General features: G+C 41.9%; 2 protein-coding genes across 2 annotated transcripts in view; one reads left to right on the top strand and one right to left on the bottom strand.

The window, feature by feature from the left end:
- USH2A (usherin) overlaps positions 1-1,276 on the top strand; it is a 588,113-nt gene extending 586,837 nt beyond the window's left edge. Inside the window, exons 70-71 of the mRNA XM_056852957.1 lie at positions 603-827; positions 1,181-1,276. Coding sequence (XP_056708935.1) covers positions 603-827; positions 1,181-1,270 — 315 coding nt within the window. The 3' untranslated portion in view covers positions 1,271-1,276. The remainder of the gene's footprint in view (positions 1-602; positions 828-1,180) is intronic.
- A 4,261-nt stretch (positions 1,277-5,537) lies between these two features.
- Positions 5,538-46,720, bottom strand: KCTD3 (potassium channel tetramerization domain containing 3). Its single transcript, XM_056852759.1, has 18 exons — positions 46,618-46,720; positions 37,303-37,356; positions 35,425-35,470; positions 31,438-31,511; positions 30,576-30,634; positions 30,258-30,338; positions 28,414-28,554; positions 28,127-28,217; positions 25,390-25,580; positions 20,802-20,917; positions 16,540-16,627; positions 16,267-16,383; positions 14,446-14,616; positions 13,711-13,866; positions 12,061-12,157; positions 7,212-7,396; positions 6,613-6,751; positions 5,538-6,172 (listed from the first exon to the last, which is right to left on the bottom strand). The coding sequence occupies exons 1-18, from the start codon at positions 46,689-46,691 to the stop codon at positions 5,608-5,610; spliced, it is 2,445 nt and encodes an 814-aa protein (XP_056708737.1). The 5' UTR covers positions 46,692-46,720; the 3' UTR covers positions 5,538-5,607.
- Positions 46,721-72,089: the final 25,369 nt, after the last annotated feature.

Here is a 72,089-nt window from a genome sequence, read left to right on the forward strand (position 1 = left end):
AAGACAATTCTTCTTCTTCCAATGTGGCCCAGGGAAGCCAAAAGATTGGACACCCCAAATAGTACTGCAACTTGATCACTCAGATTTGCATTTGCTACAGAGCAGTATAGCACTCTATTCTAAAAGTGCTGTGTGACCCAGTCAGAAAGCAGAGGCAAAGCACATAGCTATTGTTAGTTATAATATGTTGGCCAGGGAAAAAAATCCGCAGTTCATCAGTGAATCAATGACTCTGTTCACCTTGAAGGTGTTACACAGAAAAAGAATGTTGTTGGAATGGAATGGCAACTATGCTGGGGGACATGCACAGATTGCATGCTTAACAGGAGATCACCTTGTGAAGGCTATGGTTCCCACAGGGAACAATAGCTGGCAAGAGTGCTAATGATCCCTACCATGTGTGTTTAATGGTATTGTTATTGGCCTTAAACTCTGCTATTAAGATGGGCTACTGCAACATTGCAAAATTAACTCTCATCTGGTCAATGGCCAAGGATGTTTTGCTTTGAAGGAATAGTTTCTTAGCTAAATCTGCAATTTAATGATCCTCTCTTTAGGCAGAATTCCCTAAGAGAACATCTGTGCTGTTTCTATATTCTTAGGGACTGGCAGATACTAAAATTCCAGGACCAGCTTCTCCTATGAGCACTCGTAGCAATCAAAGTGCTTCAGTTCCCCGGGTACCGAGCCAAAGCCAGATACATCGCACTTACTCCCAGGGCTCCTTGCATCGAAGTGTCAGTCAGCTTATTGATGTCTATGACAAGAAGTCTTTAATAGAAGATTCTGTTTGGGATACCATTATCCAAGGCCATGACAGTGGCATGGTAAGTAAATTCCATTGCAGGTCAGACTCCACATCACATTCCCCTCTAACTCTACTTGGCCTGTTTCCTCCTTTTCCTGCAGTTCATGCCTTGCCCAAATATGACTACCTTACAGCAACACACTCAGTTTTTGTGTAACGTGGTACATCTAGTTTTTGAACAACCTACTATTAAGGAAATTAATTTTAAAACACCTTATCTGGCCCTTGATAACTGCAGCTGATGTGATAATTATCAATTGCAGATGGATCATTTAATGTCATTTGTGGGGAGGTAGAGGAAGGAAGGCAACAGACTTCTAACTGGAATATAAAACTTTTTCTCGTTAACCTTCCAATAACTTTTTTTTGTAGTATGTGGATGATGAAGATCTTGTGAGTGCTATTAAAGGCTTCAGTACTGTCACAAAAGAACATACGACGTTTACTGATACACACTTGTGAGTCACATCTCCATAACGACAGGCAAAAGAATATGGATGCTGTTAGTCTCTCATTCCAACTGAATACATTTGCCTTGTTACGCCATCGTGATGCAACATGTGCCTATTGCAGCTTCAGCAGTGTTAATGAATGACTTGTCAGAGGAGCAGCAACTTGAAGTTTTTTTCTTTCATTTCCTTGTTCTTTATTGTAAATATTGTACAGTAGCATTTGTAATGGAATAAGACTTCATTTTATTGCAGCTCTTTTGTAGAATAAATTTATATAGCAAACTATACACACACACACCCCATATTTTTAAAACTACGTTACCCTTGCTAAATTCTTTATACAGTAGTATACTGGGAAATGTTGATTGTACAATATTAAATTAGGCAGTTATTGAACTCCTACCATCAACATTTCGGCTCCATTTAAAGGGCTTAACAGGAACCAATAGGCATTCCTATTACAAGATACAAAAGGGGTCCAGATTCAACATATTAAATGCTGGTGTAGAAAGCCAGGATAGTGGAATGGTCAATAAAGACCCAAGACCTCAGTTTAAATCCTCAATCAATCATGAAGCTCATGGGGTGACCTTAGGTCATCCACTATCTTAACCTACTAGTAGTTTCACAAGAGTGTTATATGGGTAAAATACAGTGGAGAGACAATGTAGTACACTTTGAGCTCCTTGAAAAGGAAAAATAAAGAGCCCAACAACATGAGCAGGAAAGGGATACCTGTATATGTATGGAAGAATTGTGTGTGTTCATACTCGTCACCCTATGATTTGACTAGCAAGAATGTCAGAAGTTGTGCTGACTTCCTGCAAACCTTTTAATGTTATTTACAATTTATGCCATTTTAAATCCATTGTTACCCCCAGCAAGACTTTATTTACAGTAGTTATGCTACACTGAGTCATATACTCTGAAATTTAGGGGATTTGCCAGTAATTTTTTTTAAAACAACAACACAACAACACTTAAGGTAGGATCCTGTGCCTTGTTCTACTTCCACAAGCAGCACTTCTACTCACTCAAGATTTCTGTTTGTCTCTTCCGCTGCCACCCCAGTTACACTGTCCCCAAGGGTTTACTGATGACTGGGAACAAGATTCTGTGGGGCACAGGAGTTAAGAAATTTCTGTTCTGTGACTCACAGAACCCAGGATGCTCACGCTGCTTAGGATCCAACCCCAAGCCTTTCACCAGCTGTATCCTTAAGGAGCTAATGTTTGAGCATCATGTATCCCTATGAACATGCTGTGAAAAGCTGTATTTGCTTGTTTGGTCTTATTTGATTATCTGTAGTAGGTGGACATATTGCTTTTCTGCTAGACACCAGAAGAAATCATACATGGGCTAGATTTAGATTGTCTGTTCCATTGATTCTTTATTAGCACAGTATCACACAGTTAGGTTTCAAGATACCACCTTACCAGTGATGGGGAACAAAACTACAACCACTCTTACACAAAAGCAGCCATCAGCTTTTTAGCTGTGGCACAGCTATACCCCATATGCAGTAATGCTGCAAGAGAAGGTTAAAGGGTTTCATGATATCCTATTGCCATTTCAAGCCAAGCACTCATTTAACTGTACTGGATTTTAGCTCTAGTAGCAAAGTATTACGCGCTGATGAAAATAAAGCCACTGTACAAGCTTGGGCTGTTAATAGTCACAGGGGAAGTGCATTGATTTGATTGACTGGGGAGGGGCCGTGGCTCAGTGGTAGAGCATCTGCTTGGCAAGCAGAAGGTCCCAGGTTCAATCCCCGGCATCTCCAGTTCAAGGGACTAGGCAGGTAGGTGATGTGAAAGATCCCTGCCTGGGTCCCTGGAGAGCCGCTGCCAGTCTGAGTAGACAGTACTGACTTTGATGGACCAAGGGTCTGATTCAGTATAAGGCAGCTTCATGTGTTCATGTGATTTCTATTTAAATTGTGCTTGAGCTCATGATCACACTGGCCTAGGAAAAGTAAGGTTTATACAGGTATTCTGACTAGATGGTTTATGAATAGTAATTTTATGTATCTAGGACTAGAATTCTACCTTTGTAGCATGTGTGATGTATTGGTGAAAAGACAGTTGTGGAACAACTTAAAGAATTAGGTGTCAGAGTGTTAATTTGGGACTGATAATGCTCAAGTATTATTTTTCTTACCTATCATACATCAAGACTTTAACAATTAGAAAGCTTAAACAGTTCCACAATAACACACAAATGTAATTTAGTGTCCATTTGTAGGATATTACCCTGATTAATAAAAACATTTTACTTTGTTTCATGGAACATTTGTATTTTTTTATGTAGGCCATAAATATTCCCAGGCTGTTGAGTGAGGATGGCCTCAGTTAGGCAAACATTGGTCTGAGTTTCTGATAACCTATCATAAAAAATCTGCATATTAGTGGTGGTTGGACACAAGTGGAGAGGGTACAACTAGAACCTAATTTTACTGTAATACCTCCTATAACAATGTTCCTGAAAACTGCTAAGTCTAAAAGGGACATTAACAACACTGGTTCTAATTGGGGGTGCACCCCCAGCCTCACCATTTCTTACATATGAATGATGTATGAGGGCCTTATATGAGAAGAAAAAAAGAGGGGAATGAAACCCAACCAAGAAAACAGAAGCTGGGTACACATTGTTTTACCAGGTTGATAACTGCACACATTTTATATGGGAGACATATACAGCCCAGCGTAACAACTTGAGACAATCTTACCAGATGTTTGTATAATTGGTAATATATTATACAACCTATATACATGCCTGGTCTGTTATATATTGTCTGTATATGTCTATATATCTGTAAATGCGTGTATGTTTTACATGGGTTTCAACTGACCACTGAGGAAGGCCAAACAGGCTGAAATGCGTCTGGCATGTGGTTATAGATATCAACCTTAGGAAATGCGACTGTGCGGTTTTAACGTTTTTTAATTTTATCCTGACATAGTGCTTTAAATAAATTCTAATTTATTATTATCTATATATTTTATTTATCCCACCCAACCTTGGGTATCCAGCTGAGGGCCTTATATGTCCAAAATCACAGCCTCTCCTTGCTCGCTTGAGACATATGAAGCTAAGTTTGGTGCCTTGTGTGCCCCCCTAGCCCAGCAGTGTCTGTGCAGATCTGCTCCCCGCTCAACTAAGAGGTGACTATGGTGCATTCCCACACCACCTCAGTTCTTTGGGACCTTCTGTGCCTCACCACTTACAAAAGGAGAGCAGCAGCCACTTCCCTCTGCTTACCGCACGACCACCTGGCGAGTTTGGGGCCTCTCCATGCATCCCCACTCCAGTAGCAGCGGCTTTTCTCCGGTCACCTTGCCACCGCTGGGGCAAGTTGGGGCCAATAACCTCACAATTTATAAATCTTGTAGGAGAAACACTCATTCTGAATTACTAAATTGCCACATCCACCCTGCCCAAGATGGTCCGTGATACGTTGCAAATGTGTGGGCAGACTTCAAATCAAAGGAGAAATGCGGCAGAACCGCTCCTTTTCCTAAGTGAAGGTTTAGATCCCAATCTTCTGGTCTAATTGGCATTGAATATGTAAGAGAGTCATGAACATGAGATCATCTTACAGGCAGGTGCAGGTTCCAAGAGGGTGTAAGCAGAATGTAGGATTATACTTGCTAGAGGTTTAAATGAAAGAACACACAGGTAATAAATTCTTTGTACTTTAATATCAAGACAAATATATGCAAAATAATGTTTTTACAGCATCAGTAACCAGACATTTAGAACTGCAGTATAATTGCACCATATGAAGATAAATGTATGCAGGGTTCATGAATATGAGTAAAAAAAAGGGTCATTCAACAGACGAGACAAACATTAGATAAAGCAGTCGTGCCTGCTTCATTCCATTATTATTCCCAGTAATAAATTGTATGAAAATTGTGGGATGAGGTGACTGAAGTTCAATAGGTAGGCAACAGACATTTTAACATGTAGCGTGTTAGGAGACAGGTTCCAGGAACGGGAAACAAAATTACATACAGTAGAAAATACATACAACATAAATGGTAGTGCATGCCAGCCTGTGTTAAACAAGGCTTGAAATCAAGGGTATGTACCAGAACTGGACTTCATATTAGTATCATATGAAGTGAACGTCGATTGGGAATATTTTAAAAATGCTTCTGTTGGTTGTGCTTGAAGCCAAAGTTCTTTCTGTAGAGCGATGTGTTCCCACGTACGGCTAATATTTCACTTCAAATACCATCAGGTAAACCACCAGACTGACTGCTCACAAATGTAAACATTCCATCCAGTTTAGTGTTAAAATTTTTTGATGCATCTCTTAGGTATAAATATTCATCAGCACTTTTACAAGGTATAATCCTGACAGGAAGAGTCACTTTTCTTATGGCGTGGAGAAATCGCTGTCTTTGTCGGTGATGGAGATGCTGCACTGGGCGCTTCAGCCCCGCCTTCCCCGATACTGGGTGAAGACACCAGATGAGGTGCTTTCTTCCTCCCCAAGAACCCGCCTCCTTCAAAGCCACTTTTCTTTTTGTTGTCCGCTTTGGCTTCATTTTCTTCATCAGCTCCTCTTTTCTTCAACTCTAACGTGTTTTCCGGCACTTTCTGAAATTCAGTCCCACCTTCTGATGCTCGGGCAGCCCTGACCTCAAGCGCAGATGCGGAAGTCTTCTTCTCGGCCGTGTTTTCACCCGTCTTTTTCACCTCTGCCTGTACAGGACTCTGGTTGCCATTCTGAGGTACAGCCTTGTCGACCATATTTCTGTTCAAATTAAAAGTCTGAATCTCTCTGTAACTGTGAAAACTCTCGGTCCGCCGTGCTCTGGCTAATAAAGGGCTCTCCCTATATGGCCGTATGGAGCCATACGTGGCAGTTTCATGAATCGTTTCACGGTGTTGCAACTGGAGGCTGAAAACATTTTACACACAGAAGTAAACAGATTGATGACATCTCAAAGTAGAAACTTCTGCCATCCTGTGCTTCAAGTCTAGAGACTAGCAATTGATTGCCAGCTGATTTATCTAGCAAACTGTGTCACAGATCGCTCTTTTGTACTAACACTGGAATTTACTAGCCTTTAACAGAAAAAGTCATAAATTTCTTGGATGCTCCCACTCTGACCAATTTACAAAACAATAAGCTCCTGAATACCTTAAGCTTGCAGCCTGCCTACTCTTGAGAGCTGAACATACTGAAGGTGGCTGACTCATCAGTACCTCCTGTTTATAAACATGCTCTTTTGATTGGGACCTTCCACAGCTGAAAATTCAGAAACCCAATTCCACTGGAAAGAAAAACTGGGCCTACTATCTCGCAAACACCTGTGTCCACAGCCTTCCCAGACTTACCTGGAGCTTGATTCCCGCAGGCGGCTTTGCTGCATCACTGAAGTGGCTGGACTGATGTTAGGGGTTGCACAACGAGACGTACTCAGGTCACACTGATCCAGAAGCTTGAGCAATTCTTCTTCTGTAGGACCTCCCACATCTTGGAGGTGGGGGGGAGGGAGAAGAGAGAGTAATCAGTGACCAGGCCCTACACAATTTAATCTTAACAGTCATAAGTGGCCAGTGTAACAGTCCTTCAGGACCACCAGCCTGTTCAAGACCACAGCAGGTTAAACCAGACTTCTGAAGCTGCTTTAGTAGCACCCTAGAAAGCTGGAGCACATCATTCCATGCTATCCATCCCTGTCTCCACCAGTAGAGGGGGACATTAAGCAACAAGACAAAAATGAACAAAGAAAAGGCAGCAGGAACATAGCATCCTACAGAATGGTTTGTGACTAGATATGCCTCTTCCGCGAATGTCTCTTTAAATTTAACTCTCTTCTGCATTAAGTGGCCTATAACCTACTTCTCCACTAAGCAAGGTTTGAACCTTTCCTCCAACAGAAGAGCCACTTAAGCTGGAGGATACAGCCCAGTGTCTACATCAAGGTAACTACCTTTTTCTTCACTTTTATTAACCATGTCCATTGCTGTAGTCAAGTCCCACATTTGAATGCTGCCGTTTACATGTCCAGTGAAGAGGTAGCGCCGTGGCCTTGAACCCATCCTGCTGGATCCCTCACATTCCCGTACTGTGAAGGATGAAATTGTAGTACAGTCAACTGCTTGAATCTCACAGATCCTGCATAAAAATGAAGGGGGGGAAATGGCACATTAGTCAACTAATTTGCAAACAAAGGGGTTGTGCCATATACTTTTCCTGAGACTTAAAAGATAATTTAGGTTCAGGTGAAAGCTTAAAAATTACTATTAAAAGTCGCAGTAGTAAACCATAAAGCTCCCTCCTACAGATAACAATCCTTTAACTATCAAAAACAAGTCTCTGACATAACCTTTTATAAATGTCATCTAACTGAAACAAAATTCAGCAGAGAAGTACCCAGTGATTTTTTCTTACATAGTACATGTCAGATTCTGTGGCAGATTCATTTTGCCAATTACCCTCATAGGGAAAAAAAGCTGCATATTTTTTTTTAATAAATATTTTTATTGGTTTTTAATAGAAAATGGGATACAGAAGGAAAAAGGAGCAGGGGAATAAAATTAAAAGAAAAGAAAAGATATATATATAGAAAGAGAGATAAATACGTGTATTAATGTTATACAACGTTGGCATATCTAATACCGCCCCCTGATAGGTTGTAATAATACATTAACTTTTTGATAGGTTATATTCGATCTCCATTATGAATCTGCTGTGTCTTATAAAGTTTTGTTATCATTTTTTGGTTTTAATATATTCATAGAAGGATTTCCATTTATCTCTATTTTGTTTTTGAGTTTCTTTCTGTAGTGTTTCAGTTAATTGTGCCATTGTGATATATTCGTATGCTTTATCAATCCAAGTCTCGATTTGTGGAATTCTATTAGTTTTCCATAGCGATGCTAGAACTATCCTTGCAGCTGTAACTAAGTATTTTAACATGTCTTGTTGGTCCTTGTCGATGCTGTCTGGAGTTTTATTCAGTAGGTATAGTTTAGGGTCATATATAATTTTGTAACCGAGAATGCCTTCTATGTTCTTGTGTATTTTATTCCAGAATTTCTGGACTGATTTACAAGTCCACCAGCAATGATAAAAAGTGCCCCTGGCTTTGCAACATTTCCAACATAGACCAGATGTCGAGCTATTCATGTTTTGAATATCACTCGGCGTCAGGTACCATCTATGTAACATTTTTAACCAGTTTTCATGAATCCCTTGGCATAGAGTGAACTTGAGATTTCTGCGAAATAGTTGTTCCCATTCATCGATTGTTATAATTTCATTCAGATTTTCCATCCATTTAATCTGGCATGACTTCACTTGTTCATCTTCCGTATCGTATGTCACCAAGAGCTTATAGATTTTACCTAGTAGATGTTGAGAGGTTTTACTTATCTGTTCAAACTCTGTTTTTGGCTTCAGTGCTCCCCTGGTTATGCAATTTTCCTTGAATCTTGAGATTAGTTGGTGATAGGTTAGCCATGGCATCTGGTGATATTCCTCTTGTATCTCCAACAACGTTTTAATTGTACCATCTGTTTTCACCAGGTCTTGATATTGTATTGTCCCGTATTGTTTTCTGTCCATTATCGTACCGAATACGTTAAGGAGTGCTATCAACAATGATCAGTTAGAACTCAATCTTGGTTTAAGTTTCTGCCAGGTAGTCACCATGTTTTCTACAGTTGGATGACCCTTAATTTCTTCTAGGTTTTTCTTCCAGTTTTTCCCCCAAAGCTGCATATTTTAATGCGCAAACGGACAACTTGCACAGCAGCCTGGTGACAGTTATGGGAAGAAAAGGAGCCCAAGTTGTCCAGGGACTGCAGCCATAATTCCTTCAGCGCCACGACCCAGAACATTTGTAAACAAGCTGTTGCACACTTCTAAACTGATACCATATTAAAAAAAAAACCCTGCTTCCATTCCTAGAAAAACACGACAAGAAAATAAACTGGCAAGACAGAATCCTTGAATTGCCTTGTTTGTGGCTATCACTACTCCTGCACATCAACACATTTCAGTTTATAGCTTACACCATGTTTTGAGAATCATATTTTCCTCTCCTAAAAATAACAGAAGTGTTCTGTGGTAGTCAAAAAGGTTTTTTCAAAAATATTTGCTCCTTAAAAAAAAAAAAAGGAACTAATTCCAAAACATGCTTGTGTGGCTAGGTCTAGGACTCCTGCTGCTTTGTAACAGAAACCATCCCTGCACTAAAAAGAGTAGATGGTCCCACAGCAGTTCAGGGGCAATTGCTTAAGAAAGGATGCGCAACTTCTGAACGTGCCCAAAGTAAAGTGCTACCATGGGAACTGATCACCAATGCAATTATTTCTGAGAGCAAATGTGTACGTATACGTGAAGGCAGGTTTTAATTAACATGTAGGAGGCATAGGTTGATTAGATGATGCCTGCAGTAATCAGAGAGATTGAGAACAGAAAGAGGTCAAAGTTGAACAGGCTTTGAGTTATTACGTTAAAATTTACCCTAATACGACACCAATTTTAATAAACCTGTGACGGTTTCTTCCTGTACATGCACAGAACATTAAATCATCGTGATTTATAACATTTATTGGGATGATAATTTGGCCTCCAACCATATTACAAGCTTCTAATGTTATTTACTTAAAAACAAACAAGCTGTCAAAGGGATAATCTAGGTGCTCCGAAAATGTACTCTTGATTAATTTCTCCAACAGTTGCTTATGATTGTACATAATGAACTTTGATGCAAAGAAGATTGATTCTCTTTAAGAGTTTTATTCATTACAAGATTAAGTAATAAGAAACGATAGGCCATGTGCTACAGATACTGCGTGCTGGTGAATCGCTATTAGCGGCCATGGTTGCAGTAGCAGTTTCAACTTTAGAACAGTGCTATTTTCTTTAACTGGTATCCAGGGCTTTCAAGAACACTTTAGCTGCTGTTTCCACATCTTTGGATTTCATTTAGTTTTAAACAGGCAGGCAACATATAATTTTTTTATGAAAGGTAGCAATACACACAAGCATATGGGAGGAACAGAAGAGAGCTCTAAAATAAGAGATATAATTAAATGCCCATTAAAAAAAAGTGAAAGTTAAAAGCAATCCTGCTTGCAGGTAAACTAGGGTTGTAAAATACACATTTTACTGTTACGATACAAGCCAAGACGCAAATTGATTTTTTTGTCCTTCTATATCCTTGTATCCAGTTCCTGATCACTTAAACATTATCATCTGAAACATTCCTATAGCACAGTAAATCCATTTTAGTGATAGGCAAAACGGATTTGTAAAATGGCACACAGAATCATAGGCATCTGCTCCGAAATGCTGGATGCCACAACACTTTCCTCACTCCATTTATCCTGCTCACAGGCAAGAAACGAATGGCTGACGGGACACTTACAAGATAGTGCAGACATTCAGGAAATAACATGCAGAATCCTGAGTTCAAAGAGCAGCTCTAAATCCTAAGATTACTAACAGTATCATAGCAGATACCATTTTTTTGTACAGATTTGTGTAAAGATCTTGTGACTAGTCACTAGACACTATATGGCGATATAATCAACTACTTCGATGGGGAGAAAACCCCTAAGGCTACCACCAGGGCAATAATCGTATCCAGCACATCATTCCAACCACTGCTCACAAGAATTTCTGGCAGTTTAGAAATCATCATTTGGATCTCCCAGTGCACTCTCATACTATACTCCAACTCTCAAACATGCTCCCTGAAGACGGCATAAATGCATACACACTCAATTCCAGGTTTGAGGGAGAGGCAAACAACAGCACACCCCTCCCTTCTCATCACCAATCTGTCACTTTAGTCTGTCTTCTATGTAAACTGAGCCTGGTAGATGGACAAGTGGACCACGGATTTATTGCTAATTTGTGTAGGGCATATTCCTCAGCCACAGAGTTTCTAAAGGATGCTGGAAATGGGCTAAATATACAGTGTCTGAGTCAAACTAGAACACTGTAATGCACAGGCTCTACGGTGTGCCCTCTGGGCCTCCCCCCACCCTTTTTTTGTTTGCCAAGGGCAGTCAGCACCACCATGGCACTGCAGGCATGCACAGTATGCACAGGATTCCAAGAACAGTTACTGTATGATGGCACTACCCTGGACAAGATGCCCAACTACTCTTGGCCACCTGTGAGTAGTGCCATCATGCAAGCAGTCCTTTGTGTATACTTGTTTCCCTCTTTTTTGCTCCAGTAGAGCCTACCTCTGTTAAGCAAGGAACCCTGGCACTAGCGGGCCTGATGCAAGAAAAGAGTAGGATGAGTTTAGTGCAAACAAGCCACACGTATGCCGAGATTTCCTTTACCATTCTCTGATTCAACTATGATAGTGTCAGACTACTAGATTCCAGCCAATCAACAGCATCAGCACAATAATATTTTTTGCTTGACAATCTTAACACCAATTTTGGTACCAAACTGATCCTGGATACAGTTTAACTACAGATGATAAACAATGGACAATTTCATCAGGACATTGAGCATCAAAAGAATTATCAGACACATGGATATTAGGCACCGATGAGGTGAACAATAAGAGAAAGGGTATTTGCAGCTGTGGAACACCAACTATAGTGGAACACCAACTCCCTTCATCCATTTGTCTGGTGCCAAGCTTACATAGGCATTTTGAGTTCGTATTTTCTGATGGCCAATTTAATGTATATTTATATTTTTGTTACGTACGGAACTTTGCATTTTTAAGCTATCTCAAGAGCTGGCATTGGCTTAGAGCATGATATAAGTTTTTTTAAAATACAGTACTACACTGTAATTACCTTTTCCCAGTAGAAGACAGCCTCACAAATAATTTGTTTGTGATCGGAACAACTTTTTGGATAAATACCTGCTGATCATCACGCTCACCAAACGGCCCTGTAATCCAAAAGAAAAGGCTCACGGACATTCTTCAAACAGGTAAAACAGCATGTCAAATATTACATCATACTTTTCAGAGTTCTATGCACTCAAATCCCTGGACATCTTTTGAAAATGAAACAGAATGCCAGTGGCCAACATTTACGCCAGTATGAGCTACCCCACTGGAAGCATATTTTCAAAGCAAAAGAAGATTGCTTTTTCCAGGTAACAATCAGTAGTCGGAGTTATACAACAGAGGGCTACTTCGGTTTAGCTGGTGGCAACCAATTTAAAATAGCCACAAGAATCCTGTGACACAGAGGATATAAATAAACCTTGTTTCTATTTCACAAAATATCTGCAAGTCTCATTTCAAACTCCAAAAAGAATAGACGTCCTTTCTGAATACACGATGGTGAAACCTCTGATGGATGACATTACCTTAGAACAGGAGCTGACGACTATATTTACCAGCAGGCTATATAATGGAGGCAGTGAGGCTGGAACATATTTAGCATGTTTTACTAAAGAAAATGAGCAATATTAATGTTAACTTGGGTTTGGATTAAGAATAAATACTGAAATATAATGTAAGAAATGACTTGTTCATTATGGAAGCACCAATAAATATATCTTTAATTTTATCGAACATTTACATTTTTATTCCTGTGAGCGGTTGCGTAGGTAAGGGCCCCAGTGCACTGCTTTGCCCGGGGGCCTAAAATGCTGTTAAGACAGCCCTGGGAACCAGACCTTTGAAGATTCACACATCATGATCTCACTGCAGCAAGGGCCTCAAAGCCTGCTTCTCCTCTCTGCTCCACCACTTCATCTGCTCGGTCCTTTCCTCTCACCGGCAAACACTCTAACTCCTACCCTTTTCCTTTACTAATAATACTGCCCAAGATCCTTGGCTGAGATTTAGCCAATTTAGGCTATTTCATTCAGTTATTAGGATATTTTACTGCAACTTGAAAACAAAAAGTCTAAATCACCTTGACGGACAAACAAAATTCACCATCATTCTTCTGCGCAGTCCCACGTGTAGGTCTGCCTCGGACGGTGTTCTACTAGCTTTAGAACACTAGGGGGCGATAAGCCCTCCGATGGAGCAGATGTTACCATTTCCCGCTCCAGCAGTCACATAGTCCAACGGGGCTAGTAACTTCACCACTCAGTTCTGCCTGAGCCGCCACAAGCCCTACCCTCACATGAATCGTAGATCTCACAGCTGGTCAGGAGGGAGGGGTGTGTGCCTGCACAGGCAGACACTCGATCAACATCCGTTACAGGTAAGCGCAACCCCGTTATCCTGATTTTTTAAATTCCAGGTTACTGAGAATAATTTAACTAAAAAACAAACAAACCACAGAGTAGCAGTGTAGGCACAAAAGTCATCTTGGGACGGAGTAGTTCTCCAAACAATGCTGAAATGCACAAGTAGCCTCCTACCCAGCCCTAGCACACCTGCTTACTCTAGACAAAATTTTCCTGTTTGCAAGAAAGAAAAATCCGATTCACAGGCGCAGAGAACAGCATAGCAGCCCAGCTTGGAATGCTTTGCCTACCTATATCATTTCCAGAAGAGTAACTGCCATGGCTCTCCGTCTCTTCCAAGGATAAAATTTTGAACGATGCCAAGGGAGTGGATCCCGGCTGTGTTGAAATCATTCCTCTGAAACGAGTCACTGTCCATGTCCGAACATGATTGTTATCAGCACAAACTAGAAAGAATACAAGGGAGGGGGAGGCTTTTACATTGTTAGCCTTATCCAAAGCCTAAACCTCTTCATATTAGTCACCTGCATTCTCAGTGCAACTCCCTCAAGTACTAGAACTGGTATGAAAAGCTGCTTATATACACACACACGCCTGCTGTAAGAGTTTGAATATACCCATGCAATTTGTCACACCAGACTTAGCAGAATAAAATAAAATATATTTAAAACATTTTTAAGCTACCTCCCTACTTGAACAGGGTCCCCACAGAGGCAAACTTGAAAACGTTAAAACCCTTGACTATTAAAACAGCTCTGTGGTGGAGAAAGATATGCTACCCTACCCCTAATTGTCGACAACAGACGGAGTCCTACCCCACCATACAACCACTGCAATTTCCTTCCCTTTTCTGGGTTCCCTTCACCTTTTTGTTTTGCTTGGTTTCTTCATCTGAAATTGAGCATACCACAAGGCTTTTATTCATAATTAAAGTTTCTCTCTCCCCCGGGGCATGCATGAATGGGTGTGTGTGCAAGCATACAGGACACATCAGGAAGTTGCTGGTTTATGGCAAGCAAGATTACCTGATACCAAATGTTTCTCAGACAACATGATCTTTGTAACAGGGCTTCGGTGAACTGTGAAAGTCTGAAAGAGCTGAGGGCCTGACCCAACTGTTTCTGGGTGCTGCACAATCACACGCACTGCTCCAGAGCTTGTGCCGTACGCAATCTCAATCCAATTACCACTTACACCTACAAGAGACAAAAATAATTCTTCAATACACAACCTCTCATCACCCAAATGGGGTCGGGGGATCAGGAATACAGTAAAAAAAGTGCCCATTTGCTATACATTCTGTAGAAATATGCTTGCTGTTTGGTTAATAATTTTATGGTAAGCATATGCCTTTTACTGTACTGCAACAATGCAGTTTTAGAAATTCAAAGCCCCCCTCCCTGCAGAAAAGCTGAAAGTAATATTAAACAAGGTTCAATTAGAAAATAACAGCCTAACAAAAGTGTAGTATTGTACTGCAGGTATCTCATTGAAGAAAATGCTGTACATGCCTAAACTAAGTCCTTTGGCCATTTCATGCATTACATAATAATCCAGGGTTTGCCATCAAGCATAAATTCAACGATGATGTACAAGCAACCCTGGAACTCCAATGAGTTTCTATATCATACACAGGTTTTTAAATGCCCAACTTGTGACATTCACACTTCGCATTTCTAAAGCATCTTCAATATGGTTAAGGCTGCATTTCTGAAGACAATCTGCCTAGTTAATTTCAATAAAGACATAGAAATTTTGTCTTCCTGCGAACAGACATTGGCAACTGATAATACATTTGTGCCATAAACATAATATGGCCTCTCTTCTATGTTGTTTGGTCTTCGCTGTACTAGCAAATGGCAAATATGACATTTCTAAGCACAACATGTATACACCAACAGGCAACAAACACTAGTGTGCCGTCAGCGTCTAGACAGGAAGTACAAATTTAAGTTGAAAGTACAAAAACCTCATGACAAGGTGTTTGAATTTACTTATTTAAAAGATTAGATCGATTGATCAACAGATATTTCTAAATACAAAATCACAATCAGTTCCTGGTCACTCGGTATATTAATTTTGACACAGCAGCAAAATATACACAACTAACTAGTAACTGACTAGTAACTAACTAGTGTTACTGACTAGTAACACTGCTGAAATTCATAATACAAATCTCAGCAACTTGTACTGAAGGTGAATGTCACAACGTAAGTATTATGCCCTTGCTACTTCTGATTCAGATTTTAATATGTGGCAAAGGAGAACTCCTTCCCCCGTACCAGTCTGCTGCTGTAGCTGTGAGCAGTGCTTGGAAGCAACATCAGGGGAGGCCTTAGCCTCTATGCCCTACTTCTCTCCAAGACAACTGGCTCATCACTGTGTGAAGCAGGATGGATCAATGGTCTCATCGAGCATGGTACCTCTTGGGTTTTTATGGGCAGAGAGGTAGGTTTTTCCTCCTCTTTACCCCCCCCCCCCATGGCTAAATGCTGCTAAGCCTTGGAAGATGCTATTTTCCACAGGACACCTGATGCTAACAGTTATCTTTCCCAGCAACAAGGTGGGGGGGCTCCCTCTTGTCATGACTAGTGGTGCAGCAGCCCCCATGGTAAGGGGGGGGTCATGATTTACAACTGAATATGAACCCTTGTTAAAAAAGGGAATAAATAAATGTTCACCCACCCATCCCCAAGCATTCTCCAATGCTGTTTTGTAAACGCTGACCCTATAACAGAAAAAAATTCAGGAAAGTTTACTCATCGTAACTTTAGACAACAGGATGGATTGTTAATATGAAAATAGTGCTTATTCATTTTAAGATAAATCAAGAAGTTGGTACAAACTTGTTTTAGGCGTGAGGTAAACACTAAGTGCTGTTATGGCGTCATTGGAAGGATCGTGGTAAAGTTCCGTCACCAGAAGGTCATTATCCTTCATTCTTAATGGAAATTTCTGCATATCTGTAAAATAAATATATTATTTTAAAACTGGCAAACAGAAGGAACTGAGATCATACTTCTTCATATTCATTATGATCATTTTTGTCAGGACTAAAAAACACAAGTGATATGACACCAATATTGAGTGAGTGTACAGTGATAATACCCCTGCCTTACCTATGTAATAAATGGAGCCATTATTGCAGCCTAATAGTAAGAAAGATCCAGCAGTATCATAACTGGTGATGGGGACAACATCTTGAACCTAAAACAAATTAAATTTAAACATTAAATTTAAGCTTGTATTGTTGCCACTTGATTTTTTAAAATATTCTCAAAGAACTACAATTTCAGTAGGACTAACACAATATGGAGTCTGACAATGTACTTCCTAATTGTTTCCAGTAATCCAACTTTACCAGAATTAAATCAGAACAATTCACAAACAACACTCCTCTTCCAGTCTATTTGAGCGTATCTGTTTTAAACACCTCCTGAAAGCAACTTGTGGCTGGAATGGAGACGAGCCTGAAGGGGAGGGAGAGAAGAACTACACAAATACATGGGAGTGGGGAAAACCTGGCCACAATTTTATTGATTATAGGTTCCTCACATCTTGGCACAGCATAAGATGGGGGCAAGTGGGACAAATGACAGTTAACAGCAACCCCCCCCCAACTCCCTTCATTTCAAACATGCAGCGCAGACAAAACTAGAGCCTGCTAGCTCTGCCCCCCTGGCCACTGTACAGGTAGCCAAATGGGGGCAGGCTACAGAAAGCAGCATGTGAGCTGCCTAGCTGACCAATGCTGGACACAATCGCCCAGTGTCTTCTGCTCCCCCCTTTCCCCACCTGAAACAGTAAGCGCTGCAGCTAAAGGTTGCAAGGTGGACTTATTCTCTAGGCATTTTCAGAATGTGGAAACTTGACTTTACCACATGGATGCCATTGCAGAAACCCATTTAGGTACACAAAAACAGACAAAATTAATATGGCCAGCTCAGTTTTTCCACTCTTTAAAACAGAGAACCCACTATTGTAGACACTCAGACTATGCACCAACTATAGCTTATTATCTGACAAATGTTAGAAATGATATTCAGATCCCATGCAGCTACTAGATTATGAGAATTAGCTATAAGCAGCAACAGAACCAATAGTTAAAACCATGGGGAAAGAAACGGCCTTTAATAGCTTGCAAGAAGTTCCAGAATACTGCAGCCCACATCCAAGTGTATGGAAACGAGTGTATGGAAAGAAGGACAAAATTCATTCTTAACTTTCAAGCTCTAGACCTAAAGAATCAACTTGTAAATATTTCTGAAGAGACTCTATTTGTCTGATTACAGAGCATATGGTTTAAAAAAAGGATTCAAGTGTCATTAAGAATTGCCTGAATAACTTTCCCCAATTCTTTTATTCATGTAGAACCAATTAGGTAGTCAAAGAATTAAAGTATTTTCTACTTTAAAAGATAATTGAGAGGGTTCACTCTCCCAGTCCCTAGCGATGTTGGCAGTGTCTTGGCAGAAACAGGATACAGCCATAGCCAGTAACGTGACAGCTAAATTGAGAAAACAGACTCCACTTAATTTTTACTGCTGTTATTATTGCATGAGTGTATTGAAATTAGACATTACGCTTTGCCAACAGGATTCCAAAATAGAGAATTCATCAAGGATATTTCATTTATTGAACTCAACTGAAAACAATCTGATGTTAAGCGGTACAGTGATTCTGTACCGTGCAACAAAGTTTACTGTGCAAAAAACAAAGCACAAATATGTTCATGTTGACCCTATAATTTGTCACTTGGCAACACCGTTTCCAGACAAAAAGCTGACATGCAGAGTATTTTCAAGGTCTGGTATTCTATGTCCCCCACTCCACACACATACACTAGTGTTCATCACACAAATGTTAAACTGAGAATTCCTACAGTGTTTACTATGCCTCTGAATAATAGCTTGTGTGAGAGATGATTCTGACTATTGGGATCTGAGAAAAATTCATTCTGCATGTGACATTTTATAATACAAATATCCAGTACATAATTTTAAAGAGAAATATGCATCTCTCTCTCGTTAAGGGCTCAAGTACAGCAAAGGTCACAATTTCTGACTTGATTGGGTTTATTTATTTTACAATGAGCTACAGAATCCTTGTCAAGTATCCAGCACATTTTATATGGCTACGCAGACAAGATATACCCCAAAGGAAGATGAGACATAATTTTAAAATATTCTATGTAACTTGTCAGCTCTCAACCTCTAAACTACTGAAAAATGGTTCCATATTACTAACTTTCAATGCCAAACAATCTGCTTGCAAGAGCATTATTTTATCCTATGACATTATGATTTTGCCTGATGATGAGAAGCCACCAACTCAAACCTAATGGTGAGGATGCCAGAAAGTATAAAATGTAAACACTAGTTATAATAACCTTAGGAAGATTTAGATAAACTACATAATGATCTCTCTTGGCTACAGAAAGAACAGTTTACTTAGCAAAACTCTCAAAAGATAACTTTTTAGCAATTAGATCACTAAGAAACTGAAGGATGAAACTCATAACAGGGCCCAAGGATTGCTTGTTATGACTCACCCAGATAATCTGCTCATTTGCCTGTCCACTTAACCAGGCAAATTTCTAATTAGTTAAATCTTCCTTCTTGAAGCCGATTCTCTCAATCCTGCCCCTGGGAAAAGTAGTACCACCATGTTCTTGAAGACACTCCATCTACCACCACCTAATAATTTCTCCTCAAAGGCAATATTATATTCTTTAAGCCTGTTCAGCTAAAGGTTATTTTGTAGGTTATTTTCTCCCTCTTTTCAAGTATGTCAAATATACTAGTTTCTCTGATATCAGTTTTTTTACAAGGGATACATAGGTCCCAACTGATGGCATGTACCAATGAAAGAGAAATGGTAGAAGAGAGAACATTTTCCCTCAGGCGACAACTTTTTTTCTTAGTTCCTAATCAAATATTTTCTGAATTGCATAAGGGCAGAACTGCATAGTGGGACAGTGTTGACACAGTTACTTAAAATAAATGAAACAAAACATTAGACATTTCATAAATATTACAACTTCAGGCTGGTTCAGACTCTCACTATTCTAGAAACATCCTGGATGAGCACCCCTGTTTTCCATGCCATACGATACAAGGTGTGGTTCCCATTACATTATGTATGTCATGACCATCCATGCCTGATGCCTCATACCCATATGGGTTTTCCAGGAGGACAAGTACAAAAGCAGCCCATAATGTGCTACTTCCCTCTTCATCTCTCACCAAGGCAGCAGGAACTTTGGTAAGAATCCCAAATTGCTTATTTATGCGGCTATTACTAAAATAGGAACAGACACTATACAATGAAAGGACTTCTACACATAAAAGTACTTTTGTTAGAATATTCACATGGAACTTCATTAAACTTCTGGTGCGGAAAATCATAATGTATATAGAGAATCTAGGAGTACCGAAAAAGGCAAGCTCTCCTAAATAATTACTAAAATACTACCCCAAACAGGTAATGTTATTCTTGTTAATGCAGCCTAACTCTCAAAAGTGTTCAGATTAGGCTAGCAGATCTTTTAAAGAGCTTTTCGTTCTTTTCCCCCTTACAGTCAAATATAGTAGGTCAGCTTTCACTGCATAACAAAGTAACTGTTACACCACTTGGCTGTTTGCATTCTCGCAGTGTTACTCATTGGCATGACTGTCACTTATGGGTAAAATCAGGATTTATTCAACCAGCGCTGTGGCAGCCACAGGAGTCAGCCTTAGGTCACTTCTGCCTCTTGAGATTTGCAAGGCAGCCTCTTGGATTTCATTACACCGTGTCTTTACATTGTGCCACAGAGACATTCATCTGGCTGTGTTACAAGGTTTGTTTCCTGCATGAATGCCCAGCTCTTCCCCCAGTCTTGTCTGGAATCCAAGAATCTCTATTCCCGTTGTCAGAATGCATAATACATAAAAATCACAGGGCATTTGAGAATAGAAATATAAAACAGATATCTGAGGCATGATGCACAGGGCCATCATTTTGAAAGGCCTTTGACTACAGCACAGAATTTCCAAATATCACATGGTTACAACAAAGTTCTTTTGTCCAAACTGCTGGTAAGATTAATCAGATTCAGATTCATTTATTAATATGGCAAATGCCATTAAAATTCGTATCAGTTACAGAATTAAAACTGGAGAATATATAGTAACTTAATCAGATAAGCAAATACATCAGCGTAACACTTTTATAACTAACACTCAAGACAAAACTTTAAATGCCAATATAATTTAAAATCACAGCAGTTCAATCATGAAAAACTACAAAATGGACTACCGCAATATAAATGTATCACCTGCAGATTGACTTATCTGTGTTGGATCTTCATAAAATATGTCATGATCAGCATTTAACATACCTGCCAGTGCTGAGTCACGGCATTCCATACTCCCACCTTTCCTGTATGACTAGTAGCCACCAACTGGTTGCCAATGAAGAAGAGAGCATCCACAGGCACACCAAGGCTGAATATTCCTGTCAAAACAAGCCGGAGTCTATAAAAAGCCTGCTTTCAAAATAAATTTCAAATAAAAAAAATAAAGGCAGCAATCAATTTCTGCAGAATATACGCAGGAGCTTTTCAATTATTGTTTGTAAAATATGTCAGAACACACAGCACTAGACAACCAAAGACTGATCGAAGTGAGACGGAGCAACACAGTCATCCAGGTTGGAATACTGGAGGTGGAATACACTGCAGTCTTCCAGTCTCTACTATAGCTACAAACTGCAGAAGGAAATATATGCTGTATGACCAAGATTCAGTGTTAATGCACATTACTCACCACTGAATTTGTACATATGGCCACTAGTGCTAAAAAGCATTTAACCATACCTATTTAAACACAGAGTAATTGAAAACACGTTAACGGTCAATTAAAATATGGTAATGTAAAACATATGTAGGTACGTGCCCATACATAGCCTGTGACACCACCATTCAAGTATACGTTTGAGTGGGAATATTTTTTACTCTTCCTTTTTCATAATGTCAAATCCCATGGAACAAATGCGTAAGGACTCAGGTGCTCAGAATTCTTCTCCGCTTGCCCCCTTCACCAAAAATGATGAAAACAGAAGTCATGGAATGTGGATGGACAAGTTGCAGCAAGGAGCACTAACAATGATAACACCATCCCTGCACAAACGGGATTTGAGCCAATGGAAGAGAAAGGGGGGGTAATTTCATCTGGCTCCCCCCTCCTCACTGAAGTCACTTGAGCCACATGGCTTTTTCCCCCTACAGTCTCTTAGTGTTTTGGAGATCTCAGGGACTGCTGGGAGAGAGCAGGAAAGACATGTTATTAGTCTCCATATGCATATGTTCTATAGGATCACAGTTAATTGTGCCAATTACAATGGTTACTGTTTGTTTTAATTTACCATGAAAAATGCTGACGTGTAAATAGCTGTAGTTCAAAGGCTGGGTTGACCTAATTTTTAGGACCTTTAAGCAGCATCTGGGAACAGCCAATTTACTATAAATGGATTAATGTAACCTTGTTTCAAACACACCTGCTTTCATTAATGACAAATTATCTATGAGTTGTAGCCAGAATGCTGGCACATGGAAAAGTTCATTAGTTCATTGTTAATATTTAGTATGAATAAAAACTGCACAGAAAGTCAAAAGAAGTCAAGAGTGAAAAGGCCTTTTACTTTTCCAAGTTTATTCGCTTGGGGGTAACTTGATGGAACATTTGCCAGCTACATCTACCAAATTAGGAATAATAAGGTCATGGTGCATTTCTGGGCTTTCAGCGTGTGGGGACGGTGGGGAGGAGATGCCACTGTGGCGCCTCCTAACCCATTTCCCCGGAGGCCAAAACTCGAAAAAAGCCTTTTAAAGGCTTTTAAAATTTTAAATGGGGCTTTCGCTCCAGAGAGAACAGCGAGGCTGCGCCTGCTAAAAAGCAGGTGCAGCACCGTCTTTCTCGCTGCTGGTGTGTAGGGCTGAAAGGGGACAGGGAGCTGCCTAAAGGCAATTCCTCCCCCCAAGCATGTCCCAGGAATGCCTCCTGGAACACCACCGCAGGATTTTACACCGGTGGGATGCCAGCAGAAGGCCCTGCTGGTGTCCCAGGGGTGGCGCTGCCACAGCAGCACAGGGAGACCGGCGTCTGGGCCTCCCCGCTGGCATTGAGGCCACTTATGGTGGCATAAGTAGCCCGGACGCCGGCGTGGAGGGCCCCATCGCCAGAGCAGCACCTTCCTGGCCTTCTGAGGACTTTCATCCTCAGAAGTCAGGAATGCGCTGTTACAGTATCATAGACCACAGAAGAAAAGTTACAAGTATGATGCTATATGAAGTGCCTTCTATAGCGTGGTTCATATTCTAATGTTATTATGAAGCCATTATATAAATGCAATTGCGGGAATACTTTTGTATCTGAAGCTCACCCAAAACCTTTCCCAGACATTTACAATATCTAAATTTTACAAAGGTAAGTTGTAACACCAAGAAACAAGACATAATTTTAACCTGCTGTGTTTTCTGATGGCAACCAATAAGCTTGCTGCATTAAGTGATTTAATTATAACGCCAAATGATTTTTTTCAGGGCATATGACCATTTCCACGGCGAATATATGCAATAGCGTGGCACATAAAACAGGCAATAATAAAAAACAGAGAAACAACTAGAATTGATTACTCTAGAGGAGGATGAGATTCAGGGAAATCAAGGAAGACAGCACGAATAGTCTGAAGGAATTTAAAGTGTCACTCCTGCTTAGGCTCAACAATGTTGACGTCCATCCACAGGGAAGACGCTGGTATAAGTAATGACAGGTTTTTGTCTTAAGGGGCCGTCTCAGTAAAGTATTGCTTATAGCAGCAATCCAGTAGTGGTATCTTATGTAAGTAATATTGAAAGGAAAACAGCCTCTGGGAGAGCTCTATCATGGAGATGCCAGCCCTTGCAATTTTCCATGGATGGTGTTGTCAGGTTCTGAAGAGTGTTTGTAACAACAAATCGTTTCTTTTACAGTACTTGAACAAAGCGCCACCCCGCTAACCCAAGGCTGGGCTGCTAATGTTAGCCTTTGCAAGACTGGCCTGTGAGGTTCTTTGAAAGAAAAAAGTCATCCTTTATTAGATCACTAAAGGAAATCATTTGGGATAATATTAATTTCAGTATCTCCATATTTTAAAAGGGGCCTGTAAATGGTTATACTTCATAACAAAATCCTGTTCATTTTACAAATGTGTTGATTTTTTAAATCACTTCCCAAACTTTAACCACTAGGTTATCTCTATTTTTAAAAAAGACAGTTGACATTTAAAAATTAAATAATTTAAAATGAAGTTCTGGAGACTCAGGATCTAAAACCCCCCAAAGAAAAGGATTTTCTACGTTTTCTTGTCACCCACCACCACCACAACCCAAATTGAGGGTCTGTAGTTTTCTGCTCTATGCCTACAGGTTCTCTATGCCAACGTATCAGCGAGTTCCTATCTGACTGGTTTGTTTTTTTTTCCATTTTCAGTTGCCCTTTAATTGCAAGGATCCTCAGGATGTACAAGTCAAGAAATGCCTGTCTGGTTGACCTGGATTAAAACTCTTGTTGACTAGAAATAATATGAACTGTACAAGAGACGCAGTGCACGAGGTGAAAGCTGCAAACAGCATAAAGTACTGTGTTATTATTTCAGCTTTCAATTCTAACAGGCAGGAAAGAACAAGATCGCTATAAGTCCTTCCAATTCAAACTACAGAACAGACAGGGCACAGCCTATCCCTAACTCATTATTCCCTTCCATGCTCTTTACTACCACCAGCACAGATGAAGTGTAATTCCTTTGAAAAGCCACTTTTTTCCTTCTATTGCTGCAAACTAGCAACTGGGCTTGAAAATAAAGTAATCCTCCATTACTGTACTGCTGTGGTGCATAGACACAGTAATGAAAGATACCTAAGAAGTTTTTACTCTTCGTTTTTTTGTGCGTGGCACAGAACAATTTTCTATTATATTAGAATTAAGTCAACTGAATATTCATTATTCTAAAATGTATTTTTTTCCTACTCAGATGTTGACTCCTTCTGGGGCCTAAGTTACTTGCAAATAGGAAACCAACCCCCTCTCAAGTCTCTCTCTCTCTCTCTTATCGCATAACTAGTTTCATAAAAATGTATGCATCTAAGCTGATGAGTAAATTAAATGTATGGTGACAGCTCTTCATTGCCAGAGGAAACAATCTGTCATTACTGTTACATCATTACTTAAATGTTACTTTTGGAACTCAACAGATTCCTCGATTCATTCTCTCTTCCCCCCACTCAGAGGCTGCCACTGATATCTGGGAACAGGCATGTATTTTAATAAGCAGGACAAGCCATCAATCAGGTCTCTATTGTGGAGTGCTTGGCTTCTCTGAAAGCCTTTTTCATATTTATGCACCTTCTGGTAATGTGAAGCCTTTGGCTCTCAAGTTGTCTGATGGCCAATGCTGGGCATCTCTGCTAATATCTTCTCAAAAGATTATTAGTGGCAAAGCATTGCCCAAATTGTATTTTTTGAAGGTTATCAAAAGGAGACCTTGAGAAACACAGCTTTTAGTAAGAACAAGACAAGCTGGCAGTCATTTCAAACTGTCATCTCTAATTCCCACAGTGAGGCTCACATATGAAGCTGAAGTAAGTCAGGCACAAATGGAATTACTTTCGACTCATTATCACAATAGGCCTTAAAGAACACTTCAGTAAGTAACATATACCAACATCCATCCATTAAGGCAACTAGATTTTTTTAGAATGTCTCTTCTTTCTTAAGAAACTTTTCTGCCCTATAATTGATCTTAAGATAGCAAGCTATTTGAAAAAACACACACATTAAGTGTACATTAAACTCAGTTCAACATTTGGAGATTGTTGTAGGCAAACACACGTACGGTAATTTGGAAACCCTGAAATGACACATATTGGCAGCTAAAGAAAATCAACACACCTATTTCACTGCCACTGCCACCATCCTGAATGCTCCACAGGATGATGCTGCTCTCAGAGGCAACAGCAACCATTTTATCTTTGTCTCCGTGGGGGCCACCAACAACCTTGGCATTTAGAGCCACACGCTCAATAGTCCAGTCTAAATAGGGACTTGTAAACACCTGTTGCCATCCAGAGGATTCTTTGATTCTAAGAGAAAGAGAAATATTTTGAAGTAATCTCAAGTTTCTGAAAAACAAATGTTGTTATATATCCAAAATTAAGAACAAGCATCAGTTACACTAATCTCTAGGGCAGGAGTGAGGAACCTTTTTCCTGTCAAGGGCCATTTGCTCATTTATAACATCATTCGGGGGCCATAACCAGATGTAGATCTCCTGGCGCGGGGGGGGGGGGAGGCTAGGATTGCCAGGTCTCCAGCCACCACCTGGAGGTTGGCAACCACAGAGGAGCCACGCAGAGAAGGCCTGGAGGGCACCCCTGCTCCCCCCTCCCTCCCAGGCAGCCTGCAGCCGATCTTCAGGGAAGGAAGGGAGGAAGGAAGAAAAACAGAGAAATGGAGGGAGAGAAAAGGACGGAAGGAGACAAAGAAAGAGACGAGGGAGAGAGGGGGAGAAAGGAGAGTGACAGAAAAAGAGGGAGAGAAAAGCCTCCCCCCCACACACACACACCCGCAACTGGGCCCCAGGCTCCCCGCCTCCCCCAACACACACACACACACGGCAGCACACGCAGCCCCGCGCGACCGGGCCCCAGCCTCCATGCCCTCCCACCCCAAGTCCACAAAAGGCCCTCCAAGCCTGAACAGCTCCCGCGCGCATGTTCCGCCGCAGGGAGCCACCGGCCTCTCCCCACCCTTGCCGCTTGACAGGCGGCGAGAGGGGCTTACAGTGTGCCGCGGCGTTCCTGCATGCCATGACTGTAGGGGGCAGCCTTGGGGGAGGCGTCCCTCCCCCTCCCCTCGCCGACCAACAGTCGACGAGAGGAGGTCCAAAGGGCGCCGCAGCCTCAGGAACACCCTCGGGGAGGGCTGTGCTGTGCTGCGCCTCCGCAGCTGGGCCCTGGAACTCCCAAGGGCCACTGAAAATGTCCTTGGGCCGGACGTTCCCCATCCCTGCTCTAGGGAGCATGAAAATCTCTAACCTCTAGGGAGCTTTTAGAGTGAGTGAAACGCAGCTTATCTAGTATACTGATAATGGATACATGTGAGCATCTGACTATGCAAAATCACAAGAATTACCTCCTCCATAGGAAGACAGCATTCAATAAATTATTAGCATCACAGTGATTATCCTCCTTTGTGCATATACATACTTATGCAGTCAAGTTGAGGTATTTATTCTTGTTTAAAAACCCCAAAAGACTAGGCACTGCAGCATAACACACAGCTAGCCTTTTCTTTTAAGCAAACAAAACCCAGATATATCAGGAAACAGAACGTAATTATACTCTAAAGAAATAGCCCCTTCCCCAATTGGATTTTAAACTATTCTTAAAGAGCATGTTTCTGAAAGATCAAAAATGTATATGAAGCCAAAATATGTCTTAACACATTTCTATTTCACAGCTACAGCTTAGTATTGCAGCGGGTATCATGGAACAAGAATTCCAAACAAAAAAATGGACCTGTGTAAGTACTGAGATTGAGCATTCCTCAGGCGCCTAAAAAATGGAGAAATAGTCTTGGTGGTGGCAGCAGACACCTTACTTTGACACCATGAAGATAATTCACAGTGGGTAGCCGTGTTAGTCTGTTTGCAGTAGTCAAAAAGGGCAAGAGTCCAGTAGCACCTTAAAGACTAACAAAAACCATGGTAAGAGTTATTCCATATGTTAGGGCACTTATCACAGCCGTAAAAACATGAATGATGTGTTAAAGCACTAAATGCACAGATAATAAAAAACTAGGTGTTATGCCTGCTTGCTTGAAAAGCCACTGAAATGGAGGGGAGGGGTGTGGCACTCCATGTCTAAATATACTTGCAGTTTTGAAGAGTGGGGAGTGGCTTGAAATGACAAAGCTATACAGGCGTTCTTATGTGAAAAACATTGAGCAGGTCTACTGAACTAAGCTGTCTGTCAACTGCAATCTCATTCTAACGGCTTACTATTTAATATGCAAGCATACAGTTTGCATCAAAGTGCTAGGCTAAAATGGCACATCTTCCCCAGCATGACTACTTTTATGATGGTTTAAAATAAACGTATCACTGTTGCATTTGGCAATGGTACCTATTCCTAGATTAGAGGAATCAGTTCCTTCTGCTGTAACCACAGCCTGTTTGATACAGTGGTTCTGACTGTGGCAACCCACCCTTAATGCATTAATCCTGGCACTGACACTCTCAGGCTCTCACCTTAAGAAAGCAAAAATTCTGATGTGTGATTTAGAAGAAGAGTTGGTTTTTATATACCGAATTTCTCTACCTTTTAAGGAGAATAGAACCGGCTTACAATCTCCTTCCCTTCCTATCTCCACAACAGACACCTTGTGAGGTAAGTGAGGCTAAGAGAGCTCTAAGAGAGCTGTGACTAGCCCAAGATCACCCAGCTGGCTTCATGTGTAGGAGTAGGGAAACCAACCCAGGTCACCAGTAAATATTATATATACACATGCATTGTTCAAGTAAAGAAATTATGAGAGATGATCTAAGAAATCTTGCCCCAAACAGCAAGTTACAAATAATTTTTTTAAAAGTTAAACTGAAACATGGTACTACCCATTTTATTCCTACCTATAACAAACGGCAAAATGTGCATATGCAGCTACAATCCAGTTGTGATGACCAGCTACTATCAAAACTTTTCGAGGATCCACAGGAAACCCTTAAAACAAAAACAAACAACAACACAATCAAAAATATACAGCAGAGGTTAAGCAAAAGAATGGATAGCAATTTTATGTTCTAATAGCGAAATCAGCCAAATATGAGGATACTTAATTCTGAAGACTGAAGCTGTGAACTGGCAAGATCTCACTGACACTCAAAACGATTAAACAAATTAAGATTACTTTTCTCACCCAGCCTGACTGTATCCTCTCCACTACCAGCAAGCGAGGGCTGGATACTGACTCCTCGGGCCTCACTGTCAGGACTGCTCTGAGGTATTCTGTTGTCAGCAGAGGCCCCTGCAGAACTGCTGATCTTACGACTTGGAATGCCTAAGACAAAAAGCAGATATTTACCTAGGTTTGTTTTACTTGGCTTCAATAAAGACTGCTATGCGTTCAGTGCCGGCTAGTGCATATATTCATTCAAAACATTAATCACCATTCCTCTTTTCAACTGTACTGAACAATGACTTACCGTATATACTCGGGTATAAGCCGACCCGAGTATAAGCCGACCCCCCAAATTAGAGGCCAGAAAAGGGAATTTCTTATTGACCCGCGTATATGCCGAGGGGCAATAAGAAATTTCCTTTACCCGCAATGCTGCGCTCTAAAATGGCGGCCACCATTTTAGAGCGCAGGGCCCCTGCCCCAGGTCGCCCTCCCGCCGCCTCCCAGGCCCTCCCGACCCACCCCGACCCCAGTGCCATCCAAGGGGGGGAGGGGGAAAAGCCCCTGAACCCACTACTTACCTGGAGAGGCGGCGAAGCGGCGGCGGCGCGTCCTTTCTGGGCCGGCAGGAGGCCCCTCCAGGCCGCTGCCGGCCGGAGGAAGGCGCCCAGGCGCGTGGGCGGTAGCGGCGCGACGGGCAGGGGCCTCCCATGGCCCCTCCCAGCGGGGGAAAATGGCGGCGGGGGCCGGCGCAGCTTCCCTGCGGCTGCAGAGAGGCTGCCCAGGGCCCCTCCCAGCGGGGGAAAATGGCGGCGGGGGCCTGGGGGGGCCAGGGCAGTCTCTCTGCGGCTGCAGAGAGGCTGCCCAGGGCCCCTCCCAGCGGGGGAAAATGGCGGCGGGGGCCGGGGGGGCCAGGGCAGCCTCTCTGCGGCTGCAGAGAGGCTGCCCAAGACCCCTCCCGGCGGGAGAAAATGGCGGTGGCACGGCGGCGGCGGTAAGTTCCCCCCTCCCTCCTCCCTCCTTCTACCGTATTGACCCGTGTATAAGCTGAGGCCGGCTTTTTCAGCCCTTTTTTTGGGCTGAAAAACTCGGCTTATACATGAGTATATACGGTATGAACATCAAAAAACCCTGCCAAACAGAAGTCTTCAGCTTACAGAGTGCAATGACTTTGTGAGAGTACCAGCCAAGCCCATTAAAATGAAAGCAATCTCAACAGCACCAAGCACCACATCAATGTATGGCAGCCTTGTAACCAAGCCCTTTTATAGTTATCAAAATGTTTAGTGGGAGTATCATGATACTGCACTTCCCACAGCACTTTATTTTAGTTACTTTATTAGCTCTCTGTGGACTGAAAAAGATGACAGGTCACCTGGAGCAGCAATTACAGGAATGTCCACAACTTACTTTGAAGTCCTGAATTTGAAAGCAGAATTTCAGTCTTCAAAGTGCTGCAATCATTCCAATATTACGTCCCCTCTTGAAAGGATCTGCTGATTACAATCTCAGTTTCTACATCAGACCAAAATTCTAATCAGAATGCCTATAATACAAGTATAGATGTTACTAACAGCAGCTAAAGAAGGATTCTGGAGTTTGCCCAAGGAACAGCAGACATACACTTAGGAGAAAAACCTGATAAGGGCTTGAAGCTTTTTCACTGACATCAGCAGCCAGCTGTAAGGGAAGTATGGAAGTCCTTACAGTCTCTACAAATAGCAAGAATCCAACAGATGAGTAGTTCAAACTTCCTTTGACCAATCACAAGCTGAAAAATCGCCCATGATTCCAGAAACAGGAAGGTTCACAAGAGATGTTTCTTGCTGAGGTCAGCAAGAGAAAACAGTATACACTAATACCTGGAGGTGGGAGATATCCATGGAAAAGGACACTTCCACATGATGAGCGCTCCAGCTCTTCACACAACAGCAGTCTTCTTACTGGAAGATAAAGAGGTGTACACTAAGAACAAACTGTAAATAGGAAAAATAAAGCAGGGATTTCTTTAGTTGTTTTTTTACAAGAACAATTCTAGATTTCAAATGCCAACTTAGAAACAACTGAGTTCACTATGAAGGATCCAAATCTCTATGTGATTCCATACCATTCTGCCAGCTGGCTCTCAAACAGGGCCATTAAACTGATCACCAGAATCAAACTAGTGGGTTTATATTTACCTAAAGGCGTGATTCCATAAAACTCTGCTTCATGCCTCAGTACATTAATGCTTACTCCTCTGCAAAAAAAAAAAAGAGGTAGAAAACAGAAGCACTATTTGAACACTATGCTTAAGAAGTTTTGTAGAACAGAAATGAAAATTATAAATGCAAGCAGTCAAATCTCTTGAAGTTTCTTTTTCATGTTAACAAATCACTTTGACCAGATGAACAAAATCAACTTCTCGTGCTACTGTTAAACAGAAACCTCATACAAAGTATGAGGCACTCAACTGAAACCTGTATTCTTTGATAGAAGCATTATCATTAATAACTTCAACTGCTGTTCTTGTGACTCAGAGAACTAAGAGAAGCTTCCTGGATACATAGCAAGATACTAAGAGGCCAGTCTAATATACACCCAAAGCTAGGCCCACAGACGAGTATGTCTCTCTCACGTACCTAGAACAAGTACTGTTCAGTCTGAAGGAGTGCTGAGCTATGCATCTCCAAGCTCTAGTGAGATTAGGACACACTGTTTAGCTCTCATATCCGAGGTTTCCAAACTATAGCCTTTGAGGAGATCTCCAAGATCTCACACGTGAGAACGTGCAAAGCCTTTTGCAAAAGCTTAAGAGAGACCAGATAGAAGCTATCGGAATCAACAGGATCCCTACTCACCTAGAACGTCTGCGAAAATCTATTGCTACTGCAAAATGCCAGAACAAGTGCATTATTCTATCGCTTACACAAGTCTATTTCTGACATCCTACAAAAGGTAGGGATAGATTTAGAAATTCTTTTAAAGGTTCTTTAATGGAGTTTTATAACCTGTATCCCCTTGTGTTTTTAAAGTATTGAGAATTAAAATAGAGTTTCTCACCGCAAGTCTAGTTCCTTTGTTCGAAGGAAATTTAAAATAGGTGCAAATGCTGCAGGATCTCTGTCAATAAATATCTACAAATAAACGATATTCCATTTATTAATCTTGCTCAGAAGTTTTTGAATATGGGTATGATCTTTGCAATGATGAACATTTTTAAAGCCATGTTGACTTCAATGGCTTAGATTTAAGCACATATTCCCACTGAAACCAACAGGAAGTATCAAGACTTAATTTGGGAACTATTGTGCCATATATGTGTTATAACATCATAACACAATACAAGATAATTGAGTCTCATTAAAGCAAGGCAACTATGAAACCACTCAAAACAGTCCCTTTTCTTATTTTTAAAGTTTTCCTATCAAAGCGTAATAATATCAGCCATAGCGAGACTGTTCAGATGCCAGCTTCATCCCTGAGACAGCACCCCTAAAGTGGTATTGAGAACAGAATTTCCCATCTCTATCCAAAGTAAAGCAGCAGGTTAGGTAGCAGAGAAAGCTTGTGATTTCATCCCAAATAGAATATTTTGGGAAAGTAGCATCTAAACCAGGGTAGCCATTAACCAAGCTGTTACAGCAGCCAAGGCCGGGACTTACTGTCTGCTCCTTCACAGCCTGAGAGGAAGCAGGAGGAGCAGGTCCTAGTGGGTTCCCCGCCGTAGGCCTTGCCTGCTCAGCATAAGCCAACACCTTTCCTCTGAATCCTGCAAACAGCTAATTGGTGCAAATCCCGCCCTCTGAATCCATTGCACACAGCTGACTGGTGACCGGGGGGCAAGAGGCACATTCGAGCAGCGGGCATCACCCACTCAGCAGCAGCATGACTGTGCCTCCTGCCCCTTAAGGTCACCAGTCCCAGCCCTTTAAATCCCTGGCTGCCGCACTGTGAGCCCAGTCCACCACTGCCTGCTTTCCACTGAGAAGAGGCAGCCAGCATACCAGTTAATCAGGTGCCAGATAACAAAGCTCTGACTGTTTTCCCAGTTAAAAGTATATTAGATTTATTGCCTGGATTGAGCGGACTCCCCCTGCAGACTCCCATTTCACCCCCATGCTATTCCCAGCCATGATTTCAGGGTGCTACTGCACAATGGGAGAGGTCAGGAAGTGTGCTTCTGTGAACATCACTTCACCATCGTCATATAGGATCCAAGGCCTTGTCTTGAAGCATTTTGCATCGCTTCATGGTTGGTTTCTCCCAGATCTCTAACAGGGTGCTCATTTTAATGGTGAGAAGAGACTGTCTCACTTTGAATGGATACTCCCTAAAATCTGAAAATATTCCCCATGGATTTATTTATCTAATCAATCAATATCAGTGTTGCAATGAAACAATGAGAGGCTTTGGCCTACTTGTGGGCCTTTTGGGGCTGCCACTGTGAGACAGAGATGGCTGGAAATGGCTCAATGGTACACAGGAACTCTTACGTTTGACATCAGCTCTACAGCTCATCCATGAGAACATTTATTTACTAACATTACTTAGAGTTGCTGCATTCTGTGCATCCCACCTTCAACGGGGTTGAGCTGGCCCTTGCTGACTCGACTAAGAGCCATGGGGTTATACTGGATCCAATATTTCTCCTGGAGCAGCAAGGTCATGGATCTGCAAAACACTTTCTTCCAACAGTTTAAAATGGAAGATGGCCCTTTAACTTGACATGGCTGATATGGTCACCTGGATCCATGCCATGGTAACATCAACCCTAGACTATTGTCAGGCTCTCTACATTGGTCTCCCATATAGTCACCTCAGGGACTCCAGTTGGTGAAGAATGCCACACCTCCATCATTATCAGGAGCTAGGCAGAGCATGCATATTACACCCACTCCGCAGTCATTCCATTGGCTGCCCATCATTTACCAGGTTCAATTCAAGGTACTGGCTATCACATACAACAGCCCTTCAGGGCCTAGGATGCTCATATCTGTCAAACTGCCTCCACCACAATAGCTTTGCTTATCAGAGCAGAACCTTCTACAGGTGTCACTCTGCAAACGGGCAAGATCAACAACTATCCATTAATGTGCATTATTATAGAATGCACCTTATGGAACGACCTGCCTGAAGAGGTCAGGAAGGCTCCCACTCTCCTGGTACTTTGCAAATTGCACAAAACTGAATTATTCAGGTTAACATTTTTTCAAAGGAAATAGGACTTAATTATAACAACGATTCAAGAAGAATGCTTTAATAAATGGACTGTAGACTATACTACTGTGTATAGCTTGTACTGTCACTGTATGCATTATCCTACTATGTAATATTTCTGCATCACTTAACATGCCAAGCTAATGCTTATGCTTTGTTGCAGATTTTACTTGGTTTTAAATTTCCACATCTTAATCCTGTTACATTGCTTATCAGACACCCCATCATGCTGACTGCATTGACTCATAAAGAGTAATCCACCTTGCAACTCACAGAGAAGGGCAGACTATAAATAATAGGTTCTTGTAGGTTATTCGGGCTGTGTGACCGTGGTCTTGGTATTTTCTTTCCTGACGTTTCGCCAGCAGCTGTGGCAGGCATCTTCAGAGTAACACTGAAGGACTGTGTCTCTCAGTGTCAAAGTATGTTGGAAGAGTAATTTAGTCAGAAGGGGGAATTGACTCACTGTCCTGCAAAAAGTATCAAAGGTAATGTGCTAATCATTGTCCTGTAAGCATCAAGGTCATAAGCTGGTTAGGGTGTGGTATGTTAATGTGAAACCATTGTATCCTGAAGTGATCTTGTTAACATGTGGAATCCAAAGCTGATCTGCATGGCTATTGTGGACTGTAGTCTTTGTTAGTCTGGAGGTTTTCAGGACAGGAAGCCAAGCCTTATTCATTCTTAAACACTCTTCTTTTCTGTTAAAGTTGTGCTGATGTTTATGAATTTCAATGGCTTCTCTGTGCAATCTGATAAAATAGTTGGTAGAATTGTCCAGTATTTCAGTGTCTTGGAATAAGACCCTGTGTCCTGTTTGACCGTGCAAGACGGATCTGTGAACCACAGTTTCTCAAGGAAGAAATTAATCATCTAAACCACACGCTGCTAGCAAACGGCTATTCCAGAAATGAAATCAGAAGGGCCATTAAACCAAACAAAAATCAGAAAACTCAGGAAAAACAGTCTCCCATGGGAAAGGTGTTCTTGCCATTTATTAAAGGAGTCACAGATCGGATGGAGAAACTTTTGAAAAAACATAACCTACAAACAGTGTTTAAACCAAGAAAATACAACCGATGCTACAATCAGCAAAAGACAAAAGAGACCCCCTCACCTCTTCAGGAGTATATTGTATACCCTGCAGTTGTGGACAAGTTTACATCGGGACCACACAACGCAGCATACAAGCAAGAATAAAAGAATATGAAAGATACTGCAGACTTGGCCAACCTGAGAAATCAGCAGTGGCTGAACATGGACTGACCCAAACAGGACACACGGTCTAATTCCAAGACACTGAAATGTTAACAAGATCACTTCAGGATACAATGGTTTCACATTAACATACCACACCCTAATCAGCACATTACCTTGATGCTTACAGGACAATGATTAGCACATTACCTTTGATACTTTTGCAGGACAATGACTCAGCTCAAACCCAACCCCCTTCTAAATTACTCTTCCAACACACTTTGACACTGAGAGACACTGTCCTTCAGTGTTACTCCTCTGAAGATGCCTGCCACAGCTGCTGGCGAAACGTCAGGAAAGAAAATACCAAGACCACAGTCACACAGCCCGGATAACCTACAAGAACCTATGAACTCTGACCGTGAAAGCCTTCGACAATACTATAAATAATGTTAACAAATAAATGTTTTCATGGTCCTATAAGTAGCTATACTAGCTAGGTACAAAAATTACATATTAGCACCATCTTTGTTACAATTATTTAGAAAACCTATATCTTGTACATTTACATACTTTGTACACATATATGAGATCCAATATTCATATCCCAAGAACTTAAAACAAAATACTCACAGCACCAGTTTCATCTTTCAGTGTGGAAATTCTTCCACTCAACAAACTGAAAAAAACAACAAAAATAAGTTAAAGCTTATTTTGAAAAGGGGGTGGAAAGAAAGAAAATTATTTCATAGCTTTCTCATATTATATATATTAATAAAGGCTCATAGCAGAACTACAAGATGTGAAGGAATTACAGAATTCCAAACCTTGCTGTTTTTCTCATAAAGCTTGTGCAGGGTATCAACAGATAAAATTAACCCTCTCTTCTGTCTGTGATTCTCTACTGCAAGTGTATCCCCAAACACAAAGTTTGCTTTATTTTGGTAAATACCATATTTTTTGCTCCATAGGACGCACCTGACCATAAGACGCACCTAGTTTTTAGATTTTTTCTTGTTTTCCTCCTCTAAAAACTTGGTTCAAAGCAACAGAAATTTCGGGTTTGGGTATAATTCCGGTACACTGGGGGGAGGAGGGAATCTTACTTTTTGGGACGAGATTTGGTTCAGCTTCCTATTTGTAGGGCAATCTGATGTCTAGAAGGGAGAACAACTATGTAGGGAAGGAGTTAAAAGAAAAGCAGAGTGAGAAGATTAAGCACCCTCCACTGGAAACCTCTTGGGAGGCTGGGAAACCTCTTGGGAGGAGCTGCGGCGGTACCTCAGCCATGCCGTCCCCAGCCGCTGCAAGCCTCAGGCTAGGACCTTCTGCATGCCAAGCAGATGCTCTGCTATTGAGCCATAGCCCTTCCCCTGATGCTGTCTCAAAGCAGTACAGGCCACAACTTAAATGCTTCCAAAACAACAACAACAACACTCACACACACTGTACAAAGAAAGTATCCCAGAGTAAGAAACTTTCAAGGCCTAAAACAAAAATTAGGAACTAGGTACTGTTAACAATATGACAAGTACTCTGTCAGAAGAATGAACATATGAAAATTTGCTACAGATCCACTAGATTACCTTTTCAAATAAACAACAGTTAATTCCAACAAAAACATATATCAGATTGAAAAGCTGGGAATGTTCCTCTCCCACACACAATTACCTTCCCCCCCCTTTATTTTATTAAAGAAGAAACTATTGCTGGAACACACAGCTAATAGTTTATAACTAGGGGTGCCAACCCCCAGGTACTAGCTGTAGATCTCCTGCTAATTCAACTGATCTCCAGCCAATAGAGATCAGTTCACCTGGAGAAAATGATCACTTTGGCAATTGGACTCTATGGCATTGAAGTCCCTCTCCTCCCCAAACCCCGCCCTCCTCAGGCTCCACCCCCAAAACCTCCCACCAGTTGCAAAGAGGGACCTAGCAACCCTATTCCGGTATCCAAGTTGCCAAGACCAGATAACTTTATCAAGAATTCATGAGAAAGGAGCTAGATTGGTTGGGACTTAAGTGTTGCTAACAAACAAAAACTTTCATTAGTTTACCATCTCTGACCCCCCACCCCCACAAACACTCCTTCATTCTCTCAATGTAGAAGAGTTGGTTTTGATATGCCAATTGTCTCTACCTTTTAAGGAGAATAGAACCGGCTTACAATCTCCTTCCCTTGTATGGTAGGTGAGGCTGAGAGAGCTCTAAGAGTACTATGACTAGTCCAAGGTCACCCAGCTGGCTTCATATGTAGGAGTGGGGAAACCAACCCAGTCAACCAAATTAGAGCCTGCTGCTCATTTGTAGGAGTGGAGAAACCAACCCGGTTCACCAGATTAGAGTCCGCCACTCATGTGAAGAAGTGGGGAATCAAACCCAGTTCTCCAGTAGCTATCAAAATATTTAACAACATTTTAAAACACACTTATTTGGGAGTCAGTCACATATAAGTAACTTCTCTTAACATTTATTAAACAAACATGTGTAACTTTGGGCTACAAAATACCTGGAAAAAAAGGAATCCGGAATCCACATTAGTGTTTGTCTTGAAGTGCTGAATCTAGAAGAAAGAAATCAGAAGTCAAGTATTGCAGCTATGTAGTTCTTTATCATCAGCATTTGGGGGAAAAATCATCTGTAGAAATATTTATTCATAAGTAGTTTCTTTTGTGCCTAAGGAAAATCACACTTGAAAACAGAATTACAATGAACCAATCACCCTTATATAATATTTAATCTATATCTAAAAGCTGCCATATCCAAGCTATTTATTCAAGGTGCCCCTCTGAAGTCAGGTTTCAGAGCAGATTCTATAACAGGAAATCCTTTAAAGACAAGGCTGTCTTCTGGAAAAACAAACAAACAAACACACTAAGGAAAATAATCATCAAGGCCCCAGTCCCACCAAAGATCATTGTGTCAATCACTGAAAGCAGTGAAACAAAGTTATTTCTTTGTTTTAAATGGGATTTTGAACCAGGCCCAAACATTTAGGACTGAGTTGTGAAAATATTATACTTTGTTACCATTATTGAAGTGACTATAATGTAAGTGATCCTGTAAAATTCAGTGGGGTGGCTGAGGGCCAATAAACTGAAGGTTAAACCAGATAAGACTGAGGTGCTGTTGGTCAATGACAAAGTTGCTTGAGGAGTCACCCTATTCTGGAGGGGCTGCAATCCTCATAAAGGAACAGGTTCACAGCTTGGGGATGCTGCTGGATCCTCACCTACAGCTAGAGGTTCTGGCCTCTTCTGGGGCATATCACACCTTATATCAGCTTCAGCTGATATGCCAGCTGCAGCTTTTCCTCGAGAAGTGTGATCTGGCCATGGCAATTCATGCTTTGATCATATCCAAGTTACACTACGACAAGTGGGAACCTGAAAGGACTTGCACAAGCATCTCATTTCCCCACTCCCTCTATTCCCCTTTGCCTTTCCTGAAAGCCCCCCTAGACATTCCCCTTTTCTTGCTTCCCTCTCTCCTAAGTTTGCCAACCTCCACGTGCGGCATGGAGATCTCCTGGAATCAGAGATTAGTTCCCCCTTAGGGTTGCCTGCTCCAGGTTTGGAAATTCCTGAAATTTGGCTTGAGGTTAAAGCCACTGGAAAGCAGCCATGGTAAAACTTCAATGTTAATACAGAAATTAAGAATCACCACGTTCCCCTTCTGACCCCCCAAAAAACTGGTGCTAGGAGTTACAGAACCCACATGGACAGAAAGCAGTGTGTGCTGAGGTGCAGTAGTGAGGGGGGGGGGGGACCAAGCAAAATGGCTTCCAGAGAAACTGTATGGTATAGCAGTTGGAGTGTCAGACTAGGATCTGGGAGACCCAGGTTTGAATCCCCACTCTGCCATAGAAGCTTGCTGAGTGACCCTGGACCAGTCACGCACTGTCAGCCTAATCACCTGAGGATAAAATGGAGAATGATATAAGCCACTTTGGGTCTCCACTGGGGAGAAAGGTGGTGTACAGATGAACTAATAAATAAAAAAGATGCTTCTTGAGTGGAAGCCCCCCCGCCCCAAACCTGATTATCACTGCAGCCCCTGCAACCTGTATTTCTTTTGTCCATACAGGCCCCTTGAATTTCTGCATGAGCTTTTTGAGGGCAAAAGTGGTTACTGGGGGAAGGCGAAGGCAGGGAAAATCCACGGTTGCCAGCATAGTGGACTAATGATTAGCAGGATACAACCCAATGGTCTTGTGAGGTATAACATTCAAAAACAAGTTTGACTGAACTCAGTGTATAAACTAACAATTGAATCCTAGAAAACAGATCAATCTGTATTAGCTGATTAAGTAACTGTACCTACACAAAAACACCAAACAGAATCAGATGCGTCACTGTATACAGAATCACAGGCTGCAGAAAATAAGTCTGAAGTAAAGGCTCATCTCCAACTTGTATCATCATCCAAAGTATACCACTCTCTCCTTCTGAATAATGATACTATTCACAATAAAAACACAGTAATATAAATACCATATAATCATTTATGTACATAATACAAGATGTGCACAGCTGTACAACAGGGGAACATGACAAAACCAAACCATCTCTGGGGGGAAAAGAAAAGGCTCTGAATATAGAGTAGGCATTCTGAGACTGAAGGCTGTGATAAACTAGAATTTCTCTCCCCTACCAAAAAAACAACATTTGCTATCTGCACTTTTTTCCCCCTCCAACTTGATTACATGTTTTGGCTAATAACAGGATCCCACAGTACTCCCACACAAATTCCAAGAAAGTGAAGGGAAACTGCAGAGTGGCAGTAGTTTATGAACTGAACCGACATACAATTTATACTAAAGGACCCCCATCTAACATCTACGAGAAAGCTGAGGTGCTCTGAACCTTCACAGCCAACAAGAGTCTACTCTCAGAGGACAATTTTTGGTCTACCAATAAGCAGGACACCATGTTTTGTTTATTTAAAAAATGTTATAGCCTTATATGCCTATAACTAGAATTATCAGGTAGCAAGGATGATAATTGTGTCAATTATTTTTAACAATACATCAGTGATAGTGCTGTTGTTCATTTACCAATCAAATGACTGTTATCACAAACCTGCTTTCTTGAAATAACATTCACCTAAAACTAGACTACGAACTAACATAAAGTCTGAGAACGGTTTGGACATACAGAAGCTAACTTATTATTGTTATGTTGCAATTCGTCCCACAGAAAATAGCAATTGTGAACTTACCCAAGAATGCAAGTAGTATAGAATTGTATGAAGGCACCATACTAGCTAACCCACAGAAGCTGCCTTATACTGAATCAGACATCTGGTCTATCAAGGTCAGCAGTGTCCGATTGGGAATGCCCCATTTTCTGGAGAAGAGATTTTGAAAGGCTTTTGGCGGCCAGGGAACCACTTTGCAGGCGCTGAGGCAGCGCCTCTCCTACGCCATCCCCGGCTACCAGGAGGCTCAGGAATGGGCTGTTAATATGGTATATAGTTGTTTATTAAGCAGAATGTTCATAGTGGGTCCATATATCAGAGGTAGCATCCAGTTTACTTGCAGGGTTCCCCAAGTCCAATCTCTGGCATTCAGTTAAAATCACTTGTAGTACTAGGTACAAAAAACTTCTACCTCCAGCTCTGGAGAACCATTTTCCCCACAGAAAACAGTGAGGCTGCGCAAGGAAAAACCTGGCGCAACAACACTGTTGCTGGAGGGAGCATTCCCAGGCTGGTGGAGCTTAGGAAGCTGACTAATATGTGCTCCGCCCCCGGGAACACACACCCCCATGCCGGCGCCGCATGTCTCTTCCGGGATTGACGCCCCAGAGAGACTGCGCTGCCAGGGGAGCAGAGTGCAGCTCCGTGGTTCCCAGGCACCAACGGAGCTGTCCCTGCCGCCAGCGTTAAGTGCCTCTTATCACGGAATAAGAAACACTATGCTGGTGGCGGGGTCACACCACCTCCTAAGCTCAATCGCCCCCCCCAACCTCAGGAATGGGCTCTAAGTGTTATAGCAAAACTGTATGAGAATATTGTAGAATCATTTTTATGTTTACATTTTAAAAAAAAATAAATCACTTACAGAGTAATCCTCAAGAAGGGCAAATGGCCATGGGAGCTGGCATGATCCCTGCGCCGGCGTTAGTGCCATTTGCACTGGCTAAACTGGCACTAACACCGGCACTAGGCCACTTCCACCGGTGTCGGGGAGCAGCGCAGCAGCGCCATGTTTGGTCACCTCACTGGCAGTGTTTTTCCGGTGCAAGGGCTCACACCAGCACCAAAAGGGGTGCTCCTAGGGGCAGGGCTGACTTTAGTCCGCTCCCTAAGCCCTCTCGCCCCGGGAACACCCCCTTTTGCACACACAAACTTTTCTTCAGTTCCTTCTGCTCTGCCGTGAGCATACCAAAGGAACACCAACAGTAAACTGGCTTCCTTACCAATGCTAATGTTTTCTTATTTCCCCCCCCCATCAACCGTTTAGATATGTTTATATCCATTATACTGTAAGATCTCGAGGACTCAGTCTGAAGAGCAGCAACCATTGTTCTTCAGACTAATATACAAATATAATTAGACAACTATGTAGGTCACCTAACATGTTTATCACCCTGTTCTCTGTTGCATCACAGCTATGTTGATAGCAAAAAATGAGAGTAGTGCTTTTAGCCATCCTATTTATACTATACTGCATGCACCTACCATAGAATGAATAGAGTACGTGCCATATTACCAGCAGTTCACCATTTCACCTTGTGAAAAATTCACAGATTTTTCTCCATGGCATGCCATATAAACATCTAATTGGGTTTTTAATCATTCTTTGAATTTCCAGTCACTGCCATTCAGTTGGAAATCAGCGTAAACACACCGTTGTACCCATTTTCTCTTCTTGAGAGCCAAAATAGGCCTAACAGTTAAGAATATGCACTAAAAGATAAAAATATCGCTTCCTTAGGCAAGCCACCATTTTTTTAAGAAGACAAAGGGGCTGTCAAGTTGCAACTGAGTCATGATGACCCCATCCACAGAGCATTCCAGGCAAGAAATGAGCAGAGATGGTTTGCATAGCAAGCCCGGCCTTCCATGGTGATCTCACATCCAAGTACTGACCGTGGCCAACCTTGCTTAGCTCCCAAGCTCTTAGCTTGGGCTGAGCTGGGCTATTTGGGTTGCTACCATTCGTTAAGCCTCACACAAGTACAATTATATGTAAACATACCCATACAACCCAAATTTACTCAAATTTAAGGTTGACAATGAGGAAATTGAAATTGTTCAAGACTTTCCATTCCTTGGCTCCATCATCAACCAAAAGGGAGACTGCAGTGAAGAAATCAGAAGGAGATTGAGACTGGGAAGGGCAGCAATGAAGGAGCTAGAAAAGATTCTTAAGTGTAAGGATGTGTCACTGGAAACCAAGATCAAGTAAATTCATGCCATAGTATTCCCTATTACTATGTATAGGTGTGAAAGCTGGACATTGGACAATGAAGAAAGCTGACAGGAAGAAAGTTAATTCCTTTGAAATGTGGTGTTGGAGGAGAGTGTTATGGATACTGTGGACTGCCAAAAAAAAACAAAAAAACAATTCAGTGGGTTATAGATCAAATCAAGCCTGAACTGACCCTAGAAACTAAAATGACTAAACTGAGGCTGTCATACTATGGTCAAATTATAAGACAAGAGTCACTGGAAAAGACAATCATGCTAGGAAAAGTTGAAGGCAGCAGGAAAAGAGGAAGATCCAACCAGAGATGGATTGACTCTATAAAGGAAGCCATGGCCCTCAATTTGCAGGATCTGAGCAAGGCTGTTAAGGATAGGACGTTTTGGAGGACACTGATTTATAGGGTCGCCATGAGTCAGAAGCGACTTGATGGCACTTAACACACACCAACACTAGAAAATGGAGCCAATACTAGACCAATGAAGGCCCAGGTTAAAAAAAAATGGGAGAGGGGGCTTTCAAAAAATTTCCAGTGGAAAAATTGTAAACTTGGGGAAAAACTGAAAAAGCTCCTAAGGAATATTTTCTCTTATACAGCAAAAAGTTCTGTAAGGCAAGGTTTTAAAATATTGTTTTAAAATATTCTTTCCTCGCTCAAATAGGCAATATTTACCCAATATTAAGTACGCACTGTAGATCAAATCCCTTCCTCTTTCAGATACTTTCAACGTTCCCAGGCAAGAGGCAGACACAATTTTTTTCTCCACAGAGACGAACACAGCATGAAAGAAGGATCATGGTTTGTGGGGCATACAATCATTCCAAAGGTCTCTGTGGTAATTAGGGATTGCAGATTTTTCTATTCAATTTCTAGACAATATTGACTGCATGAACACCTTCTAAATTGGGACAATTAAAATCTTCTTGTTTATACAATGTTTATGACTTACTTTTAACTTATTTTCCCAAGTTTAAAAAAAGCATAGGGTGCCATAGCTGAACACATTTGTAATTTTTTTTTGGGGGGGGAACCTAAGTCATAAAAGATAATACGGAAACTCTGATATAGTTCAAACTGATGCAGGAGCACCACTGGCAGATGCCAACTATCAGGAACTTTATCTTTCCAGTGCTTAAGCAGCTCTACTGGTTGATAATCTGATTCCAGGCTAAATTTAAAGGTAAAGTTTCTTATTGTCAAAGCCTTAAGCAGTCTGGGACCAAGGTAGTTTAAGGGCTGCCCGCTCCCCTATGGTGCTGGCAAACAGTTTTCAAAGGTGCTGTTCCATGTTCCCTTTTCCTTCAGAGGTGAGGTGTGTAGCCACTAAGGACAGGACCATTTTCCAGTGCAACACCTCATCTGTGGGATGCTCTCTCCATTGCTTTCTGCTTTGACCAAATTTGACATTTTTCAGCTCCAGGTTACAGCATTTTTTAATATTTTATATCCCCAGGCTTTTTCAGACAGTTCACACTTTATTGCTTCTGGCTTTGGTTGCTGGCTTTGCTGTTTTTACTGCTGTGAGTTACTTTACACCTCAGTTTATGTTCTTGTATTAAAATAAGCTTCAATGTTATAATAAAAGGATATTGAATTTTTCAATTAATATCCAGTTTTTGTTAGGTGTTCCCCCCACCCCTCCCCACGAAATTTAACAACCAGGCTGGTGCAGGAAGATGGCACAGCCGTTTTCAGGGCTTTAAAGGTTCTGGAAACTGTATATGTCTAAATTATACTAGATAACCTTAGAGAAGATATCCAAAGTAGCTCAAACACCTGCAGTGAAATCTTAAATATCCATCCAGGTCCACTGAAATCAATGGGCATAGGATGGTGTAACTGCTTGCAACTGCATTATTGGTCTTTTAAATATATTGTTACAATTTCAGGATCTAGGGAGACTTACCGGCCAAGAATCCATTAGCTGTCTAATCATGTAACAAGAAATATGTGAAAAGATAGTGTCCCTACAGTACAGAAGATGTTTAGTGATTATCGATCTGAGATTTTTCCAGTCCTGGCCACTTTAGTTCTAGACAAACCAATAAGAATACTATGATGATATACTGATATACTAAATACCTTAACAGAGTAATGGGCAGAGCAATCCTGAAGAGGAAGGGGGCAAATGCCCTTAGGAGCAGGTGTGACCCCTGCACTGGCATTAGTGCCACTTGTGCTGTAAAAATGGGCACTAACGCCATCGCAGGGCACTGGGGAGCTGAGCAGTGCCAAACATGGGTGCTGTCATGGCCGCCACAACAGCATTTCTCCAGTGCAAGGGCTTGCACTGGCATCCCGTAGGTGGGGGCTGGCTTTAGTCAGCTCCCTGAGCCCTTTCGCCCCAGGAACACCCTCTTTTGCCGACGCAAACTTGCGCCGGCAAAAGTGGTGGCACAGACCCATTAAACTGTGTGGAGCAGTTTCATGGGGTTTAGGAAAAATTCCTACTCTCGGGTTGCTGCATCAGCCAGCCAGCCACTCAGGAGGAGGGGCAGCGGCGCTGTCACTAGACCTGTCACAACTGCCCCCCCCCCTTAGAATTGTGCTGCAAATTAGCTATTGCCAGTAACATGGGCAGGGTTCCTCACTGACTGGAAAAGCCCCAAGCACCTGGGTCCTTGTATAAGAAATCTGTAATATTCTTTGTAACGTATGTCTTCCTCTCCCCTTTAGGCTTGTACACAGAAGGTTCAATTCCTAGCTTACTCAAAAGTGTCCTTCCAACCTTGCTGCACTGTTTCCCCCCCAATTTTATCTTGTATTCACAGACACGGATATTAAAGTACAATACACACAAATCCCTGATCAAGTACAAATGATGTACTTATGCAGAAACAGCCTGATGCAGCAATTTGTACTACTAAGGCCTTACTTCTAAATATTTTAAGGGGACATACATAAATTTGCATTTCTGTTGTTTTTAAATGTTGGAGTTTTAAAAATATATTTGCCTATTTCAAAAAATATAAAATAAAAAAAAATCCTACACTTTCCATCATCTATACAACATAGGTTATATGGCAGCATGCTACCAGTATTTTTAGCACTGTAATGTTAAGTAATATTTATTTACTTTTTTATTCCCATATTTATAATATTTGTAATGGTTATTTACTTTTTTATACCCATCCTTTCTCCCAGTGGGGAACCAAAGCAGTGTACTGCATTCTCCACTCCCCCGTTTCATCCTCACAAATACTCAGTGAGGTAGGTTAGGCTGAGAATGTGTGACCAGTCCAATCACCTAGCAAGCCTCCACTGCATAGCCATGATTTGAACTCAGATCTCCCAGAGCCTAGTCCATCACACTATCACATCACACTGGCTTTTCAGCTTCTATGATTGTGTGGCTGCACACTCAAAACAGCTCCTGTTGTACCTGCTGAGCCCTAAACCACCCCACTGTATTCCCTACCTAAGGACATGCTAAAGGTAGATTTTTCTTCACTGTCTTTCAGTACATGTTTATAGGGGCCCGAAACCCACAATGCTGCTGCATTTGCCTTGTTTGGGGGCTTCCTAGAGGCACCTGGTTGGCCGCTGTGTGAACAGACTGCTGGACTTGATGGGCCTTGGTCTGGTCCAGCAGGGCTTTTTCTTATGTTCTTATGATGTTGTAAATCATCTGCTGAAGCTGGAGGGTGAGAGATTCAAAGCTGATAAAAGGAAGTATTTCTTCACACAACGCATAGTTAAATTGTGGAACTCCCTGCCCCAGGATGTGGTGATGGCTGCCAACTTGGAAGGCTTTAAGAGGGGAGTGGACATGTTCATGGAGGAGAGGGCTATCCATGGCTACTGGTAAAAATGGATATTAGTCATGATGCATTCCTATTTTCTCCAGGATCAGAGGAGCATGCCTATTATGTAAGGTGCACTGGAACACAGGCAGGATGGTGCTACTGCACTCGTCTTGTTTGTGGCTTCCTAGAGGCACCCGGTTGGCCACTGTGTGAACAGACTGCTGGACTTGATGGGCCTTGGTCTGATCCAGCAGGGCCTTTCTTATGTTCTTATGATTATAAGTCTACAGCAACAACGGGTTCCTGCTTTGGAGGTACGGGAAGCTAAATACAGTTGTCTGAACTCGTGTAAGCATTACTGGTTCCTGGAAAATAACCCCGCCGATTGCTGGAGTTTTAAAAACATGGATAAAAAAAATAAATAAAATAAAGCAATTTTATGGCTTTAAGGAGCTGTTTTTTCCCACCTTTATTCCAGGAAACGGCACTGCTGAAACATACAGTTTCCAACAGGCACCCGCCCCATTTATTTTAATCCCGACCGAAGGCGTTTCCCTTCCGCAGTCAGCCCCCTTCTCCGACCGGGACTCCAGACGCCCCCCCCCCCGCACCCCCTACGCGCCACTGCCGCCCCTTCCCGCTCACCTGGTGCCCCCGACGTTGAGCTGGATGATCTCCCCGCTCCCCGCGCCGGCCAAGGCCGCGCCGTTCCCCGCCATCTTCCCCGGCAGCGCCTCCTGCCCCGAGCCCGGCCCGCCGCTGCCTCCCCCTGCCGCCTCCGTCTCGGGGCCGAGGGGAGCCGCGGCAGGAGGCGGCGGCGGCGGGGGAGAAAAGGGAGCGTCCAGCGAGGCCTCGCAGCCCCCTGCGACCAGCAAGGGACGCGCCGAGAGCAGGGCCGCCGGCTCAGGCGGAGGAATCCCGGCAGCCTCCCAGCCTCTCGTCGCAAGGCCCGGCAAGGCCGCCTCCGACGCTTTCTAGCCCCGAACGCGGCTGCTCTCTATGGCAGGGGAATGCCATGGCAACGCGCGGGCACCTGGAGGAGGGAATTCCGCAAGGGACAAAATACCAACGCTTGCAGCTTCTTCGCGAGAGCAAAGAACGGGCGCGGGGGGAATGCAAAACGCAGGCGAGGAAGCGGAGGCGTGGTTCAGGGGACGCCTCCTCAGTGTCCCGTATGTGCGTGGGTGATGCGTGTGTACTTTGTGGCAACCGGCCAGCCCTCTGCGTCATGTTCACTTGGAAGCAAGGCCCACCGAGTCCAGTGAGGTTTCGTTAGGTTGGCAATGTGTAGAGCTGCCGCCTTCCCAGGTGTTGCCTGGGGTTTCCCGGGAATTACAACTGCTCAGTATTGATCAGAACCCCTACAGGAAGTGTCAATGTCGGAGGGCGGACTTTATGGCATCACACCCTCTCCTCGGCCATTTATTCATGGAAGGTTGTGCATTGGAGTTGCCACTCTTTAGATGCACTTTCCCCCCATCCATATTCTCAAAACTCAACAATAAGCCTCCTGCAGAGTTTTGAGAATTCAGATGGGGAAAATGTGCATCTATAGAGTGACAAATCCAATGCAAAACCTTCCATGAATAAATGTCGTCTCTGTAGAGCTTTCTGCTTGGCTAGATTGAATGCTAACCCTTCCATGGTAATGCTGGGCAGAATTCTGAATATACCATACTCAGACAGGATCTGCCCTTGCTCTTCTGGCTCGACTCATTCGCACGTGCCCTTTTGGAAGGCCGCCTTTACGAGGAACTTTGATCGCACTATATTTCCCCCCTTTTAATATACAAATCCAATGCCTCTGCGACTGACATAATGCCTTTTTTACTAAGCGACAGGGACCCCAAGGCTACATTGTCAGTGGCAAGATTTGTTTCAGTCCTTATATCCCTCTAACACTGGATATATGCTGCTCAAGATCAATTGATAAAGGAGCGTCTAAGAGATAAAAGGAAAGGCATCACACCCCTCTGATCTCCCTCCCCTCCCCAGGCTCCACCCCAAAATTTCCAGGAATTTCCTAAACCAGTGCAGGCAATTGTGTTTAAATGAGCTCAATTATGATTTAACTTAAACTCAATTTTGTCTTGTGTTCACAGACACTGATATTAAAGTACAATGCACACAAGTCTCTGATCAACTACAAATGACAAATATCCAGAAACCGTCTTTAGAAGATTGATGCAGCAATTCATTGGATTAAGGCCTCCTAAGTATTTTTAATGGGACATGTATACATTTGTGTTTCTGTTAAATCTGTTGGTGTTCAACTGGTCATTTATGACCCTCAACGCTATCCAGACTACATCACACTAACTCTCTAAATTGGTAGAAAATTTTCTACTACTGCAGACAGACTAACACGGCTACCCACTGTAAATTATCTCTAAATTGGATCACACTAGCAATAATAGCTATTATTAGGTTTGTTTAAGAGAAACAGAGTAGAAAATAAGGGGGTTAAAGGTGGGTTCCCTTAAAAAAACACACAACAAAACCTAGATACTGCTCTTATCTATTGGGTAACGGGGTTTTTTTTTCAGGGGCAACCAAAAACACAGAATCGTGTGGTACCTTAAAGACAAATTTATTGAGGCATAAGCTTTTGTGACCCAGAGTTCTGTTTGCCAACAACCTGGAGGACTCTAATCTGGAGAACCAGGTTTGATTCCCCAGTCCTCTACATAACAGCAGACTCTAATCTGGTGAACTGCGCTGGTTTCCCCACTCCTACACACGAAACCAGCTGGGTGACCTTGGGCTAGTCTCAGCTCTCTTAGAGCTCTCTCATCCCCACCTACCCCACAAGGTGCCTGTTGTGGGGAGAGGAAGGGAAGATAATTGTAAGCCAGTTTGATTCTTCCTTAAGTGCTAGAGAAAGTCGGCATATAAAAACCATCTCTTCTTCTTGTAGTTATTTTAAGCACTTTTGTCTTTTTTAGATGCACTCTTGTCAGCCTTTAGTAGCCTTAATATGATTAGTTGTGTCAGGGAAAATATCCTGTCTTCTTATTCCATCAAAGACCACCTTAAGTATGAAACATAGAGGAATATTAACTTAACTTGAAGAACACAATGAATATTTCCCCCACGTCCCTTTTTTTGATCATTTTGGTAAGTCAGCTGCTAATATTGAACCACAGATCTTCTGGAACTCTACCTGGTTCTGATAAGACTAAAATATAAATGCTTGATGAAACATCAAGTAGTTATGGATACTGTTGAGCCAAACAGCCATTAGTGTGAAGCTATGGAGTAAAAAGCAAGTTTCCTCCAGAAACAGATATAACAAAGCATAGTGTTTGCTGTGCAAGTAATGCTATATTAACACTTGTCCACTAGATGGTGATCTAGGCCTGGGATAGTAATGAGTAATTTCTGATAATAATCCTCATAAGCAAGCATTTTCAAGGCTGCCTCCTCATCAAACAGGGCTACAGATCCTTGAGTAATATGTATTTACCCCAATCTGAAATGTGCTTATTGTCTCACATAATGTAACTGTTTTGTAATCTATCTGTTGTCTAATCGGAGTTGTGCTAAAGGGATGCTAGCATTAAAAAATTAAATAAAAATAAATTTAAACCAAAAATTAAAGCACTGGCAATCCTAGCTGTTTCCCACATAACATAGTGCAAGATCCACACAGCCATGAACCTGCTCTCAAGGATAGTCTATTTTCATCATCAATATATCACAGAAACATCTATCCCTCCCAAGTGTGTACAGATACAGAGATCTTCATTACTTAATTTCTGTCAAGTTTTATTATTAAAATATGATCTGTCTATTCTTTCTGTTTAACATTTTGCATGCAATATCATTAAAATGAAATAAACACACAACAACCCCCAAATGAAAACAGGGACTCCCTTGTGTACTTATACCAAGGCTAGGTTCCGAGATGAACACGTTTGTGCTGCTTCACGTGGACAGAATACTCCAAGTGATGTAGCAGAAACAGAAATAGCCCCCCACCCCACCCCAGTGCTGTTTTGGAGTGGGAAACCGGTTTGGAGGGAAAGGCAGGAGCCCTTCCTCTCCCCATGGTGGCATTCCAAGCCCATTTAGGTTCTCCTTTATTTTTTAAAAAAAGTCATAGAATCATAGAGTTGGAAGTGACCACCAAGGTCATCTAGTCTAACCCCCTGCACAATGTAGGAAACTCACAACTACCCTGCTGTTGCTGTGTAGTCTCGGGAAACCCAAGTTCAGTTTGGGGAATATGGATTCAATTTGTTAAAAACCACGTATAGTGTAGTCCCTATAGTCTTGCTTGCACTGACATACCAAGGATCACTGCCAAGAGGTATCCCTCTACTAGTACACAAAGCTGAAAATCATGCATTGCCCTGTGCTTTGCCTGTTCTTTACTGGCTTCTAGAAAGGGTTGCCAACTCCAGGTGGAGAAATTCCTGGAGATTTGGAGGTACAGCTTGGAGAGAGTGGAGCTTTGGGAGGGGAGCAGTCTCAGCGGGATATAGTGCTATAGTTTCCACTCTCCAAAGCTGCCATTTTTTTCTAAGGGAACTGGTCTCTGTAGTCTGGAAATCAGTTGTACTTCTGGGAGAAGGTGTGCTAGTACTCTATTTCCTTTTTAAAGGGAAAAACACCTAATATATTGTAGCGGGAAACTGGGTTCGTGGGGAACCCAGCTTGTATTGAAGCAGACATTTTCCCCCTCCTGCCTCAATATCTAAAAGTCTGTTTAATTGTCATAATTCTTATAGCTGCAGCTCAAGTACAATTAGGCGGTTATGCAGTAGGACAATCGATGGAAGGGAAACCAGTACACTCGAAGTCATCTTCAGCCTGGGGGTGGGGGGAGCTAGAGTTATGACCTCCCAGGTGCAAAAGTAGGGTTGCCAGCTCTGACCTGGGAAATCCCTGGAGATTTGGGGCAGTAGGGGGAATTTAGGGAGGCATTTCACCGGTAACCTATGGTATACCATACTGTCTGCCCTCTGAAGCTGCTGTTTCCTCCAGGGAACTGTTCTCTGTAGTATGGAGATCACTTGTAATTTTGGAGGAACTCCAGAACTCTGGAACTCATTTCCAGACATTGCCAGGCGCAGTAAGACCAAGGCTCCAACTCCTCTCCTGGGTATGAATATATCCCCATTTGCCATAGCAAATTACTAGCATTTTCCCTTGGATCCAAAATGTGAGCCCTGCACTTGCGTGTGCAGTTCCTCTTCTCTTTCCCTTCTTGCAGCTGCCTCTCTCGACCTCGTTCCCCAGATAAATAAATAAATATAATTTCCCCCTGGGAACCTCCAATCTTTGTGTCCACTCCCTCATACCTTTATTTTCCTAGTTCTTGTATGTATTGGGTTTTGTGCCTGCTTTGCTGTATGTGTATGTTTAAAAAGTTATTTTTACAATTAAGAGAAATTAATTGTTCAAACATATCTCTTTATTAAGAGTTTTCCATTGGGATTTGACCTCTGTATACAAAGGTCCTGGTTACTATTGCCTCTTGCAAAATATGGTCTTCCCAGCTAACTCCCCTAACCAAAAGGGGACACAATCTAATTTGTAACATTTCCACTTTCATCAAGGATTGTTGGTTATATATCTTCATATAAAATGGTGTTCTTCAATGCAACATTTATTAATGGAGCCTGACTGTGGCTTAGGAACCCACTCTATGTTTCACTTTTTCAGTCTAATGCTATTATGACTTTTAATTCCAGTTAGGGAATGCCACAAATCTCATGATGAGCAGTTTTGGAAGGTGGGCTTGCCATTCTCAATAGCCGCAGGTGCCTGCAGGCTAAGGCTCAGGCCTCCCAACCTTGCTGCAGTCAGCCTTGGGCAGCTGTTAAGCAGCTCCATGGCTGCGCATCAGCTGCACAGCTGCTGCACCTCCTACTGCCTTGCAAGCTGCTCCCACATCTGCCCTGTGGGTAGGGTTGCCTCCCACTGGGGTTGTAGTCAATTGGGTGTTGATGTGGGGTGGTGCTTTGACTCCCCTGAAGTGCTGTAAGGACACACATGTGCGTGGTATCACAGACCTCCATTGGCAACAAGCAGTGGAACAGACTCATTGAAAATGCGGGGGGGGGGGAGAGATTGTGATGATGGCAGTAGTGGATCTGTGGGAAAAGGAGGAAAATACTGCCACTGCACTGAAATTCCACTGCAATGTACAGTTCCATCACAATAACAGTAGCCCGATGAGTGAAGTTGGGCCACTCATGGGCAGCCCGTTGAAGGGCTGGCTCCCTGCTCATGACCAGTGAGCACAGTGTGGCTCACTAATGTTCCTAATTCCAGTGTTCATATTGTTTTAGATGTACTATAGTACTTCTTCATGAAAGAAATGATTGAGAGACTGGAAACTGAATGTCAATTGGTCTATGATAAAATTTCTTTCTCACTGTTTTCTCTTTCACTGCTGTCTTGCCCCCTATACCTTGATTGAGGATGTTCATGATAGATGTTCTGGGGAGGGGGGAATATTATTACTCTTGACTGCAAATAAAAATTGTAGCACATCATGACATATTCATATTTAGTTCCTGAGGCACTGAATTTGGAACATACCCATTTGTCAGCTGTTAGCATTTTGTTTACTGAGATGCTTGTAAATTAAAATGTACAGCACCTAACCGAGTCTATCCTGTGTAGGTTTCTTTTTTATATATATAAATTTTTATTAGTTTTTCAAAAAATAATACAATCCACCTTATTTGGCATTTCATAAAGCTTATCTTTCCATATATCATTAAAAAACAATATTTGCTCAATGTATGCCTTCATTAAATACAGATATTGAAATTGACTCCCCCTCCCCCAGCTTCTACTTACCCATTTCTTAATCCAGTCACTCCTTTATTTTAAAAGTTGTCTATTCCTAACATATTAATGAGTATTTACTTATAATTTTCTATTTATTTCTATCATTATTATATACCCATTTTAATACATCATCCAATCACACATATAATCAGTTAAAATTAGTAAGAAATATTTAAACAAAAAAGAAAAAAAGAAAAAGAAATGCATTAAACTGCCATAAAAAGGGATAGACCCATTTATTTTTTTCAATTATATGTAATTTTAAAAATCTCATTATTTCCCCCCCCCACATTTCCCCCTTCTCCCATCATTTCAGTATTCTCCAACTCTTTAACCCTTCTTTTTAAACAGCTTTTTCTGTCTAGAATTTCTGTTGGTTTGTTCTTGCTTTCTTGATTTCATCTCTTGGTGACCATGATGTCCATCCACTGCACCCTGCATGCTTAGGCTTTCATTTTGTCACATTTTTTCTTGTCTTTCTCCTTGAATAGGACCTATCAGCTCTCTATTTCTTGACAAAAATGTTTCAACCTCTGCCAAGGAGTTAACAGCATGTCTGATCTGTTTGTAAGTGTTTGTGGTGTTAGCCAAGTGTATTTTATTCCATTTTTCCTTAGTATCATAGTGAAATCTGGTGATCAGATGGCGAGGTAAATCTTTCAACAGTGTTAATGGTGTTCCATTTGCTGAAAAAGGATTGTCAAAGTGGTTTTGCATGATGGTGTTCTTCATTCTAGGATCATAAAAAACAATCACAATCTCTCTAGGCTTTGGTTGTAGCATTTTTGGAGATAAGGGGACCCTGTATATCTTGTCAATTGCGTAATTTAATTTTTGTTCATTCATATTAAAAATGCCAGCAAGTGATTTTATCATGGTCTCTCTGGTGTCCCCATATTTTTCAGAGAAATTATACGTAAATTAAGCTCTCTTGATTTCATATCCAAAAGTGCAATCTGATCCTTTAAACTAAGCCTCTTCTTGTAGTTGTATTTTTTCTTGTAGTTGTTTCACACAACCCTTAATTTCATTTTGCATTTCTTTTTGCTCACTCACTACTTTTTTTACATTGGTTTCCATCTCATTCAAATCTGTTTTCAGTTCCTTCATTTGGTCTTTAGTTGTCTTGATCTCATTTAACACATTATCAAACTTCTTGTCAAAAAGTTGAATCAGTCGCTTGGTGAGTTGGTCTTGTTGGTTAGAAACCTGTTGAATTTGCTTGTTGATTGTTTCAGTTTGCTTTGTCAGCATTTCCTCCAATTGTTTGTAATCCATAGTTCTCTGCTGAGGTTGATAAATGTCCAATCAGTAGTGGTTATAGCGTCGGGTGATATTTATGTGACACAACCATAGAGTTTCAAATTAGGCCTGGATGAACATCCGGTATTTCCAGCGGAGTCTCTTTCTCAGAGTGAAACGTGGCTGGAAGACTCCTTAAAGTGAAAGAGCTCCAGTACGGAAGTGAAAGTTCATCCCTCCCCCTCGTAAATCACAGTCATTTAATTGGTAGTTGCGGTGTCACTCTACGTGTCTGTTGTTATGTCTGGCCGTGAGTGAAGTTTATAGTTCATCAATCAAGTTGTTAAGTATTCCTTTTAACCGGGTTATCTCAAATTCTTGGGTGGGGGGGTGCGGGTTCTGTAGTCATTTTAAAAAGTTCCTCCGTCTTTCGAAATTGGAACGTAAACAAAAGGAGTTCTTGGCACTTACTCAGGTATTGGATGCCGGAGTTTCTATCTTTAAAATAGTTCAATAGATGGTGTTTGGTAGAGGAGATACGAGCCTGGATCCTTGGAGACACTCATGGCGATGGTTTCTTTCTCGGCCGGCGGGACAAGCATCCAAATCCCCCTCAGGCTTTGTTCCGGGGGGAGTTCGGGAGTCAAACCGCACTCTAAGGGCTGCAGGAATTTCCTGCTCCACGTTCCACCATTTAAGAACGTGCTCGGGGCACTGGAGGTGGCCCGTTTCAGAGTGTCTCTAGGGTCTCTTAAGAGCTCTTGAGAGATGATGTGCTCGAGTCAGCCATTCTACCGGAAGTCGAAAGCAGAAGTATCCTGTGCAGGTTTCAAGACCTTGACAACACATGTACATGGTTGGCAAATACTACAACGAAGGTTTCCTGTAATTTTTTTTTTAGTTTTCATCCAAATTAAATTCTGAAATGAGATTGAAGGAAAAGTTCTGTAACTTAAATTACTAGCAAAGCAATTCACTTTAAGAACCCCTGCAGGCGATGCTTCTGACTCAGTGCAGAAATGTCTTACATTGGCTGATATAATAATTTATTAAGGCTGGCTGGTGAGCTTTCTCTTTTTCATACACACTAGGGTGAACAGTGAAGACTCAAGGTGTTTTGCCATCTCAGACACCAGTACCTGTTGCCATCTCCCTCTTCTCCCCCTTGCTGCTACCATCTACATCTAGGAAACAGCCTCAGTTCTCTTTAAAACTAGTACAGCAAGCTGTGCTTGGCTTACAGGGCTTTCTAAATTCTTGCAATATTACTTCCTCTTGCAAGCGTGAAGCTGCCGTAAAACCATAGTGTTTCCAACACTTCCTAGAGTGACATCACTTCTAGTTTTCCCTGGAAATGACATCACATCAGGCACAACGCTGGCAATCCCCTCCCCCAATCTACTGCAGGATGCCATCCGTTGGCTGGTAACCCTAATGACACCTTATGGGTAGAGGTGGCAAGTAGCAATAGGGAGAGGGTTTCTGCCCTCCAAAAATCTGCGATCCCAAGTAATTTCATTTTACAGATTTAAATGGGGATTTGATTGATTCAGGGAGGATAGGTCCATCAGTGGCTACTAGCCATGGTGGCTAAAGGGAAACTCCAAATTCCGAGACAGTACACCTTTGACTATCAGTTCCAAGAGGCAATGATGGGGAAAGGCCTTGGCCTTTATGCCCTTTTTGTTGAGTGTTAAAGTCTGCGGAACAAGGTAATGTATATGAAGCACTTCAAGCACTCAAAACTGCTATACAAATAAGTATTATTATTAAATTACCAAACTGTTACAACTGACTGGTTTTATTAAACTGAGAGATGAGAGGCAAAACAAAAGAACCTTGAGGGGGCAAAGAATATTTCATTAACTCATGGAATAAGTGGCAATGCACTTGCCTCAACAAATATTATTATTATTATTATTGCAGCAACTTCTTGGCTTCCAGAAACAATGTAAGTTCACAAAGATAAGCATAGCTAACTTAACAGGTGTTAGATAATCAGATAATTGGAGAGAAAAGCCATGCTGGATCAGACCAAAGCCCATCAAGTCCAGCCGTCTGTTCACACAGTGGACAGCCAGGTGCCTCTAGGAAGCCCACAAACAAGACGACTGCAGCAGCATTGTCCTGCCTGTGTTTCACAGCATCTAATATAATAGGCATGCTCCTCTGATCATGGAGACATTGTCAAAACAAAGCAGTGCTGCCCAACATGGCACCCACTAATGGGTTTCCTGGTGCCCTTTTGCGTCTTCCCAAAGCATCTCTTCTGTAACGTAAAGAGCCAGTCTTGACTTTCCTCCACCTCATTGAAGCAACAGAACCCAGAAACAGATGACTAAATAGCAGGACGATGCTTGGCTTGCAATTTCCCAACATTTTATGATTGGCCCCAGTACCCCATGGTAGCCATTTTTTAATTGACTAAATAGCAGGACGATGCTTGGCTTGCAATTTCCCAACATTTTATGATTGGCCCCAGTACCCCATGGTAGCCATTTTTTAATTGACCCCAGCCCTCCACGGGTTTCGTTTTGCAGCTGCAAGTAGACACACATGGAGACAAGCAAGCGCACACTCAAGTAAAACAATAAAGATTTCACGGGGATTGCACACATAAGTTAGATGCAGCTACCTAAGTGCTAAAGTAACCTCAACGATCATGTTTCAGAGGATCCCCAGTGGATAGTCAGAGATTTGGGCAAATTGTTTCTTTCTTACTGTATTTTCTTAAACCTTTTAACACATTTTAGAAGTTTTTAGAAGAAAAACACTGTGGAGTAGTTGAAGAGGATCCAAAATTCTTTTATTGAAGGAGCATTCTGCTACTACAAGAATCCAGAAGTGTTTGTACAATGCAGCACTTGCCGTACAGGGAAAATGCATTTCCCCAACAATAAAACTAGAATGTATGAATGTGTTGTGACCTGTAGTGATGGGTCAAGGGTCATCTATTAGATAGCATTTGTGGCATCATTAATGAAACACAACTCTTCCTGATGCCTTGACTCATTTATGTACCTTTTAAAAGGTTTATTAAAAAAAAAATAGCTTCAAAGGCTGGGTTCTCTTCTGTACCGTTCAACACAGAGTAGTTATCTATTCAGTTAATTTTTAAAAAGTAATGTGTCAGTAAATCTAACTCCCTCTTCATCTAAAATCCCTGCTATTTCACTGACCTTTTCCTTTGTCGCTTTAAAAAAATTGAAATGCTAGGTACTCTCTCTCTCAAGACCTGAAGTTCAGCTCTCCCTTATTCCCCCCCCCTTTTGAGTTTCATTTCCCAGCTTCCATAGCAAGTGAAATTGACACAGTTCCACAACAAACCATTTCTCTGTGTGGGAGAGAAAGTATACCATAGGATCAGAGAGGTTAGCACAAAGAAAGCCAATGCAGCTTGCAGAATGAGTTATATAAGGCTTAAGCTTTTATAATTCGGTGATCACTTTCAACTCACTTCACATTTGGAAAGTTCTCTATCATGTAAGTAATCCCTGGAACCATTCCGTTCTATAACGTAACTCCAATTATAGATTTTTACTGCCCGTCTGAATTTTAAAAATGTTTCTTACAAATTAAATTGAGGTTTAATGTGAGGGGGGGTGAAACATTGTGAGTCACAAATTTGGATAGCGGGACATTTTTTAAAATCCAAAAATAGCAATGGACATAATGAGAAAGTGGCATTATGTATTCAATTTTCAGCTTAAGGAGAATGGCTCTGCTTTTCCGGGAAGTGACCATGCATAGAATATTGATATCAAATTTCTACTGTTTGTACTAACAGAATACTTTTGGCAGTGAATTAAGCATAATATATTAATATTTAATGGGAATATATGCATGTATTCTCATGATGGTCTCCTAAAGTCATGGCCAGCTCTCATGATCCTTTGCACAGCTGCAAACGACTGATCTGGTGTATGCACCACAGTCAGCAAATGAACTTTTTTGTGGATTCTTCCAGCTTTGTTTCCTTACTGCCATTCTAAAATATTATAAAACAGCACTGGTCCTGCTGATGTGTCAGACCTGTAAGTCCTTTTGCCACAGTGCTCATAGCTAATTTTGAAATAATACTTGATGTTTTTACCTGTAGCTTTCCTGAAATTCTGCATAAGAGCCGCCCTATGAAAAAAAAATTAGAAACAGAGTCATGTCCAATTAAGTCTTTCAGACAAATTCTTAGTGAATTGGGTTCCTTATTTAAAGTGCTGTTTTTCAGTCTTTATTGGAAAGGGGATGTAGATTGATACATTTGGCTGGAGACATTTTGTGGTCTCGCTCTTTTTTAAATAGAAGGATCACCTTATGAACTCTTCAAAGGACAAAGGTGCCATTTCAGATTTTTGGGGAGCGGGGAAAGCAATTTCAAGGGCGAGAGACATGTCAAGGTTCAGCAACCTGGTCTTGGATATATTAAAGATTAAGATCCAAAAAGTAGTTTATTTTAAGAACATATGTTGGGGTTATTTTTTAATACTCATAATAACTATAGCATTGTTAGCAACACAGGTCAACACAGTCAACCCCACTGCCTATCCACACTGCATAACTTCACAGATTAAGGAAATTCATTCATTCATTCATTCATTCATTCATTCATTCATACATACATTCATTCGATTTCTATACCAGCCTTCCAAAGCTCAGGTCGGTTTACAATATAATAAATATCACAACAATATAAATTAAAAACCAAGACTTATTCCAACATTACAGTATTCAGCACTATGAGCCAGAGGCATCAAATTGGACAGCAGTTACACGAAGGGTAGCAGACCAAACCAGTGGCCTGAATCTGGAGGAACACCTGTCGGAAGAGTTCTGTTTTGCAGGTCCTGCAGAACTGAAATAAGCCCAACAGGGTACAGATCTCCCCTGGCAGAGCATTCCACCTGGAAGGAGCTGCCACCAAAAATGCTCTAGACCTGGTAGAAGACAGACGGGCTTCACAGGGTCCCGGCACCCTCAATAAACCTCTTGATGAAGAGCGGAGCAACCATGGGGGAATATACAGGAGGAGGTGGTCCCCCAGATGCATTGGCCCCAGGCCATGTAGGAATTTAAAGGTAATAACCAACACCTTGAATCTCCCCTGGAACATGATCAGCAACCAGTGCAGCTGTTTCAGTAGGGACGGAGCGTGTGTGCCATATGGGGACCATGTAAGGAGTCTTGCAGCTACATGTTGCATGATCTTTAGGTTCTGTAATGATTTCTAGGGTAGCCAGTCTAGAAGTGACTGTGGCATGGATGACTGTAGCAAGGTCAGCCTGGGAGAGATAGGGAGATAATTCATAGGCATGGACAATGTGAAAAAAGCCAATTGTACCATCGCTGACACCTGTCTGTCCAAGGATAGAAAGGAGTCTATCCATACCCCCAACTTTTTACGGAGTCCAGCAGTGTAAGCTGGACACTGTCCAGAACTGGTGGCAGATGACCCAGGTTGATCCAGCCATATAATCTCCATCTTAGATGGATTTAACTTCAGCCAGTTCTCCTTCAATCAACAAACCACGGCCTCAAGACAATGGGTTAGATCTGCCTGCTTATCAAGGAGCAAGAGCTGGGTGTCATCTGTATACTGATGGCATCCCATGCATCGTGGCTTTACAAACACCAGGATCTTGTCTGCAACGAAGAGAAGATGTAAGCTTTTTTGGCATTATACCCTGTTCAGGTTCCTCCCCTCTTCAAACCCTGCCCTCCTCAGGATTCACCTTAAAAACTCTAGGAATTTCCCAACCCAGCATTGGCAACCCTAGCCTGCAAATAAATTAGTGGTTCCCTCAATCAGGCTCTAGGCCTTCTCTCTCCTGCTGCAGGCCAGGCTGACTGAGGGGGTGGGGCTTTTGCAGTAGGTAATAAGGGAGCAACTTTACTAACTCCCCATTCTCTGTGACCTTTTGCTCCCTGGACCCTACATTCTAAACCTTTTCACGGAAATAAAATAACATGTTAAAGAGAAAATGACATGGGTTACCCTATTACCCTGATGATAACCTTCTTTAAAGAGATAGGTAGGAAAGAACAACTAAACAGAGACTGGGGAAGGGGTGTAGATCACAATGGGTGGCCATGTTAGTCTACTTGTAGCAGCAGAAAAGAGCAAGAGTCCATAAGCATCTTAAAGACTAACACAAATTCTGGCAGCTTTTGTGAGTCACAGCTTACTTCTTACGATGGGGGAGGGGTGTGGTTATCTGGCAGCTTCAAGAAAGAAAGTAGAAAGACTTTCTAATGGAGTCATCTAGTTAATAATGTAGATAAAGTTATTGCTAACTTATAGAATACAAGATTCATGCCTTATTTACCAGTTTGACAACAGCACAAATATACAAGTACAAAACAAGAATTTGAAATAGGTGCAGAGCTCATGAACCTGTAAGTTTATTTAATGGCCTGTGTGTGTATTTTGATTAAAATAAAATAAAAAAGTTTTAATTTTAAAAAATCTATTGTTTTCTATTAACCTAAGGTTATAAATGAAATCTAATGATGATAATAACTAAGAGATCAATTCCCCTGGAGAAAAGGGCTGCTTTGGAAGGCAGACTCTATGGCAACATAACCCACTGAGGTCCTTCTCCTCCCCAAACCCCACTTTCCCAACCTCTACCCTCAAATGTCCAGGAATTCCCCAACCCGGAATTGTCAACACTAGGCTGTGTCTATCCAAGCCTGCCTGGGAGTTCCCTGAATTTCACACCTGGTGCTGGGTACAAAACAGTTTTCAAGATATGCAAAAAGCTATTGGGACAGAGAAGTAAATGAAGTGTCTTTGTATGATACCTAATAACTGGAAGGCAAGTATACCCTATAAGGAAATATATTTTGAGTGAAACTTGACATAGATAACATCTATCTTCAACAAACTTATTAAACTACTGTGGAAAATTTCACAGGGTAAAAAAGTCAAGCTTGGTCAAACAAGTAAAGAAGCTTTTTTTTCTTTTTTACAGCATGGATTCTAAATAATTCAGCATGTAGAAACTAAAGCTATTTAAGTCCTATGAACAGAGCCTTGCAATAAAACTTTCAACCACTAAGGGTCACTATGGAACTATACTATATTAGTATTGTTTGGAATGCTAGGGTAGATATGTTCTGACATACCATTACCAGTATCTCTTAAAAAAAAGATTTGACAGGCTTTTTTACAAGTTATTAATGTACATTTAAAATTTCTCCATTACTGAATCTGCAAACAGCAATATTAAGGAAAGAGTTCATTAAACATGATTCAGATATCCCCAGAAGCATGAACATCTCAGGAATAATGAGATTTTAAATTTGAGGCTTGGGGGGGACTTTTTCCAACTTTTTGGAACAAGTGCAAAGAAATTGTAATTTAAAAAAAACAGCACACAGGAATGGCATGGTTACAGTAGCTATTATCACAAGAAAATAACACTATATAACACTAACACCAACTTGCTATACAACCCTTATTCCTAAAGGATGTAAAACTAGGAGCTGCCCTTTATGTAGTGTAGGAGATCCGTATTAGCCAACAAAGGAGGTATAACTATGCTGATTGTCGATGTACATCATAAGGCCTCAGCCAGGCCTCCATCTTAGGACTGCCTGGAAACAGGAAAAACCTCCCCCCCCCCAAATTCAAACATGCTTAGTGATATTCCCCAGCAGTGACCAAACTAGCCCATGGGCAGCCCATTCCTGAAGCAGGGGTAGATCTCCAGCGGCCGGGTGGCACTGCTACCTACCTCCACAGAGGCTTCCTTCCTAATGGAAAGAGATTTTACTTCTGTAAAGATTAAAAAATCGAAAAGTGCCCCCATAGACCTCAATGGGGCTATGACACCAAAAAAGGTGTCATGGCTACGCCACTGCGTGAAGGGGAACGTCCCGGGAATGGCTCCCAGCATGCCGGCGTGGGGACCTGTGCCACTGGAATGCTGCCAGGAAGTAGCGCCTGCGCCCGAGCCCTGAGCCACAGCGTGGTGTCCTGGCACCAGTGCAGACGCCACTCGTGATGATGTAAGTGCCCCTTATCACAGATTAATTGGGCACTTACACCGGTGCTGGGTCACAGCGGCTCCTATGGAGCTTCGCCCCCTCTTAAGGATTGCAGCCTAAATGGCAACAACTGAACATACACTATATTCTATCACTCTAAATTATATGATTGTTGATAGTGATCTTGTCCCCTCTTTTTCAAGTGCTGAAACAGTCCCCCCCCTTAAATTGGGCCCTTGTGGCAATTTTTAAGCAGTTAAATTTTTCTCTAAAATGGTGATGGTGGCCACAGGTTGTACCTGTGGATGCAATAATGTGTAGTTGGGGCCCCCAGACTCAGTAGAGAAGGGAGGGAAAAGAGATTTCAGTGAAGTTTTAAAGTTCTTGAATATTAAGTAGTATTTTATAGCATGTGAGGAAGCTGTTAATTTCATTTTGATTTTTAGCTTGACCAAACCTGTATGGAATTACTAAATACATGTGAGTCTATTGTCCCACTATTGATGGTCTAATAGCTTCCCTTCATGTTAGCATTTCCACTACTTTGATGCCTTTGTAGCTATACAGTTCTGCCATAAATTATAAACACCTGTGGTATACCACATATGACATAATTATGCTTGCAGAGAGCCTTCAAGTAATTTATAATAAGCCACTTCAAAACATATTTAACACACTGCAATGCCAAGGGGTTTAAGAGCTCTGTAAATGTCTCTCAAGCCCTCTTTAAACTGAATCAATCTGTTCCCACTCAACATGAACCAACCCCAATTAATTTTTCCTTATAGAACGCTATATCTTTCTGCCACTGCCATAGAATGCCCTTTTTAATGCACTCCCCTCTAACTACCATTTGTTGGGTAATTAAATATTTAGGTTCTTTCCTCACTGCTACTTTTAAAAGTTCATACGAAAGCAGGGGCTATTTTATTAAACTGATTTCCTGTTATTGAATTTCCAGCAGGAAATAATTCATTTGAACTGGATTGATTTTTGTAAAACCACTTTTCAATCCACTTCTACATTATTATCAGTTGGCACTGCATGTCCAACCTGCTCACAAAACAGCTTCTGAACTTTATCAAAGCTTACTTTGGTCAAATGTACTCTCAATCACTGTAGTGTTCTCAGGCAATTTAAAATATATTTTTTCCATTATATGACAGTTAAAGCCCTAATATCAGAGATATGCAAGAGCTGTTTCAATATAGGAGTGCTAAAGTTCAAAGAGCTTAATATTTGTTACTAGGACAATGTCCAGAGTATGTTTGGAGAGCAGATTTGAATGTTGCAAGGACTGAGCTGTGTGCTCAGCTAATAGAAGAGCATTGCACACTTCCTTCTTCAGTTGAAGCCTAGGCCATCAACTGTCACTGAAGAGGAATGGATGTTGCTTTCACTGGAACAATGTTACCAGTTACCATGCTTCACATTTCCTCAGAAAGGTTGCCATATCAAAACTAAGGAGGACATCGTGGGACTATGAGAAAATGACATATTGCACATCTGAACATTGTGCTTTATCAGATCACACCACTCTTGAAATATATTGAATCAAAGTTGTTGTTGTTGTTTTTCAGTTATGATGCATCTCTATGATCTCTTCATTTCCATGAGTATTACTTGGTTATATAGAGAAGGAACAATTCTTTGAAATCGGGAAGAGTTGGCAAGCCAATATTTCCACAGCTTGTGGAAGAACCTGAAGTGGTATTGTAGTCCAAGAGGCTTGGGGGGACAACAAGGTGTGGTCCCCAAAGTAGAGGGCCGCCTGCCTTAGCCTTGGAGTTCAAGGCCACAGAGGAAGTCCACTGACAGGACCAAGAGGATGTCCCAGTACCGCTTTGGATGGGGTGGCTTGCCTTTGGGGCCATTATAGGCAGTAATGGCATTCCCTTAGAATGGCACTGGCAGTTGGGCCAATGGGAAGGAGAACAACCCTGTCCATGAGGGTAGGTCCAGTTCCTGGGGTCTTAAAGGAGATGGCCAGTCTGGGGCTGGACTAGGCAGAGGAGAAGCTGTGGAGGATGGGAGAACTGGAAAGGGGAAGTAACTATTCCCCTGATGGGAGCATTTGACTGTTAACTTGTTAACACCATCACCATCTCCAAGTGAGTATGAAACAGCAGTTACTCATGGTCAAGCAATCACTCCCCAGCCTCTTGTTCATGCTCATTCTCACAGATATACTTGTGGGTGCCATTAGAAAGGATCAAATTCTTCCTGGCCCTGGTGACCCAGGCCTTTTATACATGGGTTTTTCCCATTGCGTTGACACCCCTCCCACAACTTCTTCAGGGCTTCTTTTATTATGCACATTTTTTCATACCTTCTGAAGTCACTTTGCTCCCCCCCCCCCGCCGTGTTTCACCTGCATTTTCAGGATGTTCTTTTACCATGAGGTTAACGCCTGCATTGAGGCCAGTTCAGTTGCTACTCCAGTGCATAGTTTTAAGTTTGGGTTTATCTCCCCATGCCCACATTCTCACTTCTTCCTCCCACTCATCCTCTCCTCCTTCCTTCCCACTCATCCTTCCTCATCCTCACCCAACCCGTGGAAGCCATTTGTGAGTGCCTAGTGAGAGAATGCTGGAATACTATGAGGCTGCTTATTTGGTCAGTTTCACAGCAAGGGGTCAGTTTCAGTTCTCCGCTGGATGGAACAGAGCCAGGCTGATTTGCTGCCCTCCCTTCTGTGTTTCCTGTTATAGGCATGACAGCTTTAATGTTTAATGTTTGTTGGCCCCACAGTTATGAAACAAATGGTGTCTGCCTTCATATTGTATATTGAAAATGCACACGTTTTTTTTATTTTCATACATCACTTTTGTGAGGTGTTACAGCAAATTTTTTCAGACCCAATAATTCCCTGCAACCATAGCTAAATTTCCTACAACAGAAAATTTTACCAGGTATATTGTAACATGTGACATAAATTAGGGAGAAGGTTGGAACTAATATGCAATCACTTAACAGCCACTAAAATATCATGTATTCTAATATAAAGAATCTTGATTTCTTGCTACAAGTCTCTATTCCTCCCCACCCCCAACTTTAATAGAATGAAAACTATTAGGGAGATTAAATTGATTTGGCTGCCTATGGCTGAATGCCTAAATGCCTGCTCTCTTCTTTGAGCACTCATTGAATTCCCATTATCGGTTATGCAAGTTAGAACCATCTTTAGAGGAGATTCCATTGTGTGCAATACCTGGGACTCTGGCTCTTTTGTTTCAGCGCTCACTTTGTAAGTTTCACAGGCAAATGTTGCTTTAAGGAAAGATTCCTTTTCCCATGTCCAGATATACTATAAAAGTTCAGTCCTCATAATCTCTAGAAGCATAAGGGCTGTCTATAAGTTATGTCACGGAATACAGACAAAACCTATACACACAGAGTATGCACGAAGGACTGTATAAAGAGGTAAAGGTATAAGGGTAAACTGAAATAGATTTTTTTTTTACTGATTTCCTTACCAAAGATCTATTATAATATTAAGTTTTTGTGAAATCAAGCTCACTTCCTTATATGTAGGAAGTGTACCCTATATTGGTAAACATGTATGTGGGTGTGAGAATATAAAATTACAAAAGTAATATATAGAGAGAAACATTGATAGGCATAGGCTGTGCAAACTGAGTGGATGGGGCATTTTTGGGCAGGAATAGTTTGGCTGGTAAGAGGGAGGAAAGCTGGTCCTGCTTCTTTTACACAATTATGATGGCCTCTAAAGAAAGTAGGGGCCTGATCCTGATCTCAATGCTGGCAGACGTTTGAATGCTGAATTAGCAGATCTTCCTCTTGCCCAAAAGTTGCAAAAATATTTGATAAAGCAACAGGAATAGCAGCCATCAACTGTGGGCAAAATTTGATTTGTAAAGTATGTCATACCCCATCTTTGGGGAGACCCAAAAAAATTCAATGGGTCTCCTGACCTTCCATGTTATCCTCACAACACCCCTTTAAGGTAGGTCTGACCAGGAGTGGGCTACCCACGACAGCTTGCGGATTCGAGTGTTAGAAACATGACATGTTGCTTAAAAGTTCTTATTACATGTTGCCTATTGTGGATATGCCAATTTCTTTCAGTTTTGGTACTGAAACTCCCATGACCATCCTAAAGCTGGTGACCACTTTTGAGACCCCTAGCTTTATTTTCTGATGGGTTATGCCTGACACAAGTTGGCAGATGGACAGGCACACAAATCCTTTTATTATTATAGCTGCATGGTCACAGCAAGCCAAGTGATTTGGGTGGCCCCAGATTAAATCTTTGCCTGGGGGCCCATGGTGGCTGTCAGCAGCCTTGACTTCAGGACAGACATTCTCAGTAGCTACTTCACATTTATAAATCTCCTTTCACTATAAGGCTGCTAAAGCCCAAACCTGAACATCTTGAAAAGACAACGGTAAAAATATTTTGTTTTAAAGGCAACGCAAACTGTGTGCGAGGGAGATCTTTTGATATTATATTTTAGGCTGATTTTATTGGTACTGCTACCTGTCCTTAGCCTTCAGGTTAGCTATAAACTGAAGTGAATTTATGTGTACCGATGCTGAAGATGGAAATAAAATGGTAACTCTTGCAGACAGGGAAAACATTGTCAGGTTTCATAACCGTCTCCTTCTGTGCTTAATGACTCCTTCAAGACACCAGGGAATTCCTTGTTGCTTCTGCTAGATTAGTCGTCATGATGACAGACTGACATGGGGTGGAATGTGGGAAACTGCACGGAATTTACACAGCTGAAGGTAGATGGATCTGCTGCCGCTGCTAAAAGCAACATTCTACAAGGTTCGTGGGTTGCAGCCAGGTGTCCAAAAACAAAAGTCCCCAAAGCCTATCTTTAGCAGCAGCACACATTGCCTTAACGTTAATGGGGAATTGCTTGTATTCCACCAGTCTGAAAAGTAGCACAACCCTGTTAGTTGTCTAAAGATAATTCTGCAAGAATTGCTAAGTCATTTCTGTGTCTTGGTGCCATTTTAGTAGTTGCTTCAACACTTTAAATGCCTTGACCTACATCTCTCCTCAGCACTCTCTTTAAATGCACCATCTTTGTATTCTGCCTAGAGATATAACAATGCATTAGTGTGGTTAATCAACCTAGAAGATTCATCTTCTGACGTATAGTGCATAAACTGGTCACTTGTGCCTCTGGTTAAGCTGAACCCTGAGCTGAGGAAAGCATTTGTTTTGCAGTGATCTCTCTTTTGCACAACAATAGATTGTAGAAATTCATCCTGCAATTCCAGTTCAAAGATCTTGAAACAGCTATATTGTTACAACTTATGAGGGAGGCAACCCTCTTAACCTCCTTTTGGCCACTGCCAATGGCTGCTCAGCAAGGCAACAGGTCACTTTGGCCATCTGGATTGTCATTTTGAAAGTGGTTTGATTGTGGGGTATCTGTACTGAAGTCCTGAAAAAAAAAATTCTGAAGTGCAGGTGAAATCCATGATCACATCTCCTGATTTAGTTGATGCACGATCACATCTCTTGACTTAGTTATAGAGTAGAAAAACAGCCTCGTGTGTACTTTTGGATCAGGGTGACCATGTGGAATGACACCTTTTTCCCCGTAGAAATCTCCTGGAATGGCCAATATTTATTTATTGCTATGATACAGTCTTCCCACAGTGCAGCCCCTATCCAAATTGTGACCCCTGGCTTTTAAATAAAAATGTTGGGTGATCTGATCCTGGATCACCCACATCTTCTGTAGCTGCACTGCAAATTTTGGGGCTGACTTAAAAGACTGAAGAGGATTCTGGCTAAGATACAGATTGGGGGGGGGGCGCAACTGCAGATGTTTCAGCTTGGAACTATCTTCTGAAAATCTGTTTCTTTTCCTGCGTTCCAGCTAATCAATCACATTATCAATGGAGTATTATACAGTGGTTTTTAGGTCTCCAGGGCTCTCTTCTCCAAAACAAAAATAACCCAGTAAGGCTGCTCTGGAACTTCTCCCTCCCAACTATGGAAGTGGGAAGTCCCTGATCTGTAGGAAACATAGCAGAGGCTGTTTCCAGCCAACTATTCTTTGCAGTCTTTCTTCCAGGCATTTCCTCCAACACTGCTGCCTTCCCAATTATAGTGAAACACAGAGCAGACCTCCCAATGTTCCTACATGGCAGAGCCCTAGAACCCCGCCAAAGTTATTTAGACCTATTGGACTATAAACTCCCACTCTGGTGTCTTGTATATTCCACGGGACAGTTTTAATGTCAATCCAAAGAATCTATTCTCTTCTCTGTATCTCTGTTTGTGAATCATTTGCATGTTATGTTATGGAATCATCTCCAATGACCAGATATGAAGTAGGACATGAATCCTGTATTGTTTCCATAGTCATATGGAAAACACAATTTGTGCATTTTCTTTTTTTAGTCTGACCCTTCCAGCTTGACAAATTACATCTGCCAGAATTTTCTCTTCTGTACAACAGGGGTACAGGAATCCAATTCTCCTCTGTACTGAATCACCCTTTAACTCCTATGTCCAGAGACAATTCTAGTAATCATTTTAACAAGCCAATAGAGAAAATGAAACCAGATTCAAATTTCTCTTTTTGTGGATTTCCATAACAAAAGTCTGAACTCCATATCAGGTTGGGGTGTATATTATTTTTTAGACACAGAGACAAACATCTGACTATTCCTAGGGAATCAGACTACCAACAATATAGGAATACAGGAGCCATTTCCTCCTTCACAGGCAAGGTTTAGCTGTGGGGCATGTGACTAAAGAATAGTGTGCCTCTGAGAATGACATAACCCAATCCCGTAGACCAAGGGAAGACTGAAGATGTCAAAGATGGAACTGATGGAGCAGCAACATGGTGTAGTGGTTAAGAGCAGTGGACTCTAATCTGGAAAACTGGGTTTGATTCCCCAGTCCTCCACATGAGCAGTGGACTCTAATCTGGTGAACTGGATAGATTTCCCCACTCCTACGCATGAAGCCAGCTGGGTGACCTTGGTCTAGTCACAGTTCTCTGTGAACTCTCTCAGCCCCACCTACCTCACAAGGTGTTTGTTGTGGGAAGAGGAAGGGAAGGAGATTGTAAGCCAGTTTGCTTCTCCTAAAAAGGTAGAGAAAGTTGGCATATAAAAACCAATTCTTCTTCTAAACACCTAAGAACCAGGAAGAGGGTGTTTTACATCCTTCTCCACCCCGTCTTCATCCATTTCTGCTGTTGCTGTCAGCTGCAGTCTTTTCTGCTTCATGAGAGAGCCCCCCTCAAAGGATTAAAATATTCAATGCTACCTGGTCCTGGTTGCTAGGTAGTATATTTCTGGGGGTGGGCTATTGTCCCCCATGGTCATTGCTGAACTTTTTAAAAGCAGGGATTGAAGAAACCACAACAGCTGTAACTGCTGAGACCTACTCATGTCCAGGCATTACTTTGTGGTAACTTTACAGCAGTATGCAACACAGTGAATTACAGACAGCTCTCAGTTTTGCTATAGTCATCTGCAGCATTCAGGAGAGTGCTTGGCCCCAAATCAGGCTGGACTGATAAAACTTTAAACATTTCCCCTGGATCTGGTAGACAGATTCTTTGGCTAATAAATATTTTCTAGCTAAGCACAGAAGTATGTATTGGGATGGATCCAGATGATATTTTCTGCTCAGGGCACTTTTGTCAGTGGAACAGGACGTTCTTGCCCCCTCTCCACCGCAACCCTGTGATCTCTGTGAAATGCTGCTTTTGAAAGACACCCCCCCCCAAAAAAAAAACAGCATGAGAGGAAAATTGGGAGACTGCAGCAGGATGGGGGAACTGGTGGAAATTACTCCATTCCTTCCGTGAGCAGAACATTTAGTTTGCTGTTCTCACAACACACAAGTCATATCAAAGGGTTGGAAAGAACATTCTGGGCGAAAACGCATGGTCTCTTTAGCCTCCTTTATTCCCTGTTTCAGCCAGGATTCAGCCAGGATCGCACACTTGTTTGGCGAAATTCATGCGTTGGATCCTGGCTGAATCCTGGCTGAAACAGGGAATAAAGGAGGCTAAAGCGACCATGCGTTTTCGCCCTCTGTGTCATCCTTTCCCCAGTGCTTTCGTCAGTGGCCATTGCCTGCCCTGTGCAAATCTTAAAAATAGGTATCGCATTTTAACTTCTACTTTTTATTAACCACCTTGCAGGGCTGTTGTCAGGTAGAAACGAAGCCCTTTTCAACGCTGTGATTCTGGACTTTGCAATGAGCAAATGGTTGGGCTCGATGATCTCCCAGCTCTATGATAGTATATCAACAGTTGAAGGAATCAGCATTCCCGGCAAGGCTGAGCCACAGCTCTACTCTTTTTGTAAATTAAATACTATTTCCAAGAGCTGAGGATGAGATGGGCTTTTTTCTCTTGCAGCTTTATAATATCCAAGCAGCAAAGAATGCTCATTAGCAAGGAGGATTCATGTCTCATTGGGGAATGAAAGGAAATAAATTGATTTTGAATGTTTACTGGTGTGTGTGTGTGTCCTGGCTCTCAATTAAAACCAGGTTGCTTTTATGTGACACTAAAAAAGCAACTCAGGTCAAGCTGACTGCTCAGAAACCATTCATAATACAATGACATACTCCAGGGGCCCAGTCTGAATGTCTCCAGTATAGGCTGGGTCTGTGGATGCAGTTTCATCTGAAAATGTGCTAGGTAACGTACCGTCCTGATTTTTTGTAAGAGCCTCTACTTTATCTTCCTTTCATAGTTATACTGGTCTCTAAAAATCAGATGGGGTAAGGGAAGATACAGGAGCCCCGTGGCGCAGAGTGGTAAGCTGCAGTACTGCCATCCAAGCTCTGCTCACGACCTGAGTTCGATCCTGACGGAAGTCGGTTTCAGTTAGCTGGCTCGAGGTTGACTCAGCCTTCCAGCCTTCCAAGGTCGGTAAAATGAGGACCCAGCTTGCTGGGGGTAAAGGGAAGATGACTGTGGAAGGCACTGGCAAACCACCCTGCAAACAAAGTCTGCCTTGGAAACACGGGATGTGACGTCACCCCATGGGTCAGGAATGACCCAGTGCTTGCACAGGGAACCTTTACCTTTACCTTACTTAAGGGAAGATACAAGTGCAATAAACAAGCACAAGTAAGAGTGTGCAATAAGCAATGTTCTGGTCTAGCTGGGGGGGGGGGGAGCAAATCAGAAGCAGAGTTGCCCACACATCTAAAAGTGGGTGAGCACAAGAGTGTATGGCACATATGGTTCAGTCCAGCTTCCATAGCTGCATACACATTCATCCTGATTAGAACAAATCATCAAAGTGCTGATCAAAAGAAGGGAGGATACAAAAAACCTGATTAGTTTTTTAACTGGCTATTGAGGATGCCACAAATTTCTTAGTAAACCTGTTCAACAGTCAAACCTATCCTGTTTGACACTCATGATCAGATGGAAAGCTGATCAAGGGCATGTTTGGATAGCATCAAGCTACTTGAACAGTTGCCAAACAAGTTTGTCACCACCAGTTGATCAAAAGCCAACTCACAACTGATTAGGGAATCATCTGGGTGTCTGGTTTTAATAACCCCCCCCAAAAAAAAACCCTGCTACATTGTGGAATTGCAAAGGAGAGAGCAGAAAGAGCCTGTTTATCTCCTTTTCTTTATAGATCTGGTCCGTAGTTTGGGACAGGAAGAAGAGAAGCAATCTATTTCTCCCCACCTCAAAGTGAGAGCTTGGGTTGTAGAGAGAGAGAACAGAAGCAATCTCCTCCTTTTCTCTGCAGCTGACAGCAAAGTTCCCAGGATGGGAGATCAGACAAACCCAGTTTACAGCTAATCATCTGGGAGTCAGCTTCTGATGGCTGCATGTAGCTTTTTCCTGGAAATAGATGTAAACAGGTTGCCAACAGATGAACAGTCCATTAATTAATTAGCTGTTTGATTATCACTGTCAGTGGAAAGTGAGCTGAACTTTCAGATGTGGAAAGGGTTCTAGCATCCCTGTGCACAATTTTGCTTGTTCTGCATATGGGCAACCCTGCAGCTATGGGTATATGTGCCTAGAGCAGAGCTACAGATTTTATCGCAGGACCACCATTGGTGTATCAGTTTTACATCATTTGTTACTATT

Source organism: Euleptes europaea, chromosome 7 (genome assembly GCF_029931775.1).
Source record: "Euleptes europaea isolate rEulEur1 chromosome 7, rEulEur1.hap1, whole genome shotgun sequence".
Taxonomy (NCBI): Eukaryota; Metazoa; Chordata; class Lepidosauria; order Squamata; family Sphaerodactylidae; genus Euleptes; species Euleptes europaea.

Excerpts from the sequence above, each read along its gene's own strand:
- KCTD3 (XM_056852759.1), bottom strand. The coding sequence starts at position 46,691 with ATGGCGGGGAACGGCGCGGCCTTGGCCGGCGCGGGGAGCGGGGAGATC. Across the intron at positions 37,357-46,617 it reads CTCAACGTCGGGGGCACCAG|ATTCAGCACTTCAAGACAAA; the intron begins GTGAGCGGGAAG and ends TCTTTCTTCTAG. Across the intron at positions 30,635-31,437 it reads ACAAAGGAACTAGACTTGCG|AGGAGTAAGCATTAATGTAC; the intron begins GTGAGAAACTCT and ends TTTTTTTTGCAG.